The 72089-nt window shown below is 34.7% G+C and overlaps 3 protein-coding genes and 2 long non-coding RNA genes across 13 annotated transcripts in view; 3 read left to right on the forward strand and 2 right to left on the reverse strand.

Annotated features, from left to right (window-relative positions):
• Positions 1-18274: 18274 nt before the first annotated feature.
• LOC141482813 (uncharacterized) lies at positions 18275-36318 on the reverse strand. The gene is made up of 3 exons (XR_012465736.1): positions 36051-36318; positions 22743-22908; positions 18275-18712 (listed from the first exon to the last, which is right to left on the reverse strand). It is a non-coding gene; the product is annotated as an uncharacterized lncRNA (long non-coding RNA).
• Positions 19360-21507, forward strand: LOC111514285 (centrosomal protein of 78 kDa). The gene has a single exon (XM_023170523.2). It carries the CDS (start codon positions 19497-19499, stop codon positions 21288-21290), a length of 1794 nt encoding a protein of 597 aa, XP_023026291.2. The 5' UTR covers positions 19360-19496; the 3' UTR covers positions 21291-21507.
• LOC111514286 (uncharacterized) lies at positions 29291-50372 on the forward strand. Of its 2 annotated transcripts, none has more exons than XM_074176649.1 (2): positions 29291-29435; positions 50045-50372. In XM_074176649.1, the coding sequence occupies exons 1-2, from the start codon at positions 29358-29360 to the stop codon at positions 50336-50338; spliced, it is 372 nt and encodes a 123-aa protein (XP_074032750.1). In that variant the 5' UTR covers positions 29291-29357; the 3' UTR covers positions 50339-50372. The 2 variants fall into 2 exon arrangements, with proteins under 2 accessions (XP_074032750.1, XP_023026292.1); XM_023170524.2 differs by lacking the exon at positions 29291-29435 and adding an exon at positions 47134-47288.
• Positions 49730-52169, reverse strand: LOC111514287 (uncharacterized). The gene is made up of 3 exons (XR_002723340.2): positions 51908-52169; positions 50500-50620; positions 49730-50332 (listed from the first exon to the last, which is right to left on the reverse strand). It is a non-coding gene; the product is annotated as an uncharacterized lncRNA (long non-coding RNA).
• Positions 52170-64140: 11971 nt separating this feature from the next.
• LOC111515066 (serine incorporator TMS1) overlaps positions 64141-72089 on the forward strand; it is a 275478-nt gene continuing 267529 nt past the window's right edge. For 3 of the 8 annotated variants that reach the window (XM_074176759.1, XM_074176769.1, XM_074176772.1), the window contains exons 1-3: positions 64141-64287; positions 64353-64395; positions 64459-64623. In XM_074176759.1, the coding sequence (XP_074032860.1) occupies positions 64360-64395; positions 64459-64623 (201 nt within the window). In that variant the 5' untranslated portion in view covers positions 64141-64287; positions 64353-64359. Of the gene's footprint in view, positions 64396-64458; positions 64624-72089 lie in introns of all 8 variants that reach the window. The other 5 variants (XM_074176780.1, XM_074176786.1, XM_074176790.1 and 2 more) reach the window with 3 other exon arrangements.

Genomic DNA, 72089 nt, shown 5'->3' on the forward strand with positions numbered 1-72089 from the left:
GATGGCGATATCTGTTGACTGGATTTAGTAAGTAATCAATAGATCGCACTGATATGTTAAACCTACAAACATGTCATACAAGCTACAATATAGCATAACCACCACGTATTGTTGAGGCTAATGTATAAGTTAAATTTATTTTGTAGTGAACGAAACAGCGTGAAATTCTATTGTTTTTTTACTTTTTAAATTTTTTGTGTTAGCATAGCCGGCCACGTGTTCAACTGAATTTTTAAATCCACTAGATATACCTGGAATGCCACCACATAATCTTCGATTAAAAATTGGTTCCCCTACTATTCTCCTATGTAATTTGGATCCACCTCAATTATGCAACTGTACGCGTTTATTCATCAAAAATATCAACGAAAATATTTTCGAAGCAACCATTTTATCTGGGAGTTTAAAGGAAAAGTGGTTCTGTTGCCACGTATTCCAATGATACCGTCAGATTCTACCATACCCTTCAGAAGGCTATAGTTTCCAATTCGTTTAACTTTTGCCATGTATATAAATATGTGTCAATGCCAAACAATGTCCATTTGTGCTGGTTTAGATTTGGAAAATCTATGTTTTTCTCATGGGCAACTATATGTTGCATGTTCACGTGTAGGGAAACCGTCGAATCTATTTGTGTTAGCTAAAGACAGGATAACCAAAAATATTGTGCACCGATTAGTGCTACATTGAATTGAAATTAAAAGTATTTATTATTCAAAATAATAAATATTATTGTTAAAGATTTAAGACTATCTGCCCTACCTACCTCATTCATAAGTTTAAGTGTCATATGTTATTTACTAACAACTTTGTAGTATACTAATTTGTTACAAAATTAAATAAAAATAATAATACATATTAAAATTAATTCTTTTGTATCGATTTATGCTTAATATCAACTGTACGAAAATTCCAATCAATCGTGTTCAAAGTCCTTCCCCTTCAAATCCCAATCCAGTGGATTTTTATACCAGCTTTAACGTTTCCGTCTTCGTTCGTAAATAATAATTTAATTGTACTAAGGGGTTACGGTAGTAGAAAATTTGTCACGGAGGTCGCCATATTTTTTTACAAATGACATCTCTGTAGAAAAGCATAGTGGTCCCCGTGACTGATGTTCTCCTACCGTTCCTCTTAAATAGTTTACTACAATGTAATATAACAAAAACCTTAGCCACAGCAACGCGTGGCTGGGTCTGCTAGTAAAAATATAGTTATAAAAGGCGCATTCGGTAAGCATTTACAAAAAAGAAAACATGTCGTGATTGTTTACGAGAAGTGAGACGTTTTGTTTTCGTTAATTTCATAAATGTATTTTTTATATCATTTGGTAATTCTAAGCAAGATTCAATCATTTTTCCTTACTTTTCAACTTGGAAATCACTCAACGCAAGTAACTACAAATTCTGATTCAAGACTAGATCCAGTAATTTTTTGTCTTTTTTCACATTTCAAAATCACTCGAAACGAGTTGAATAAATTTATAGAAGACGTCAAATCGACAAGTTATGTGATAAACATAATTGATTAGTGGAAATGATATGTGACTAATACTCGAAGAGAGTTTCATTGAACACAATAAAATATAACGTTGAATGAGCGAAAAGTAAAATAAATCACATTTCTATAAAACATATATTTTATTTTCATAAAATACAATAAACTATAACACTAAAAAAATAAAATGAAACTGAGAGAATATTTAAAGATGGAGCACCAATATTTTAGGAAACTTATTCATTATCAATTTCAATAGAAATAAAATAGCAGATGGAAAAAGTGATGATCGACTTTATTCATGTGAAGTTGACAAATGGAAAATAAAAATGTGATACTAACTTTCTGAACAACTTATATGAAGAATAAATTATAATAACATATATTTCTAAAGATATAGAAATGACCGAAATGATTAAACGAGATTGGATGGTGTGAAAGTTGAAACTTGTAGAGACCAATAACCTTGACATCAAACTGATATTATTTGCACTCGACGCGCGTTTCGTTAACAGCGATGTTGCCAAACCCTTCTCTGCTCTAATATGGGTTCAGTTTTTATTAGATGGCAGCACTTGACGGGTGAAAATTCATTGAATAAATTAATAAAAAGTTAAAAATAATTGGAAAAAATGAGTTAGCGACATTCTTCGTTACATTATCGATAACTTTCTCCTATACATAATTTTTATGTAACATCTCATTTCTTCACGAAGTGTTTTCGCGATTTTCAATATGGCGCTGCCACTCCATAAGGCTCTTAATAAATAAGTTTCCCATATGGTGCATACTCTGGGGATGACACTGTACAGGTTAGTTTTTATTATAACTCCATTCAATTACCATCATTCGATATAATTATATAATATTGACTAACTTTCTATCAAATTTAATTTAATTTTCAGATTCAATTATTTTACATGGCGTCCACTTTCGTCGTCTGAAGAAGAATCCTCTTGTTGATGAAAAAGTTGAAAATCTTCCGCCTTCCTCAGTTACCAACTATAAATTTTCATAACTTAAAATTTTCAACTTTTATATCTCAAAAACTATCTGCTCTACAAGTTTATTATCAACTTGTGAATTTAGATACCTCTTTCCTTAACATTCATGTAAATAGATGATCAACCTTACTTAAAAATTTTTCCTTTGATGTCCGTAACTAGGGACATGGTTTACAAAAATTAAATTCAAACTTTTCATCATTTCTGAATATTTACAACAAGTTTATGATGTCTCTTTCAATTTTATTTAACAGATATCATTTTGTTTTCATTCGACATTAATTTACAACCTCTGCCGGTTGTCTGTTTTATGAAAATGTATAAATTTTGGTTCACAAATTTTGAATTTCCCAGTGTTTTGTACTTGTTTCATGTCAAGTCTGTGGATTTCTAGACATGTACAGGGTAACCCCGCTGTACTTCTTTATCTGAATTTTTCTGAGATGTTGTGAATATATCCATCCATTGTTGTTATTGAGTCTTTTTAATAAATACCTCAAGTATTAGATGTATTTTTTATATAAACAAAAATATATCTCATACTTCCAATTATGATTATGATTATGATTATGAAATATTTTTATGGTTGATTGTATAAATAAATATCATTAATATTGAAAATTCCTCTGATTCCTTCATCGTTTATATATTTTAATTTATAACTATTCACATTATTTTCACTTTCAATTTCATATGGTCCTTCAAATATTGGAAGTAACTTTCCACATTTATTCTTTTTTATATCTGTTACTCTATTTGCTCTTATTAATACTAATTGACTTTTTTTAAATATTATATTTTTATGTCATTTCTTATTATTATTTCATTTTAAATATCTCCTACCACTTTTATTTTGTTTTATTCGTACTTCTGTTAAAGTGTCATTCAATGTTTTATTTTCTTCTTTCAGCCATTTCCTGGGAGGATGTTGTCCTATCGTTAAAAAATATGGACTGATTTCTGTGACCGTGTATGGCAATTGATTGAGATATTTTTCTACCTCGGTAAATTATTGTCCCAATTTTAATGATTTCTCTTGGCAATATTCGGAGAAATTTGATAACCTCTTGACCTCGGTTATTTATGCAATAAAGTTCAGCAATATTTCCTATTTTCTATTCTCTTTCCCGAAACAGTGAAAAATGTATTTTGAAGGCATCATGAATATTTGAAATGACGGAAATTATAGAAAATAGTGGAAACTAAATGAAAAATCCGAGCAGGGGGCGGTATACCTCTGTCAACATTTTAATCAGACCCCCTGTCACCTTTATATTTTGTTATAGTGTTAACAAAAGGAAACGAAGAAATATAGCAGTGACGAAATCAAAAAATCAAAAAAAAAATCAATATTTTTATTAGAGCCTCTGCCTCATATTTTGTTATAGTGGTCACAATATGGTCAATATGGCAGAGGTGAAATCAAAAAACTGGCCGTCGTGAGCGGTACAGATCCAGCAATATTTTTATTAGAGACTCTGTCATCTTCATGTTTTGGTACAGTGTTAAAAATGGAAATAAATAGATATGTCAGAGGTGAAATCAAAAAGCCGGCCGTCGGGGGCGCTACAGATCCAGCAATATTTTTATTAAAGACTCTGCCACCTTCATATTTTGTCATAGTGGTCACAACTGGAAATAAAGAAAAATGGCAGAGGTGAAATCGAAAAACCGGCCGTCGGGGGCGGTACAGATGAAGCAATATTTTCATTAGAGACTCTGCCACCTTCATATTTTGGTATAGTGTTAAGAAATGGAAACAAAGAAATACTTCAGAGGTGTTATAGTGGTCACAACTGGAAATAAAGAAATATGGCAGAGGTGAAATTAAAAAACCGATCGTCGGGGGTGGTACCTACAGATCCAGAAATACTTTTGTTTGACCCGGTCACTTTCATATTTTGTTGTAGTTTATTGATTAAGTATAAAGAGAAATGGCAGATAGGAAATTAAAACCGGCACATGCAAAATGATTACAAAATTATAACCAATGAATGGCAATGCAAACTGAATTATATTACTTATTATGATCTCAAAAAAAAAAACAAAATGTAAATCACATCCTAAAAGTATGCAATAACCTACATCATAAATCAAAGTCAACGCAAACTAAATTTCACAACAAAACAATCTCAAAAGACAAAATATCTTAAAAATCTATATAGAAATCCATTTGACATACACATGACACAAAATCATAATAAATCAATAACAATACAAACTGAACTCTATATCACAATATAATATCAAAAAATGATATGAATAAAATTCAAATCGGGAGCCTATTGGTAAAATAATACAAATTTTTAATAAATAAGAGACACTGCGTACTGTATTCTACAGTGCTTTTCCTTAAAGTTCCCCCCTTTTATTTTTTGAATGGGTCATTTGAAAAATTTGAAACTTGGGATAATGAAATTGATGCTTGAATACTATATTTTGGAGTAAAATTGACGAATAAAAACTTCATGATGGTGACTGGGCGCCATTTGGAAAACAAAAATTTAATAGGAAGGGTGTCCTTGTGACACATCATTTCGAAGCTGCTGACGAATACTTCATAACCGTAGAATATAAAGTCAATATATTCACCTACTACAAAAGGGCGGCACATTTAATAATGGCTCATTTAGGCTAATTTAGATTTTGAAAATTATATATTATAAAAGTAAATCATCTCCCAAGTATCTCACAAAATTTTCCGGTTTTTATGTCAATTAACAACCGAGCAAGAGCAATTGAAAATGTGAGATTGCCCGCGATACATTTTGACCTCACACCAGGCAACGAGCTTCGAGCGGTAGCAACCAGGCCTGTAGTTGGCATCGCCGCCAGTACTCCCTTGTCACCGAGTCGACTGCTGTGACGTCAAGCTTGACCACATTCAACTATTAATTTGAAGGGAAAGATAAAGAGTGAAATTTCAGATTTGTTGCAGATGTACTGTTTGAAACATAAACTTTCAAATAATGAAATATAAAAAAATGTTAAATGAGCCCATTACTTGAATACATCGATGTTTGACTTCATTAATTGACGAAATAAGTTGACTTCACTTGAGAAAATGTTCGAAACGGTTGTCTTGAACTTTTTGACATAAGAACAGCCTAACCGATATTTCAAGTCGATTTTTTTCTTAAACTGTAACGTCGATATTTCTACAAATATTTATTATTCTCTGCCGTATATCTAATATTGAAGCAGGTTAGTTTCGTACAATTTTGCGCTTGAAACAGCCCAAAAAAAACTCCAAAGGTATCAAATCTAGCGAGAGGGACCTCCCGTTCCGTAGGACCTCGACGACCAACCCAACGACCAAGGAAATTGATATCTAAATAGTTTCTTGCTTGTCTGAAGTTGTGGTGCGCCATCTTGTTGGAATACAATATCCATATCGAATTCATTAGGATTCGCTTCGACGATTTCGGTGATTAGAGGGCCCGCTGGTCCGATTTGAAACTTTTTGATTTTTTTATGGGGCTATTTGAAGCACAAAAGTTGTACGAAACTGAACATGCTTCAATATTGGATATACGGCAGAGAATAATAAATATTTGAAGAAATATCGACGTTACAGTTTTCGAAAATATTCGACGTGAAATATCGGTTGGGCAGTTCTGATTTCAAAAAGTTCAAGGCAACCATTTCGAATATTTTCTGAACTGAAATCAACTTATTTCTTCAAATTATGGAAGTTAAACATCGATGTATTTAGGTAATTATTGAATGTTCCGCCATTTTGTAGTATATTCCAGGGTTGTGAAGTATTCATCAGGAGCTTCAAAATGATGTGTCACAAGACCCCCCTTTCTATTCAATTTTTTTTCAGATGGCGCCCAGTCGCCATCTTGAAATTTTCATTTGTAAATTCTTCTTCACACATTTTATTCATACATTAATTTCATTATCCCAAATAACAATTTTTCTGTTGAACCGTTCAAAAAATAAAATGGGGGACATTAAAGGAAAGCACTGCGCAATAAAAATAATCCATATTGAAAGCTGTACATATCACACGAAAAGTAAATACAGTACAAAAATATAATGAATGACTGACAATGCAAACTTAATTCTAAAATATAAACCCAAGAAAATAACAAAATATGGTAAGAAATAATAGAAGAAATTACCCAATAAGGAATAATTTGCCGAGCCGCCGCCGGTCATGGGAAACAAAGATGCTGAATTATCATCGCCAACCGTTATCAGAGAAGTTTTTGTTATTTTTTTGGGATGATTTAACGGATTGTCATTATGAGGATAACGAATTCATTCGGTGTTTCTTCGTAATCGGATACGAAAGCTGCTCAGTTGTATTTGGTATAGTTTATATCAAGAAAGTAAACATGAGTATTAGTTGAAAGAGTTCAGTGTTTAATTCTAACAATATATAGGAAACAATATCGAAAGCCGTTGATGTACATGTCATATGAAAAATAAATATGATACAAAAACATAATAAATGACTCATAATGCAAATTGACTTCGATAATATAAACTCAATAAAATAAAAATAATACGAATTTAAAATGGAAGAACAATTTGATTTTAAATCGTACTCTATCTTGATATCAGCTAATACTACTAGGTACCTTCAATATTCATATTATAAAATGAATGCTCATCAAAGTTTATTACAATAATTTTAACAAAAATGTGGGAGGCGCTAAAGAGTCATAAATGCCATAAAAATATGTGATCAGAAATTTCAGAATATATATTTATAGCGGTGTTAACTGGAACCGTTGTATGAATTAATTATCCTTCCAGAATAAGAAAAATCACATACTACATATAACACAAATATAATTACCCACAGGTATAATGAAAGTAGTTTTTTTAAATTTTTTAATCTTCAATATAGTTCTGATGTACATGTCATGTACGTGTACATGTCATGTACGTGTACATGCACATGTCACATTTATCACAAATAATGCAGTCTAAAGTTATATTTGAAACTTCTGTTGATCGCCCGCACAGGGGACATATGTTTGACATATTGTCAGAGTATTTTATCAAGTCGTATGCTATTTTTTTTCGATAATCATCAGTAGGAGATTTGAGCCTGTTCTAAGCCTCCCCTCAGCACTATGACGTCACATGGGGTGGATGACCTAGACCGACTCGTGTCACCTTGAAAAATATGTCTGGTGCATGAGACCTTCAGAAATATGTCTGGTGCATGAGACCTTGAAAAATATGTCTGGTGCATGTGACCTTGAAAAATATGTCTGGTGCATAGATGGGATGTATACTAAGTACAAATTTGTACCGCACCCAAAAATCCCCCTCCAAATTCCCCAAAATCCCCCAAATATTCCCTGCACCCCAAACCCCCTATTTCCCCCACTTCCCTCTCCCCCGAACTTCCCCCACACTCCCCCCTCCGCCCACACTTTCCCCATCCCCCAAACGTCCCTTCTTCTCCCACACTTCCCTCACTCCCCCACACTTCCCCCCACACTCCCTTGCGACCCCACACCCCCATAACACTATTACGTCTATGCAAACTAGTTTGCATAGAGTACATACACCCAACACTACCACAACACATCTTCACTCCACAAAGTTCGAGACACGAATGATTGCCCGCACTGCGCTTTCATCTTAACGCATCGGTGGTGGCGTCGCCTGTGACGCTACCTCTCTCTCGAGAGAGAGAGAGAGAGTACACGCGTCCTACACGACCCACCCAACGCGATCACAACACATCTTCACTGCACAAAGTTCGAGACATGAATGCCTGCACTGCGCTTTCGCCTTAACGCATCGGTGGTGGGGTCGCCTGTGACGCTACCTCTCTCGGGAGAGAGAGAGAGTACACGCGTCCTAAACGACCCACCCAACGCGAATACAACACATCTTCACTGCACAAAGTTCGAGACACGAATGATTGCCCGCACTGCGCTTTCGCCTTCTGTCAACGCATCGGTGTTGGGGTAGCCCTGTGACGCTACCTCTCGTATCGTCTCTGTCGATGCATCGAAAATTGGTTGTCCATGCCAAGTGTCCAGCGGCGCGCATTTGTTGCCCTGCGGTGGGAGGTGGCTCGCTATCCATTATATAAGGAATGAATATTTTCATATGGAATACATTCATCAGTCCAGCTTTCATCCGTGAAAGATCAAAGTGAGTGAAGTGAAATTACCTAAGTGAAGTGTACCTGAACCCAATGATTACCTCAAAGTTGTCCACCGGCGTGAGGAGTCACTGATATAATCAAACTCTTCCGATAGGGATAACTAAGCCTAATCCGCAAGGCGAAGGCCAGTGACGTGTAGTGCTATTGGTAGCACCCGGAGGTGCTGCCCAAGTCAGCAGATATAAGGTCGTATTCTCCATATCATACTAATAAAACATGACAAGACAAACTCGCCTACAGAAAAAAACCCAGATACCCCTCACAAGTCCTTTTCCCTCCTTTTCTGGATCATCCCCAGAACATGAACCTACGGAGACTCCTCCAATGACTTCCACATACGTTCCCCTACCAAACCTAACCAACATATTTAATATCCGAGAAATACCAGAAAAACTTGCCGACCAAAGGGCACTTTTCAACCTACTCAATACCAATGAATTCCTCCGTGGACAAATCACGGAGTTGAAAGTAAACTTCAACCATACAGCCCTGCTCAAAACTTCCAATTGCTCCAAATCGGCGGAGCAACTACAAAAACTTCTACGTGACCGCACTGGTCACGTTGCTTTCAAAGTGGTCGACTTAAGACCAAGAAACCCTCAATCTACTGCCCCCAAAGAACCACACCTATCTTTCGTGATTAGGAGTGTACACCTCGACTTTACGATCGACGAGATAAGTAGCTTCTTAGAAGCCGCCAAAATCCAAGTTACCAAACTCTGGAGGATAACCTCCAAAAAAACCTCAAAACCCACCCCCCTTATTCGCATCATCACCACTAACAAAGACCATTACACTAAATATTTGACTCACGGAGTCAACATATACGGCCGAACACACGAATGCGAGGCCTCCAATTTAAATCCTCTTCTCCCCATACCCAAATATTGCAGTATTTGCAGTCAAACTGGACATTTGGCAGCCGAATGTCCAACCCACAAACCCAAGTGTCCACACTGCGGGGAAGCACACCCTCCCACCAAATGTGCCAAAATATCCACCCCTAAATGCCCCAACTGTGAAGGCGACCATCCCGCCTTCTCATTAAAATGCCCAAAAAGGGTTACCACCCCCGAAAATCCCAAGGAGGTTGCTCCTATCAAAATCCAAAATCCCCAAACAATCACCCCAGTCACACAACAGATCGAGGCTGTAACCAAAATCCAGACAACCTTGTTACTCAATCTCATGCCTGCCATGAGAACAGAAATTCTGTCCCTCACCAACGAACTATGTAAGATAGTTCTTGGCCACTCCCTCTTCGCCACAGCCAGTGGCAACAGAGTGGACTACACGTTCACCAATTTGGTAACCGAGCTTAATGGCTGAAGGACCAAATTCTCGGGATAACGGGCGTTTCATCCTCGGCACTATAAACGCCCAGGGCCTCAACAGAAAAAGATACCACACCAAAACACTGCTCCATATCCATAAAATCCAAATCCTATGTATTACCGATACACTGACCAAAAATCCTCCCAACTTCTCCGGTTTCAATACAACCCACCGTCCAAAAGACCCTCACTCTCGAGGCATCGCTATCCTAACTAAACGAGGACTTCTCCACAAACAACACACCCTTCCTCCTAACCTAACCGAACTCGACTGCCCAGCGATAGATCTTCTATCTAACACCGGCAACATAACTATCATAGCCCATTACAATCATCCAACACAAACTCTTTCCAGAGACTTAATTGAATATGCATCTTCTCTCCCTAAAGCATTCCTAATAGGCGATTTCAACTCTCGCCACACCCAATTCGGAGATTCCAACTCCAATGCCAACGGCCGTCTACTAGCCAACCTACTTCTAGAATACAACCTTTATAGAATTCCCTGCCCCGACCCAACGTTTCTGAGTCACCGGGGGGCCTCTATCATCGACCACATCTTGTGCTCTGAGAGCCTGATAGAAATGGTCGATGAGCTGGCCTATATCGGAGACACTATCACGTCGGATCACCTCCCCCTGATAATCAAAACCTCCTTAAACTTCCCTACTCCTTCCACTCCTGAAACCATTTCATACAGAAACCATAGATACACAGACGTCAAACAATTCCAACTTCTCGTTAACCAAAAACTATCTACTCTTGACAATCCTCCACTGAACCACTCTAGACAAATTGACTCCCAAATTGAATCAATTCAAAAAATTATCTCAGAGTCCGACGACCTATCCACTCCTACTACCACCCGACGAATAGATCAATCCCCACTTCCCCCTTACCTCATTAACCTCATCAAAAATAAACGCAAACTATATAGAACTTTCGTCCGTACCAGGGATCCTGTCCTTAAAACCGAGTGGAACCGTCTTAACGCTCGTATACGCCTCCTCATCAACCAATTCACCCAGAAAAGGTGGATAGAGGAGACTAAAAAACTAGATTACCGAGATGGAATGGCTTTCTGGAACAAATTCAAAGTCCTGAAAGGACAAAAACGGAAAACCGACAGTCACCTGGTGATTGACGATAACATCATTTCCACCCCTCCCGACAAAGCCGAAGCCTTCCGTGAAAATCTCGAAAAAACCTTCCGTCTTCCTAAAGACCCACACTTCGATAACCTATTTCTTAACCTCATTCACCAACAGGTGCCAGCGCAGTTGGGCAGGCACCCAGGTCCCTTAAGATCCCCATTCAGCGAGGAAGACATCCTCAACACCATCCACAGTGGTAGAAATACCGCTCCTGGACCAGACTCGGTTAACCGCCGTGTTCTGAAAAACCTCCCCGCCTCAGCAATCCCATTCATCAAACACATCCTAGATGCGTGTCTCGCACACGCCTACTTTCCAAACGCCTGGAAACAGACTAACACAATTCTAATCCCTAAACCCCACAAGGATCCTACTAATCCCGACTCCTACAGACCCATCAGCTTGCTTAGCTGCCTTGGAAAACTGCTGGAACGATTGATGACTAACCGTTTGAACGACTTCCTCACACTCCACAACATCATCCCTCCCTATCAACATGTTTTCAGGACCGAACATTCTACCCAGAAATCACTAGTCGAACTACACACCCACATATCCCAAAATATCAACGCATCTTTTTGCACCATTGCAATCTCCCTAGACATCCAAATGGCTTTCGACAAGGTCTGGCACGCGGGCCTGATCTGGAAGCTTATCCAAATCAATCTGCCTCATCATTTCATCCGACTAGTAGCTTCCTACTTATCCAACCGACATATCCGCGTCAAAGTCGGTGAAGCCTTATCCACCCCCTTCTCTCCAAAAGCCGGAGTCCCCCAGGGATCAGTCCTCGCCCCTTCCCTATTCCTCATCTATGCACATGATGTTTCCACAACCCATAAAATCCTCCAATACGCCGATGACACCATCCTATACTCCTCCGCCCCCAACACCCGCCGCTTGCAAATTCAAGCCCAAAATATGATCGACCATTTCGAAGAGTGATGCAACAAATGGCGTATCAAAATCAACCCCACAAAAACCCAAACAATCCTCTTCCGACATCCTAACACCTCTACCCGTCTCAAACTAAACCCGGACAACTTAAATCTCAGACTTTTGGGGAAAACCTCATACTCCAGGACTCGGTTTCCTACTTGGGGGTCACCTTCACGAGGACCCTCAACTGGGAAATCGACCTGAGAGAGACACTGGACAAAGTCCGGAAGAGAGCTAACCTTCTAAAAGCTCTGAGAGGAAAGCTTGGGGGATACGACAGTAGAACTCTGCTTCATACCTACAATACCTTTATAAGACCAGTCCTCGACTACAAAGCAATGATATACTGTACGCTTCCTCCGAGACTGTCCCACCGCATCCTTACGACCGAAAGAAGGATACTACGCAACATACACAACCTGCACTACCGATACCCTTCCCTACACTTATACAACCTCATAAATACTACACCAATCAACCAAAGATTTCAGGAACTCCAAGGACGATATGCGACCAGGACGATGAGCAGCAACAACACCGATGCCATCGACACGCTCACATCGCCATGGATCCCCCGTGGAGGATCCCGAAGGAAACCTAGGAAAAAGCTCCCCTTCCCCCCAGCCAGACTCCTGGGAGCAATGGAAGACCCACCGGAGCCGATCCAGGACATCCTAGAGGATTTCCCACTGGGATACAGATAGCGGATACCTGACAGCAGCGTCCCGGAAAGAACCGAAATCCTAAACACTCACAACCCCGGCCCAAAAACCCGTACCGAGTCCCAACATCTGGACCACCGACCACCGCAACGAACTCGGACTACCACATGGATCAACATTAAAAACAATGAAGAAAACTGGAACACAAAAACAACACAACACAACACAAACACCAACATAAAACACACACACAACCTACCCACCCTGAAGATGCATAAGCCTATAGCAGGGTCCTACACAAACACATACACACACAAAAATTGTAAATAACTGTAAAACTTGTAATATACGATTTTCATTCATTCATTCATATGGAATAATTGAAAGAACCTGCGGCAGTTAGAAATTGTTCGTGAGTGAGTTAAACAGTGAGGATCTCAATATCAGCTGACATCTAGTGATTTTGTGGGGGCATATTGAAAAATATATGCCTGTGGTTGTGAAAAATCTTTTACTCGTAGTGATAACCTTCGTCGTCATCAGCTCCAGAGTTACCAAGGAGGTCCATCAGTGAAACGAGTGAGATTTGATGACGCTGCAATACCTATGTACACATGTAATTGTTGTAATGTGACGATTCCATTGACTCAAGTGAATTCTCACAATAGAAGTCTGCAACATAACAATAATGCATATGTACAATTGAGTGATGGTGTACAAATTATAAAGAGTGCCTTCAAGCGTCGGATTGCTACATACACCGATTACATGTTATTCTTTAATGAAAATAGGCAGAAAGTTATTGAATTATTAAAATCGGCCATCAGGGTTCACGAAAGTGAATATGGAAGTATTTGGGAGTTATATTCTGCAAACGCAACCAAATCATTCAACTCTCAGAATAGAACAGCTGACCAATCTACTGATTTGAATTCCTTATTTGATGGATATCGAAATTGAATTATCGCTCAAACTACAGAATTCCGGAAACGTGATTCAGGTAAACATTTCTACCAAGTTTTAATTGGATGTATTAGTAATTTTAATTTGTATTTAAGATTGGACTTGTGAAAAAATCATGTTTCTGGAGGTGAACATCAATAAATACAGCCCGCTCAGTGGATGTTCATATGTGAAGCTACCTGAATGTATCGAGCATAGGAAAGCCGTGGTTAATGTTCGTAATGAAGATCAACATTGTTTTGCATGGGCTATCACTTAAGCACTACATCCTGCAATCGATAGAACGTCAGAAGTTTCATCATATTATCCACATTTCAATACTGTCATAGATGTAACAGGTATGAATTTTCCGGTAAATTTGAAGGATATTGTGAAATTTGAGGACAAGAATGATATTTCAGTTAATGTGTATAGTTTAGAAAGTAAATTCGAGAAGGGTAAAATAATGTATGAAATAATTGGACTATTACGTTACTCTCAGAGAAGACTTAGGAGACATGTCAATTTGTTACTCATCACAGATGATTTCGGTAATAGTCACTATTGTTGGATCAAAGATCTTTCAAGATTAGTTTCAAGTCAACTCTCAGTCCATGAATATAAAAAATATTTTTGTGATGGATGTTTATTATATTTTCCTCATGAGCAATTACTATTACGACATAAGATGGATGATTGTAATCAGTACTGCAACACCATCAACCAATTGCAAAGTCAATAAATATGGAAAAATGGTGCCTGAAAATATACTAACGTTTGAAAACTTTGAGAAACAAATGAAGGTACCATTTGTAGTGTATGCCGATTTTGAATCAGTACTTAATCCGATTCAAACCACTAAGCCAAATCCTGATCACTCGTACTCGATCAAGATATTCAAACATGAATGAATCGAAGAGGTTTTGTATTAAAGTGTATAATATATTAAAATTCTTGCAAAGCGCTTTCGACTTTTGTCATCATCAGTGCTCACTTGTCAGGCAACAGGAAGTATCATGATAAGTGAATTGTACATTGTAATATTTAAAATTATATAAAATAAAATAGGCTTATAGCCAAAAAATACATTTTTGGATTCAGGCCATGTGGTTCAGTCAAAGTATTTTATGAAGAAGCTTCTTCATAAAATACTTTGACTGAACCACATGGCCTGAATCCAAAAATGTATTTTTTGGCTACAAGCCTATTTTATTTTATATAATTTTAAATATTACAATGTACAATTCACTTATCATGATACTTCCTGTTGCCTGACAAGTGAGCACTGATGATGACAAAAGTCGAAAGCGCTTTGCAAGAATTTTAATATATTATACACTTTAATACAAAACCTCTTCGATTCATTAATTGAAATAAGTGTATTCAGCTTTTCCAAATCCTTTTATTCAAACATGAGCCTTATTCATTTGCTTATTTGATTAAATGTTCATACAATGATGATTTGTCAAAATTTGTATCGTATAGGGGTGTGGATGCAGCCCAGAAATTTGTTAACAAAATTGAAGATGATTTGAAAAATATTTATGAAAATCATCTCAGGTTCCCTAATTCTATGGATGCACAAACTCCTGAGGAAGAGGAACAGTTTGCTTCTGCACAAATTGTGGCATTTTTTCTAACCAATTCAATGATGGCGAAGTTAAAGTGAGGGATCATTGTCATCTCACAGGAAAAAAGTCCCCTGCTGCTCATTCATCATGTAATTTGAATTTTAAATTACCAAATTTCATTCTTATTATTTTTCACAATCTGAGTGGATATGATTGTCACTTAATTATAAAGGAATTGTATAAAAACAAATATAAAGTGGATGTCATCCCACACACTAATGAGAAATATATGTCTTTTACAAAACATCGCTGCTGAATTATTTTATTAAATAGATTTACTTTAGTTGGATTATTCGAGGTAGTACAAACTTTCAACCTTCAAAGTTGACAATAGATTTTTATCTAAGCGTTAAAACTTGATTTCACCTTCAAATTTGCAATTCAAAATCATTTTTGACTATGAGACTGGCATACATTTTCATTTCATAAATTAATTTACAATTTATTGCTTACTCTCAGCCATTCCACCAAACAAATGATTATTCTCGACTTATCATAAAAATATTGAAACTTTATATTTTATTTTTGGAGTATGAGTATATTAGGTACTTTATTAAGAATTTTTATTCGAGCAGAATTGCCAAACCTTGGAACTTCAATCGGTAATGATCAAATTTATAATGCTTTTGTTATAACTTTTTTATAGTTTATCAACTTCAACTTTTCAGACTTCAATACAAATATATGGAAATTCTGATCTGGGAGTCCCGAAGTCACGTTTAATGGGTATTACAGGGTTGCCACGACTTTTGGTCAAATAGGAGTCAATTTAATGCGCGGAGTGAAATGAAAATATACATTATGTATATAACGCTCGCACTCCCAATCGGATTTATGATGAACTAAAAATGTATATTTACCTTCATTTTTGGCACTAACTTACTTCCATTGAATTGTCTATTACTGACATCTGGTAAGGAGAGAAGGAAAATTATCTGAACCAGAAACAAGCCATGAATATATCCGTTGGGAATCTGTAATATGGTTGGTTTCAGTCGTTTATCTAGAGAGATATTTACGATGACTATTTTGCGTCCGATATACGGACGTAAAATAGTCACGGAAGCAAAATGTAATGTACCGAGCCTATTGATGGACGCAAAATGATGCTAAGGATATATATATATATATATATATATATATATATATATATATATATATATATATATATATATAGTTATATATACATATATATATACATATATATATATATATATATATATATATATATGTATATATATATATATATATATTTTTAATCAATTAATGGATGTAGCCGTTACTACATGGTAGCAGATCATCATGAAAAGTGAGAAATAGAATTTCCTGTTTTTTACCACTTTTATTTGTAAATAATGTTTAGTGCAGTTTCGTTCTTTAAGAAAGGACATTTTCAAACAATTACATATTGTACCTTTTTTTATTAAGCAATAAACGATTGCAATTCACATATTTTTAATTCAACACATATTTTTCCATATCATCGCACTTTTTCGCACTTTTTTCTATCCCTTTTCATTCACTTATTGCCAAGTATCTTGAAATTAGATTGAAATTCCATAATTTGTCACATTAACTCAACCTAACCTAACCTGACCTAACCCAACTCAGTCTAACCTTACTTTATAATTTTAAAAAACTATTTATCCCCAACATTTAACCTGACCTCCAAATTCTAAAAGGAACGTATTATCGAATATTTACTTTTGTAAAAAGTATATTTCCTCAACATCTAACCTGACCTCCGAATTTTGAAAGGAACGTATTTTCGAATATTTACTTTTGTAAAAACTATGTTTCCTCAACATCTAACCTGACCTCCGAATTCTAAAGGGAACGTATTTTCGAATATGTTTTCTCAACATCTAACCTGACCTCCGAATTCTAAAAGGAACGTATTTTCGAATGTTGAAACCTAATGCAATTTATAAAAAGTGATTTGTGTGCACCCACGGGCATAACCTATAAGGTTATGTCAATGTGTGCACCTGATAAATTATGGAATTTTATTCTAATTTTAAGAAACTCGGTAATAAGTGATTGAAAAGGGATAGAAAAAGTTGCGATGATATGGAAAAAGTTGTGTTAAATAAAAAATATGTGAATTGCAATCGTTTATTGCTTAAAAAAAAGTAAAATATGACGTCATACAAACTTTGATAGGCTATATCTCGAAAACTAATTGAGTCCGACAAAAAATAAAAAGTGTTCTAAATTCCTACTATGATATAGTATCATCCCAAAAAAAAATCGCGAAAATCCGTGAGTATCCCATAAAGTACAATTTAGCCGAAAAGTGTGTTCTTTGTCAAAAAAATTGAGTATTTGGGTCATGTAGTTGAGATTCTCCACAAAATAGAAAAAATAATTGAAGCTATCAAATGCGCACTATGCGGAACTGAAATTCTTTTTGCGGATAGTCACACACTAAAAATAAAAATCTCAAAGTGAAGAATATTATCTCGATTTAAAGAAATCTTGCGCTCCTATATTCATGAAGAAATGTTTTTATAAACTGAGAAATATATTCTCTTAAGCTGAAGTTGAATCATTACTTCAAATGGACTGAATAGATGCTTCTTTCGAGTAGAACAAAATTATTCCACTAAGATTGTGCATACATTTCAATAGAAATCATCACATTAGCTCAAGAGAAGTAGGTATGCATTCTTTAGTCTGAGCAAAATTAATCTCGAAGCAAAACTGTTTTGGGTTTTGAAAGAATGATTTGTTAACTTGGAACACTTTTTAAATATCTCCGTATGAGAAATTAATTGTTTTCCTTTGAAGAGAAGCATTTTTCATTCAAACGCTTCTATTTGTATAAATCAAATAAATTCATTTGCTTCATCAAAGATGAACTTATGCTTCTGTTTATAAACTGCCCCTCTCATATGAATGTCTTTAGTTACTTGAATCCAAAGTATCTCATCTGTAATATTAACAGGGTAAGGGGAGAAATTGAATAATACATGATTGGTTTATTTGAAGCAATTGCAAATCAAATATTACCCTAAAAAAGCAAATGATAAAAAACAAAATATAATAGGGAACTAATTTTTCTTTGGTAATCTTTGCTTAAATGTCATATTCTAACTGCACACTATTGAGAGATCATACAGTTATACAAATAACAGAAATAAATATTCAATCAGAAAACATATATGAAAAAAAGTGACATATTGTTGACAAATTGCAAACTAACAAATAAAATAGAATCGAAGCCTACAAACAACATTACAATTCAGACAAGAAAATGAATTAATTTATAAGTAATTTTACACAAATGAAGTTTTCAAAACTAGATGCCATTCTGGTGAATAACATTAAAAAAATCACTATCGTCTATCAAGTTCTGCATTCTGCTTTTGTTTATCCACAATTGCCGGAACATCACTTTGATTCTGAAATGGAAGAAGAAATTAGCACATCATCCTTAGCTTTTTCAAATATCTTAGCTATTTCAAATATCTAGAAAGGTAAAAATATGCTATACAAAATTCCTGTTATGTTCAGTCGATCATAATATAGTTTTTGTATATAGATTCACAAAACTCTTGTTATAAACGAATTGAGTTATTTGAAGGGATACAGTTTTGAATTCAAACAAACAATATGTGTTCAGATCAAGTTGATATTGCTCTCCATTTGAAACAGTTTATTTTTCTCTTCAAATAGGTGGTAGATTTTCAGGTGATATTATATTTGATTCAAAATAGTTCATCTTCGCAATAATATAATCAAACGAATGATGTAGTTGAAAGGCCAAGAAATTTGATTTCTTCGTTAAAAAAAGTGTGATTCTCTTGTGGAACACGGCGCTGTTGGCATGAAGTAATAGTTTCTCCAATAGAGATAAAAATTTCAAAGCAATCTATGATCTTCTTTGAAAGAAATACTTTTTACTGTGCACATTTTATAAAATTCATGCTCAAAAAAGCTTGCAATTCTCACCCACTATTCTTCAGTTATTTATTTATTAATGTCATTCTGATATTTCTGAACAGTAAAATTATGACACCCCTTGTAACATAAATTTCTAAAAACATCACGTTGACATCAGAATGACATTATCGTTCAGGTCGTGTCAGAAAGTCATTACCATTTTCATGTTTTTCAAGAGTACCAAAAAATGTTTTTTGTAGTGACCGATTAGTGGAGCCTTTCACAAAATCTCTTTGTGAAGGTATGGATACAACCAAGTCAACAGTTAGGGCTAATTCCAAACCGATGAATGTATTCTATGTCTGGTACACTGAACTATGTAGACGTATGAATTGTAATCCCGCCCCTGCTGTGAAGCCTGCCAAACCTAAGTGTCAAACCGTATTAGAATTTGTCGCTGATCGGCTCAAAGTAGAGGAATGGAACCCTATTGTCAACGCGCTACGAAACGATACTAGCCTTCACGTAATTAGCATCAAAAGTAGAATAAGTAATTGTCAATTTTTCCATGATATTGACACTGAAGATAAAGCAAGACATATGAAAAGGCGTTTTGGTTCTCTATGGACAGCCTACATCCTACGGCAACTCGTTAAATCAATTTCGTGCTCTCTCAGAAACACAAGTGTCCTCACATGTTTAGAACTAGATGGCCTGCCAATGTTTAGTCAGTATTTAGAACCACTCTTGCAGGGCCTGAAGAAAAATAAAACCGTAAAACAAATTTCTTTCGCAAATTGTCTCATTTATGATAGTGGATGTCAATTAGTATGTTGTTATATAAAATTCACGCCGAATGTGGAAGTTCTGAACCTATCTGGTTGTGGCTTATCGGCAGAAAGTGGTGAACATCTAGCAAAACTGATAAAATATCAGCAAATCAACAGGTACTGTGAAAGTTGGCATAATTCATTGAGATATGAGAACCCACAGTCTGGTGTTATGAGAGGAATCAAAAGAATAACTATCAACTGTAATCCCGACTTTGGCGACACAGGACTCGAACATATATTAGATGAATTGGAAGATGACTTGTGGATCAAGGCTTTAGATTTACAGCGTTGCGGCATTACTGAAAACTTGTCAAATAGAATAACAGATGTCATACAGTATAACAAATCCTTAGAAATAGTTGACTTGAGACAAAACGATTTACTCTATATTTCAACAATTGAAAGAGTCCTTCAATTATTGAGGGAAAAACAACAGTTCGGTCATCAACCAGAATTTCAGTGGTGCAACACTGCTCTTACTTTAACTTGGAATTCTGTATACGAATCAACTTCAAAATTTTCTTTTGGGACGAATATTCACAAAACAAAATCTGCACCTACAAAAACTCATTTCTCAAAAACTAGTACGTTTACTATTGATCAAAATATTCGAAAGTCGAAAACAGTTGAAAATATCCAGAAAAAAAATGAAAGTAGTAGTGACCTGAAAGTCAAGGAGCTCAATTCAAAATTACAGTTGGAGATACAGAAAAGAAAGGAAATTGAAAAGAGGAATGAAGAGTTGCAGCAGAAGCTGGAACTTATTCAGAACACAGTCAAAATGAAACAAGAAAACGGTAAAAAGTCTCTCAAAATAGTAATGGATTCCACCGAATGCAAGACTCCTTTGAAACCAAAGAAACCAATGAAACTTGTCCCAGAATGTACGCAACGGAAAAATGAGCATTCGAAAGCCAGGGAATTGAACGGAATCAAAAATTCAAATGGTCTAAAGAATGGAATCAAGTATGGGATTGTCCCTAATGGCGTTGCAAATGGCTTCAAAAATGGTGTTTCTTCAAAAATTATTAATAGCGCCTGTAAAATTTTTGAAAATTTACTGAAGAAAGACACTTATGTTGAAATAAACGATGATGGCGATTTATTAAAGCACTTCACAAACGATAAGCAAAACCTATCAATTGACCACGACAATTTTTCAGAAATATCCACTGATAGTCAGTTATCTTTATACGAATACATGGAACAAGTGAAAAAGGGTCCGCCGGAGAAATATACCAGAACAGAATGTCAGAAGAGATAAATTTTATAATTTTAAGGTGAATTTTGTGTAGAGAAATTAAAACGTTCACTGTGATTGTATCTTCAATGTAATGATAGGGTTGGTGTCAATTCTGTAATTAGTTCTTAGAATCAGCCTTCGATATCACAACCAGAATAAAAAATACTTTTTTCATTCAAAATGAATAACTTACCTGAACTTTGTACAAAATTTTCATGGTAATAAATCAATCAGAACATTTCTATCTTTGATTTCAGAGCAATCGACTATTGGCAATAACTAATCAGTTTTAAATTTGAGTGACGTCATTTCACATCCAATATGGCGGACCGCCAAGATTACTTATTTTCAGAAAGAAATTAAACTATTTAAAACTGAAGAACTGTTGGGAGTGAGAGTATCAAATGGATGTATTTGCTGAAGAGAGAATAAATTGGCCCACGGTCCTAATCTGTCCGCTTGTTGTTGCAGGTGATAACTAGTTGATAACTAGGTGATAACTAGTTGACTAGCCAGCTAAACTGTATCATTTGCCTAAAGAGCCACTCACTGAATTTGTTCTCTTGTTTTAGCCTGTTTGCCGTACACACCAATAAGAAGTGTGCAGAAAGAACAACGCCTTGGAAGACTCGTGATTACAGAAATCGCCTGGTGGAAAGTTCTTCTCCTACTCTGCTAATCGGTCATTTTGACGACGAGTCCGGCATGTTAGACTCTGTCTAACAGAGTCGACCTTTGTCCAATTCGAATCCTTCAATTGCATAGTCGCCATTGTAAGGACTTGCAGTTTCGTCCAGAGTTTTGGCTTTGCAACCAAAAATTAATCTGCTATAATTGTAAAATAGATATTTATCTCCTACAAATAGTCTATAAACTGAATAGATATAAGCTGTAGGGTGATTTTTCTACCATTCCGAATTCATGACAATACAGACTCAATAGAGCTTTGAAATACCAATTATACCTGTAGTCGTGCAACTTTTTTGTCGACTCTCTTTGACTTGCGCTCGGGACGATTTCATTTGGCCATGCATTTGCGAAACGATGAGTATCCCATGTTTTTTATCTGAAAGGTAAGCACGTGTCCGTTAAGAGCTGAGTATATTTTTTGTTTTCATACAACAGACATAATACAACATTAGTCACTTCTTCAAATCTCAACTTTGAATCTGAACTAGTGAAAAATAGGAAAAATGTTGGGAAATAACCAGTGATAAGTTCAAGTGCTTGAAATGTTTATTTCCTTCAATCAGCTCACACCTCCTCACGACAACCCTCCAAATTCGAAACTTGTGTGAACTGAAGAATAATCAGGTCTTGACTTTGAAAGTGCTAGCGCAGATCAAACACTACGTATAAAACATATATCATCACACAGTTGATACAAAACCAACAGTCTCATAGCGATTGACTAAATTGATAAAATATCTTCTTTGTGTATTTGTGCTAAAGATCAGATGAAAAACACCTTACCCTTTGCCTCTCATGTGGACCTACGATTTTGTAGGTAGGTGTAGCAGATACCCGACGGAAAGACAGCAACTAACTAACCCAGCTAATATCGCGCAGAAAGCAGAAGTAAAACCATCAGGCCCCTGTGCAACGTCTTTCATTCGTAAGATTCGTCGCAAGTTACTTCCTGCATATGAAAATCAGAAATTAATTTTAGTTGGTTGGTACGACCAGCCGATAGACTGTTTTAATGACAAAAAATCTTCGGAAATTTATTTCTATAGAGTGACTTATTTGTCCCCTCGCCTTATGTTTCCCTAAAAAAGCAGAAGTACACTCATTTCTAGATTTCTCGCACTATCTATATTTATCAGAGATACAAAGCAATTTTCGACTGGAAGATTTTCGGGATATATTCAGAGTGTTTATAATAAGGGAGTGATATTTCACAGAACGATTCCTCAAGTATTTTCAATATGAACAATATCATTTGCGTGGATCCGCAAGGTATTTTTTATTTTAGAAATATGTTGATACTTGAGGTTACTCCAATATGAAAATGCTATGAAAGGAAAGTTTTTTTTTTTCAGGTATCCCGAAAGAAGTGAAAATATCAAAAATGTCCACATGCACATGCATGTGCAGCTCAATAACATGAGTTTTTCAGTGAGGTTTATGACACTAAACCCTGTGGAATATTAATAAAATTCAGAGATCATACCATAAAAGATATGGTTCACAAAAAGAATAGGGAATATCCTGAATGGATAAGTTATTGAAAAAGTCTCCGTAAAAACACATGTACTCACTCATTCAGGAAAAATTTTCGTGAACTCCTACAAAAAAATTGCTAAGATCAACTCACAGAAACACTTCAATAATACAGTTTTTACATAAACCATATGTTAATTTTGATTGATCATTAATATATATATATATATATATATATATATATATATATATATATATATATATATAGAGATATAGATATTATTGAGTGTGTATGATATAAATCAAAAGGAGGAAATTCGTGGACATGACACTCAAGAAATATGGAGGCAAACCGCGGACACGTGTTTCTGGCTATTGGCCTCATCAGCGCGGTGCAGCCAATTGCAAAGGTGGACAACAACTGGTTACCAAAAATGAAAAAGAAAAACATCACATATGCACGGTGTCACCAACAGGAGCCAACCGCACATTTGTGGTTTCAATTAGAAGACCCAGCATTCCCAGGCATCATCTAACATCACCACGTAGGCAGCTATAGCTACCTGCGTGACTTCCGGGTCCAGGATATAGATACAGAGATATAGATATTATTGAGTGTGTATGATATAAATCAAAAGGAGGAAATTCGTGGACATGACACTCAAGAAATATGGAGGCAAACCGCGGACACGTGTTTCTGGCTATTGGCCTCATCAGCGCGGTGCAGCCAATTGCAAAGGTGGACAACAACTGGTTACCAAAAATGAAAAAGAAAAACATCACATATGCACGGTGTCACCAACAGGAGCCAACCGCACATTTGTGGTTTCAATTAGAAGACCCAGCATTCCCAGGCATCATCTAACATCACCACGTAGGCAGCTATAGCTACCTGCGTGACTTCCGGGTCCAGGATATAGATACAGAGATATAGATATTATTGAGTGTGTATGATATGAATCAAAAGGAGGAAATTCGTGGACATGACACTCAAGAAATATGGAGGCAAATCGCGGACACGTGTTTCTGGCTATTGGCCTCATCAGCGCGGTGCAGCCAATTGCAAAGGTGGACAACAACTGGTTACCAAAAATGAAAAAGAAAAACATCACATATGCACGGTGTCACCAACAGGAGCCAACCGCACATTTGTGGTTTCAATTAGAAGACCCAGCATTCCCGCCTGGGAATGCCTAACATCACCACGTAGGCACCGCGCTGATGAGGCCAATAGCCAGAAACACGTGTCCGCGGTTTGCCTCCATATTTCTTGAGTGTCATGTCCACGAATTTCCTCCTTTTGATATATATATATATATATATATATATATATATATATATATATATATATATAGACAAAGAAGATTTTATCGAGTGTGTATGATATACAAATCAAAAAAGAAACAATTAGTGGACATAACACTCCAAAAAGGGGGGGCAAACCGCGGACACGTGTTTCTGGCTATTGGCCTCATCAGCGCGGTGCAGCCAAGTGTAAAGGTGGGTAACACTTGTTTGCCGAAAGCAGGAAACAACACATATGCACGGAGTCAACAACAGGAGCCAACCGCACATTTGTGGTTCCAGTTAGAAGACCTAGAATTCCCAGGCTACATCTAACATGACCACGTAGGCAGCTATAGCTACCTGCGTGACATCCGGGTCCAGGATATAAATATAGACAAAAAAGATTTTATCGAGTGTGTATGATATACAAATCAAAAAAGAAACAATTAGTGGACATAACACTCCAAAAAGGGGGGGCAAACCGCGGACACGTGTTTCTGGCTATTAGCCTCATCAGCGCGGTTGGCTCCTGTTGTTGATATATATGTATATATATATATATATATATATATATATATATATATATATATATATATATATATATATATATATATATCATCCTAACAAACGGAATATGCATGTGAAGTGAATAAACAATATTATGACAAAATTTTAAGTTTATTTTCAGGGCTGTGCTTCAACTACCTGTTTTTGATTATTTTACTTCGCTCGGGAAATGTTAGAATTCATAGAAATCAAAAAGAAATATATGTTTTCAACTTAACATTTCAACATCAGAAGTATAAACAACAATTTTGATAAACTACTACTTTACTTACAAGATATACATGATCATGTCAATGTGATGATTTTGTCCGAAACCTGAAAATATTGATAATTTTAAAATACCGGCTTATGTGACTTATTTATTTAAATGATTTGCAAAGTTACTTCTCGATTCTAAAAACGAATAACTTTGATATTTTCATAGGTATCATGAATATCAATACATATTGCCAATTCGGTTAATGATTATATGAACATACTGATACAAGAGTTATGCACGACCCACAAAGCATAATCGGCAACAAAAGAAAATGCAGAATATTATAATGAATCCTATTATATTTCAAAATAATCTTACTTATCACTACACCACTTTCGTAGAGATAACAAATTGTATAGATGTGGCTAAAGGAAGTAGTTTCAATCAATTAGTTCAAAAAGTTGATTACTATGAATTATAAAAATTACTTGAAGAAGAAATCAGAGAATCAACAAAAAGTATCAGAAAATAAAGCCATATATATATATATATATATATATATATATATATATATATATATATATATATATATATAAATATAGTAGGTATGGGTTTTGGATTCTCTTAGAAAATGGAAAAGTTTTTTCAATTAAGTGTCAAGACGTTAAGACGTTTCGCCCCTTGCTAAAGGCTTTTTCAATTGTTTATTTGAAAACTTTTTTATGACACATTGGATATTTGACTGGTTTCCTGAAATAGAAAACAATTTTTATATTACTGTCATTTTTATTTTAAATTAAATTTAATATTAAATAGTAAAGGTTCTGGTCATGTATTCCTATGTTTTTGATGTTTATTTTTTGAGGCTCTGACTGAGCGTCGTTATCTTAAAAATGGCAGGTGGAGGGATCTTCTGTGTGTGTCGTTTCGGTGATTGAAGGAGATGAGGACGGAAATGACGTGTTCATGTGTTGGGATTCGATTTGTTCAAATATTAGTTTGTGCACGCATGTGTATTTAATTGTCTTTCTACTGTGTATTGTGCTTTGTTTGGGGGAGATGGGTGTTATTGTGTTTATGTGGGTGGTTATAACATTGTATGGTAAATTTGACTCAAATTGTTTATGTCCCGTCTGTCGTTCATTATGTTTTGGTTTATTTTAATGTAAATCATTTCTTTTACAATTCTTTTGTTTAGGTTTGGTTCATAGGCTAATATTTTGGTTTCTGCAAAATTGGGGTTGTGGTCGTCTTGTATGATATGTTTGTTTAACCTGGTACTTGATTTTTTCATATATTTGTGTCCATTTATTCTGTTCCCCAGAAGTTGTGATGTCATACCTATATACTGTTTGTTGCAAATTATTTTAGTAACAGGCTGAATTTTAGTGTAAAATAAATTAACTGATATCAGCTCATTTTGATTGACGAAGTTCAACATGGCAACATGGTCTGTCACTTCAAGCAAAAATTGAAATTGTTTTAGTTGTTGGAGAAGGGATGAGGTCTTATCGTGAAGCGGCCGCTGAATTTAATAGAAGACACCCGCTAGAGGTAGCTGTACACCCTGGAACTGTACATAAAATATATAATCTATTCGTGAGCACCGGCCAAGTAACAAAGGACAGAAAAATTGTGAAACATCATATTGATGATGATGATGCGATATTGGCGGCTCATCAAGCTGATCCTAAAATTAGTTTGAGAAACTTATCGCTTCAATTCAATATGAGCCGCAATAAAATATGGAGGTGTTTGAAGAGGCATAAAGTGCATGCGTACAAACCTAAATTTTTACATACTTTGCACGAAGGAGATGAAATCCGCAGTATGGAGTATTGTTTATGGATTCAGGGAAATTATCTCAATGACAGGAATTTTTTAAAATATAATATACATCACTGTATAATATACAGTGATGATGCTACCTTTACCACGAATGGTACATGAACAAAATCCAAATTGGGTGGTGAATTGTAGACACCAAATATCTCAGAAAGTCAATGTGTGGTGTGGTATCCTGAACGAAAATATTATCCGGCCATTTTTTTTCGATCAAAATTTAAACGGACGACTATTCGTTGATTTTCTCGAAAATGCAATTTCCGATGTGTTAGAAGAACTACCTTTGGATGTGAGACACAGCATGATTTTTCAGTTAGATGGTTCACCAGTTCACAATAGTGGCATAACAAGGATTTGGTTGAATAGGAATCTACCTATGAAATGGATAGGACCCAATAGCCCCCTCGTGGTATGGCCACCACGATCTCCAGATTTAACTCCACTGGATTTTCATTTATGGTTAAACTTGAAAAATAAAGTTTATAAGGATAGGCCAACAAATAAGGAAGATCTCCGTGCAAGAATTATACAAGCGTGTAGAGAAATCACACCTAGAGAACTGAGAAGAGTTGGAGGAAATAATAGAAGGCGCATAGAAAAATGTATTCGATTGGAGAGAAATTTCATAGAAGGCACTAAAATATAAAATTGACAACAGTTAAATCATTTAAAATTGATTGTTTTGTTTTTTGATTGAAAATGTGATTTTGAAAGTAGTAATTCGAAAGGATTTTTGAACTACATAGCATTTTTCGCCACAAAATATCCTTGTTTTTTTTTTAATAATGGGAAAATGAGAATATGAACTAACATTAACCATCCTAAAACCTCACTGATTACATGTTTCCGTTCCTCTTACAAAATTACCATTTTCTCTCTTATTGAGAAGGAATAACTTTCCTGACAACAAAATAAAAAATAAATTATTTATGTGAAAACAAAAGTCGAGATTATCTTAAACAATTTCGTTCATGTTTTGATGTCAAAAGCAAAAAAAAAATCTACTTCAATTATTACGGAAGATACGGGGGTGTTTCCATGAGAAGTGAAACAAATTCGGATTTTTCAGGTACTGAAATTTTTTCAGGAAAAAAATGTAATCGTAATAAGTTGGTAGTCCTGATCACGAAACTGAAGGAATTTTGAGCCTATTTTGCCCCCTAATATGTTTTACCGTAAAAATGGGGTGTTCCATCGCGAGTAGCGGACAGTGTATATCACTTTGGCCGACCTCATTCAGGTGGTAGGTGCATTTTGAGCATTTCAATCAGTCCTGAGAGTTTCATCGTTCCACCTCGAATATTACGGAAGATACGGGGGTGTTTCCATAAGAAGTGAGAAAAATTCGGATTTTTCAGGACTGAAATTTTTTCAGGAAAAAAGTGTAATCGTAGTAAGTTGGTTGTACTGATCACGAATCTGAAGGAATTTTGAGCATATTTTGCCCTCTAATATGTTTTACCGTAAAAATGGGGTGTTCTATCGCGAGTGGCGGAAAGTGTATATCACTTTGGCCAACCCCATTCAAATGATAGGTGCATTTCGAGCATTTCCATCAGTCCTGAGAGTTTCATCGTTCCACCTCGAATATTACGGAAGATACGGGGGTGTTTCCATAAGAAGTGAGACAAATTCGGATTTTTGAGGACTGAAATTTTTCCAGGAAAAAAGTGTAATCGTAGTAAGTTGGTAGTCCTGATCACGAATCTGAAGGAATTTTGAGCCTATTTTTCCCCCTAATATGTTTTACCGTAAAAATGGGGTGTTCCATCGCGAGTGGCGGAAAGTGTACATCACTTTGGCCACCCCATTCAGGTGGTAGGTGCATTCTGAGCATTCCCATCAGTCTTGAGAGTTTCATCGTTCCACCTCGAATATTACGGAAGGTACGGGGGTATTTCCATAAGAAGTGAGACAAGATCGGATTTTTCAGGACTGAATTTTTTTCAGGAAAAAAGTGTGATCGTAGTAAGTTGGTAGTCCTGATCACGAATCTGAAGGAATTCTGAGCCTATTCTGCCCCTAATATGTTTTACCGTAAAAATGAGGTGTTCCATCGCGAGTGGCGGACAATGTATATCACTTTGGCCAACCCCATTCAAATGGTAGGTGCATTTTGAGCATTCCCATCAGTCCTGAGAGTTTCATCGTTCCACCTCGAATATTACGGAAGATACGGGGGTGTTTCCATAAGAAGTGAGACAAATTCGGATTTTTCAGGGCTGAAATTTTTCCAGGAAAAAAGTGTAGTAGCAGTAAGTTGGTAGTCCTGATCACGAATCTGAAGGAATTTTGAGCCTATTTTGCCCCCTAATATGTTTTACCGTAAAAATGGGGTGTTCCATCGCGAGTGGCGGACAGTGTATATTACGGAAGATACGGGGGTGTTTCCATGAGAAGTGAATATATATATATATATATATATATATATATATATATATATATATATATATATATATATATATATATATATATGTATATATATATATATATATATATATATATATATATATATATATATATATATCTGTTTCATTTCAGGTTAGCTTCCAAATTTCTGCTACCGCAGTTGTCGGTTGATTGGTCAAACCACATTCGTGATGAACACCAAAGTATAGGGATAAAGTAGCCACCTTACTCAAGCCAGACTCAGTCGGGACCCGACATCTGGTATGTTGAGAAGAACGAATCTTCTAGACTCAGTCGGGACCCGACATCTGGTATGTTGAGAAGAACGAATCTTCTCATCAGTGCATCCAGTACGGACGAGAACACGAAAAATGCCATACAAACATCCGAAGCCTTTCCGCCACGCCTTTATGGTTTACCGATAATACATAGAGATAATGTACATAAACGCGATAGGTTCACCAACTTATGGACTAGCCAAATGCCTCACAACCTTATTGCAACCTCATATAGGAAAAACATTTATTGAGGACTCGGGGCATTTTATCGAAAAGATTAGAGACATGAAGCTATGTCCTGGAAACATACTAGTGAGCTTCGACGTGGTCTCCTTATTTACAATGTTGCCGACCAAGAAAACGATACGGCTGATTAATGAAGTATCCCCAGCAGATATAACTGCTCTCTTCGCACACTGCTTGTCATCAACCTATTTTCAGTGGGATGGTATGTTTTACGAACAAACGGACGGTATTGCAATTGACAGTCAGTTAAGTTCGGCAGTAACAAACTTTTTTATGCAAAATTTCGAACAACGGGCCTTAGAGCAAGCGACCTAGAAATCATATTGTTGGTTACGTTATGTTGACGACACGTTCATGATATGGCAAGATGGGGAAATACACTAACAGATTTTTTTATTACATCTCAAATCGCTCCACCCAAAAATCCAATTCACAATGGAACGAAAAACCGAAGGGACTCTAGCCTTTTTGGGTATTCTTGTGAGCAGATGTGAAGACGGTACACCGAGCCTTCAAGTGTACAAAAAACCAACGCACACAGACAGATACCTGAACAAAAACTCGAATCACCATCCACAACATGAGAGAGGGGAAATTGAAAGGTTCGTTGAGAGAGCACGACGAATATGTGAACCTGAGAGTCTGCCTGAATAACTGAATCACTTAAAAAATGCATACAGCGAAAGAGAATAATTCGAGCGGGCCATACGACCGAGGAGGGAGAACACTACAAGTCGGCTGAGGCCGAACATGCCCTCAACAAATAGGGACCCACATTATCTCATTCAAAGACACAGTTATACCCGACAGTACCGAAAATTACTACCCCAGAATATACAGGGTGTCCCTGGACTTCCTCTTTTCCTCTCGGGAATGTATAGATGGGGTCAAAATATCACCAGTACTTCATATAACTTTTTTTCCTAAAAGTCTTCGTAACCAAGTTACGGGCCCTCGAAGTTACAAAATGAAAAATGTTTTTCTTTGATAACTTTTCAAGTGAATATTCAAAATCATCCAAATTTTGGTAATTGACTTAACAAATGAATTCCGTCGATGAGCTTTCATGCAGGAGTCAGTTGTTTTGCTACAAAGTCAGGAACGGACTACCCCCGATGGTCCACACCCCAAAACTTTGAAATGACAGATATTTTTCAATATTTTTCAACAAAATAAGGTTACTTGGACAATTTTATGAATAAAAGTACTCGTGTGGAAAGTCGATCGGAGCAACGAGTCTTGATAAAAATGTAGTTCTACTCGACGACATCAAACCCGCTCGTCCACCATTATTTGAAATGAATAATTATCAAAGCAGAAATAATAATGATAACGTTAATTCAACAACATTTATAACAGGAATAATACAAAGTATGCTAAAATGAAGTCGTAAACAAAAAGTACAGTACCTATATGGAAGTTTAAGTCACAATTGTGATAGCAGATATTTTTTCAAAAGAAATATCAAGTTCTGTAGATTCGTGGTGTTTTTAAACTAACAAGCTACTCTACTATGAAATATCGAATTCATTCCATATTTTGTATGTACATAATACGTGTGGAATAATCACGTTTCGTGTTGATCAGTTATCTGAATCTCATGAAACTCAACATTCGAATGTTTCAAATTCTTCTTCACAGCTAAACTGTTGAGGAGTTCCACTGATAATTATAATTTTATGGGAGAAATTCTTTAACACGAATCTAAATTTAGCTGAAAAAACGCACATCGGAAAAAATATTTACTATACTAATAAAAAGCAAACGAATGAACTACAAAAACGGCTGCACATGATCAGGTGAAAAATATCCAGGGAATAATTATGTTCCATTTCTTTCACAGATGTTGACAAAAAAACCTTTTAGAAAGTTTTGATAAAAAATGAGAAACTGGAATGCGATTTTGTTTTGTTGAGTGGTGCGTTGTCATATGACTATCATTGTATTGTCAATATTCTATAGGATATTTTGAATTTTTTTGATATGGCCGAACAGTTTACATTCAATGAATATGCAGATATGCATGTATTTTATGGACGAACATTTTGTAATGCTGCAGAAGCTCGTCGTCTGTATTTCGAGCATTTTCCCAATCGAACGGTACCGTCAAGAGAAACATTCGAGCGTGTCGATCGCAGCTTGAGGGAGACAGGTATGTAATAATTGATAATTAATTTGAGCACGTTGTTTTATTTCGATATTATTGTAGGTACAGTTTTGCCAAAACGAGGTGGTGAGGGCGCTCCTAGGACTGTACGTACCGTTGTATTGGAGGAAAATATTTTGGAAGCCGTCGCTGATGATCCTTCAATGAGCATCAGAAATCTATCAGAACAGTTCCATACATCCAAGTCCACTATTCATAGAATAATTAGGGAACAACTGCTCCACCCATTTCACATCCAGAAGGTACATGCCATGACACCTCAAGATTTTCCAGCACGACTGGAATATGCCAATTGGTTCATGGATAGGCAAAGAGAGGATAGGACTTTTATTAATCGAGTTTTATTCACTGATGAAGCAGGTTTCAGTAGAGATGGAGTTATCAACTCTCATAATCTCCATATATGGGCCGAAGAAAATCCCCATGGGATATTGCAAACCAAACACCAACGGAAATTCAACGTGAATGTTTGGGCTGGTATCATAGGAAACCATCTTATAGGACCATTCGTTCTACAGGACCGATTGAATGGAGAACGTTATTTGGAGTTCATTCAGAACGATTTGAATGGACTTTTGGAACATGTTCCATTGCAAACCCGAAGAGATATGTGGTTTATGCATGATGGCGCTCCTCCTCATTTTAGTTTGATTGTGCGTGACCATCTGAACCATATTTTCCACAATAGATGGATTGGTAGAGGTGGGCCATATTCATGGCCATCGCGGTCTCCGGATTTAAATCCATTGGATTTCTTTCTGTGGGGGCATCTAAAAAGCCTTGTTTACGCTACACCTATTCACACAAGAGATGCATTGTTGAATAGAATAACATTACATTGTGAAGCCATACGAAACGACCCTGGAATGCTATTTCAAGTACAGAGAGGGTGTCTTCGCAGACTAAGAAAATGTATAGAGAGAGAAGGTGGTCATATCGAGCAGTTTCTGTAGCGGATTTTTCATTTCTGTTTGCTCTTGAGGCTCTTGAGTTTCGTTAGTTAAACGTGTTTGCATTATAAAAATTCGTTATGAACATTTTACCTATCATTTCCATTTTCCTTAAAAACTAATATTTTCGAATAATGGTAGACATCTCAGGATAAATGTTGTTGAATTAACGTTATCATTATTATTTCTGCTTTGATAATTATTCATTTCAAATAATGGTGGACGAGCGGGTTTGATGTCGTCGAGTGAAACTACATTTTTATCAAGACTCGTTGCTCCGATCGACTTTCCACACGAGTACTTTTATTCATAAAATTGTCCAAGTAACCTTAATTTGTTGAAAAATATTGAAAAATATCTGCCATTTCAAAGTTTTGGGGTGTGGACCATCGGGGGTAGTCCGTTCCTGACTTTGTAGCAAAACAACTGACTCCTGCATGAAAGCTCATCGAAGGAATTCATTTGTTTAGTCAATTACCAAAATTTGGATGATTTTGAATATTCACTTGAAAAGTTATCAAAGAAAATCATTTTTCATTTTGTAACTTCGAGGGCCCGTTACTTGGTAACGAAGGATTTTAGGAAAAAAAGTTATATGAAGTACTGGTGATATTTTGACCCCATCTATACATTCCCGAGAGGAAAAGAGGAAGTCCAAGGACACCCTGTATAGAGAGATAATATATAGATTCAAAAGTATAGGGATAATTTCAATGGAAAAAAAAACATTGAATATTACAAAAGTTGGCTACGAACACGAAAAGGTGATATAATTAAGAACGATATAAATAGAGGGCTCAGTACGGAAGTAGTAGTTAATACGTTGTATACAACAAAAACAAGAAACAGAGCACCAGCTCGGGTATTGCGACCGTTTCCACATCGCATTTGAAAGTGTGTACCCCGACAGTAGACGAAACGCATAAAAATCAGTAGGTTATTATAAGGGTGACTCATAGGAAACGGTATACAATAAACCAGAAAAAATACCTACCAGATGACATACAGTTATGATTGAACTACAACTCATTGAGTTTATCATCATTAAATCAAAATTTATAATATTTACGTTAAAACAAAGTAATCAAAATATTCTTTCATCAAACAGACTGCACCTCACAGGAGTGTAGTTGCCCATTCATAGAGAAAACAATATATTAAATATTTAGGGGTGATGATAGACAAATACTCAAGATGGGATGTTTATTTTAATAACGTAGTTCTGTCTGTATCTGTAGAGTAGAGAGGGTGAGTGTAGGCCACAGCACTTAGGCAACATGTGACCCATTGTACATCCTCCAGAGGAGTTGCCCTCCTAGGTCATCGTCCATCTTGTCCTTTCCAGGAAGGTGGACAGGTCACTAGTCTCCTTTATATCGGCAGGTGTAGGCCAAGACTCGCCGAACACGATAACTCCGGACACTCGATTAGGACATGCCTAATAGTTTCATCTTCCTGTTCACACATTCTGCATATAGGTGTGTCTACTAACCCCATATTATGGAGGTGTTTCCTTTATTGACAGTGGCCAGTCAGAAATAACGTAGTCAAAGACTGAGAATCTTAATGAGAAATGTTTATACTCTTCGCGAAATATTGGACCAAAAAAATTTGATGATGATATGTGTTTCCGCAGCTGAATCGGTTTTGTGATATTGTGTCACTGCTTTGGATGGAATGTAGAGTACCACTATGTCGACCAAACTTTTCTCTACTGAATAATCGGACAAAGTTGAAAAAGCTTTTTATCTACGATGTCTATACTCCCAACAAAGTTATGGATGTTTATGAATAAACACAGATCTGAAAGTACCTCGGATTAAAGACAAACTAGATCAGTAGAACATCTCTCCATCAAAGTACTCAAATTCAGAAAAAGCCACATACAGAGATGTATTTTTTATTTCGGTCTGAAACTCTACAGTGTTTCCAGCTCAAACAAAAAGGAGAACAAACATAATAAAATGTAAAGTTCAATTTATAGAATTCATATCTAACAATAAGATATGCAACAAATAACCAGACGTGAATCATGGCTAATTCACCTTTTTTTTTTATTTATATCAGAAATACTCGTTAACATTTTACTGTATATTTATATTCCGAACCCGGATGTTACGCAGGTAGTCATATCTGCCTACGTGGTCAGGTTATTTTCCGTGTATTCCATATCATGTGTTCACATGTTTGATTCCCGAAAAATATCACATTTATTCAATATTATGTACACATTTCATCAAATATTTCGAAATAAAATCGGTAATCCTCAAGTAATCCTGAATGATTGATAATCCTGCAACCCATATGGATCAAGTTAACTTGTTTGCTGCAAGGGATTTAGATAAGCTATGATCGATCGCATAATCAATAATTCATGATGTATCAATAGATCAAAAATGCCATTCATTGAAATACAACGATGACTCATCTGCGGACAAAATAAATTGAATGTAAAAATATGTTTCCATCCTAACACTGGATAAAAAAAATATAATTATCCATTTGGCAACAAAAATGGAATATTGATCCATTCACTTTAATATTTAGAATTAAAAAAGATCTGAATATCATTTTGAAATCCGTTTTTCACCATGTTTTCAGTCGCCAGTTACGTCAAACTTTCATTTTCTAATCAAATTCATCTTAACATGCTTAATGGTGAAAATTTACCGAACACATTAATGAAAGACAACTTCCAATCTTACAGTTGTTTCCAAGGAAAGTTGAACATTCATTGCAAGTTAAACTTGGACTACACCAAGTGGTGTAGTCCAACAGTGGACTACACCACTGTAGTCCTCACACCACTCTAACAATATGGAAGTACTCGCACAACTGTATGTGTCCATTCCGTTAGGTAAGTGATCGAGAAGAGGTAGTTTGCCAAGAATGACAGCCTGCTGCATTTATCTGAACAATTTTTCTGTTGAATTGTGGTAAGAAGTATGTTTCCAAAGTTTGAAAATAGAAAAGGCATCATTCCACCGAAGACTCCAATAGTCCGAAAAAATATTTCAACAGAGTGATCTGGATAGAGTCTGCGGATTTCGCACAGAAAATGTCGATATTTCATCCGTTTTTTCCTTTTTTTTTTGGGCAATACTTCCACTATTATTGACATGCTCCAGTGTAAAAGTACTTCATATCTTGGCATCAGTATAAATAATTTTCAGTTGTAAATTTGAAAATAAATTACATCAAGATGAACATAAATGAAAATCAGTAGAAATCAAACTGCACTACAATTCTTCTATACAACAACAGTAGGTACCTTACTTAATTGATTAGTAGTAAAAGCCATACCAGGTAGAATTTGTAAACCAATTGCATTTTAAGTTCTTGGACAACAGGTAGGTTTTTGAATGTGAATAAACTTATTGGTAGTATGAAAACATTTTTAGCAATAGTGATTGGTCAACCTCCTGTTGATCGTTTAGGGAACCCAAACGTTTTTGTTAAAAAAAAATATGTATGAAATCTGTTTTTCCGTTAACCAGCTGTCGCACCCCTACGAACGACAACCCTCAGAAGTCGAAACTTGTGCGAGTTAAGGATTGACGAGGTCTCACCTTTTAACGTGTGATTCCTAACACGGGTTAGACAATGGCAAGTGAAAATCGATCGTTTAGACTAAGGCTTGAATCACCGACCAACACGGCAGTCAATTCGAGTTAGTGAACAAAGCACCCACGTCGAACCGCCTACCGATCGACGAGTATTTATTTCCAGAGATTCTAGCAAGTTCAATTTCTCTCCCTTAGTTTCTACATGAAGTACGTCGAACATAGTGTTGAAATTATGATCGTTCTATCATGATTTCAACACTATGTACGACATACTCCATAGAGAAGCTGAGGGACAGAAGTTAGACCTCCTGGAGTCTCTGGAAATAAATAAGGGAAAACGTTCGGGTTCCCTGCTGAACGACCAACAGGAGTACATAAAAATGGAAATATGGATTTTGAATTTTCCAGAATATATGGTTCTACATTTCAGTACTGAGGTGTTCAAATCAGCAAAGGCGTTCTTTGGAATACGTATTTACTGTGAGATCAAAACAAATATATTTGCTAATTTTGCCATAATGCATTTATTGCCAAAATCAATGGAATACGTTAACGGATGTGCCATTCCGATCGATCTCAGTATTTAAAATATTCTATACGCGCAATTGTGTACAGTCAACTTGGACAAATGTCAATCGGATATAATTCAAAGTCCATTGTGGTAGACTGAAAATTCTTTTTTTTGGCAGGTATTTTTTAGATCTTGCGTAGAAACGTAGGAAGAGATGAATATTTCGAATTCAATTTCGAAATATGACTTTAATTTTAGTAACAAATATCACAATTTTCCCATCAGATGAATTTGTACAAGGAGTTATAAGACGTAAACCCAATGAAGGTTTACGATTGTTATTAAGCAAACCGCAGCATATATTGATTGCAAGCTGACTGCTTTCAATCTGTATAAGTATTTTTATTTATTAAGTTTTTGACGAAATAATTACATTTTTGTCGATCTATGGATCTCTGGATTGTTTGTAATAGTACTATCTTTAGACAAGTCATAAGAGAAATATTCATCTGTTTTTTTACAAATATGACGAAAATTATATCGATTGTATGAACGTTTTTGTGAATATAATAAGTAAATATCCACGACTAACATTGTAATCTGAATTTTCAAGTGGTATTCAGATATTGAAGTAGCACTAGAGTTTACTCATATAACTCTTCGCTACTGTTTGTTTCTTTTATTCTTATCGTAGTCTAAAATGAAACCGAAGTTCGTGGTGGATGCGCAAAATTTATCGGTCTTGTAATAATGATTGCAACAAAACTTTAAATGTAGTAGAAAAAAGTTGTAGTTGAAAATGAATAACACATTATTAAATAATTTTTTCTGTTAACAATCTGATATTAGATTAGAATGAAATGGAAAAATGATTAAAATGGAATCGGGTTTGGTATGAGAATTGATAGATTTTTTCCCGAAATGCAACTTCGCGATTAAAAAAAGATATCAAGAAAATTTTCGAAAATTTTTAGATATCCGAAAAATCGAAAGTTTCAAATCTGGTTTGTGGACAGGTATTTGACGAAAACACAATGCTATTCCGATTCAATAGTTTGTTTTGAATTTGGGTTGCGTTTCGTCTACTTCAACTTAACCGCACTCTACGTGAATTAATGAATTTTCTCATTGAATTTGCAACAAGACTCAAAGTTGTCACACTTTACTCATTTCAAATTCAAGACACAGTTTGAAACATGACGAAAAGTGACTTTATTGTTTTCATGTGAGGAATCGTCATAAACTTTTCCTGAAATAAGTTCAGCATTTCTTCATTATCATTATTTGTGAATATGTTTTATGTGTAGTGAGTATTGCTTATTTGAATGAAGAGTGTAGGCACATTTTCAGAATCGAACGTTTTTCCTAACAAATCCTGCAAAATCGACCTCATATTTACAAAAAAATGAAAAAAAATACTGTTTATGAAGGGACAGGTGATTATTTGAAGCATATAGTCAATAAAATTCCAAAAAACAATCAATAAATTAAATAGAAATCAGGAAAGTGACTTAAAAAAAGATGAACATAGAAAATATTTTTATTTCATATATCTCAAGGACTTTTCCTATTACATCTATTTCGATTCCTGCAAACCTAAATGAAAAATATTGAATAACTTCTTCAGAAAATGTATTCAAAAACACTTCACGATCTCCAATGAAGTGTTTTTTGAATATAAATATGAATTTTTATCAAGTATCAGTCGATTCCATCATATATTTCGGGAAACATCTTGAAAAAACGTATTTTTGTTACATGTCATATACGTTAAAAATTTTGGGGTTATGCTCTCAATGACAAGTTGAGTTGCATTTCATTAAAACGCAACCACAATTTTAAAGTGTGTTTATTAGAACTGCCTTCAGTGTGTTAGAACTGAAGGCAGTTCTAACAAACTTGCTGATCTTACAAATTATAGGTACTTCGCAACGTTAATGAAGTTATTCTTTGTGATATACTATTCAAGAGTTCATCATAAACTCTTGATGGGTCCTCATAATTCAGTAAGAAGTATTTTCTAAATAATATCTTCATTTTTACTATAATTTTGTGAATTCATTTCAATGGATGTGTAACGCCAGAGAAAACATTTTCAAACGGAAATTAACTGTATTCGTGGTTCAATCACTACTGAAAGGTGTAGAGATCATTCCTTAAATTTTGAATATGGGTATACCACATGTTCGCGATTCATTCATTTATTTATTCATTTAGTTCTAGGAAAACACACAATCCCAGAAATCGTTTTTTGTATTTATTTTCATTCAAATAATCAACTTAAGTTTAATACATAAGTAAAGAATGAAGTATCAGTTCAACATTAAAAAATATAAAAAAAACATGCACAACATTCATCTATTGATAAACAAAAATTACAATAATAAAAAACCTTTAACATTCAGTAAAGTGAGGACGACAATATACTTTTCGAATCCATAAAACATTTCTCCATTACAGGCGATTTTGATTTGGATGGTGACGGCGCGAGACCATAATTCAATGTAGGCAAGGTACATTTCGCGATGGTGCACGAGGAAGGGTAATAAAATGAAACACTTGAATTAAAAATGTTTTCATTCATTAACGAACACTCACCAATATTTTCACTTTGTACTTTTTTGGAACATTAAACAACAAAACACCGCTTCAATTAACATCCGAAACCCAAACCTAAGAATACTAAACATCAGATGCATCCGAGATGAACTCCCTAAGAGACCCATACAAATTTTAAATAACAATGAGATCGTTCGAGGCCATATTTTGGAACTCAAATGTAATTACAATAAAACAGCTTCATTCAAAATCGTAAACTCTGATAAATCCATGTAGTTCGTTGATCTGAAGCTCCAGAATCCAAAACCACTTCCACCAAAAGCCCGATATCTCTATTCCGTTATAAGAGGAGTAAACCTCAATATAACGAACGAAAAAAAGTGCAGATAGAAATTCTTGATGATGTAGAAATTCAGCACATAAAACTCTGACGAATTATCTCCAGAGAAAAAAAACTTACCGACTCATACGAATCATAAACACAAATAAAACCTAATACATGCAGTGCCAAACACACCTCATTGCCATATTTGGCAGAACACATAAATATCACTGGAGTTTTATCCCAACACCAAACCGTATCTTCAAGAGGAAGAATAATCTTCCTGGAGTTTTATCCCAACCACCAAGATTAATCTTTATCTTCAAACATCGACATCTGTCGATGACGTTTGAAAATAAAACTAACCATTTTTTCCAATTCTGGAGACTGATGCAGTTTTTTGCTGCCAAAATGTATCTGTTCCGTTGATTTTTTTTTTCATTGATGAAAGATGGTTATCCAGGCCAAAAACACCAAAAGTTTCAACAGCCATTAGACAAGAAATATAATAGTTTCCGAAATTCTGATATTTCCGTAATTTGTAACTTTCTTGTAATGAGGCACCAGCACCGGCTTTCTCAGAAGTATCAGGAATATGGCAAATTGCTAATGTATCTGCACAAGTTAAGTCCCAAATTACTAATTTATTTTTTTCCATTGAATAAGTTTCAATCCATCCAGCCGTTTTTCGTCATCGCAAAATTTTTTGTTGAAGTTAATGCCCTGTTGATTAGATTATTTATGGCACAATGACGAGATAAACCTCCAGCGTTAAAACGGCAGCTCAACACATGAGTACCTGATGCATCTACATACGCACCACATTGCACATTGTGTTGAACACACAGTGACATTGTGTTGAACACAGTGGAATACCAAGTCGAAATCCAATTGCAAGTCTGAAAGAGTCATCATCCATCAGAATTCCAAGTGATGCTACAGAAATAGCATTCATCCAACCACCAGATTTTTTCACAGCAACTGCGAGAAGACGATCCTTATTTTTTCAAAATGTCAGAAGCTGTCTTCAATAGAATACTAGTTGCTTGATCTAGTAATAGTTTATCCCATGCCCTCTGGTTTTTCATGTCTTCAATTTATACTGTTTGGCCATTTCTAGATTCTCAAAAAGATTGGCATCTATTGAAAACACAATCGGATTTTGGATTTAGGAATTGTAAGATGATATCCTTCAGATTCTAGACACTGCAGGTCAGAAATGATGAGAAAGCGAGTGAAGTGAAAGTGATATTTGTAACCAAATTTCGACTTCGACACGGTTATTGGTGATGAGTTCCAGCATCCGTCTCAATTAATCATCGATATTCTATAATCTCTGTTCATCATCTCAAGAGGGGCTGTACTCCTAAATATAGGATAACTTCGGAATGGCCAATGAAGTCTCCAATGAATGGAATGCGACATGCGTTGGTAAAGTGATTGTAATGTTTCTTTCAAACAAAATTTCAAGGCATCAGCAGATAGTGGGGCTCCGAGAAGAAACAATTGGGTGTCTCAACCACATGTATACGATACCAGGAGCGATGGAGTTGAATTGATCGAAGATATTAGGATCTTCTTTATTTATAATAACTTGTACTATGAACTGATTTAGAATGAACTTTTGGCATGTGGATTTCAATCCTTATATTTTGAAAAATTTTCAACATATTAAACATTCTGCCTTGCCAGGTGATTAAAAAAATCTGTTTCTCCGTTAATTAGTTGTCGCCCCCCTACGAACGACAACTCTCAGAAGTTGAGAAACTTGTGCGAGCTAAGGATTAACGAGGTCTTACATCTTGTCTTTCTTCTTCTGTCATCGAATGAATCTGTAGATTTGATTGGTTTGATTTATAATAATTCTGACCTTTCAATTCCTATGTGACTTTTTTGAATCGTTTAAAATTTTAAGTGTCACGAGTTAAGTTTTCAATCGAATTGTCTCAGAAAAAGCGTATTTTCATTAGAACCAGCACCGGATTTTTATATACAGACCAGTTTAAACTTCTTATCACACAAAAACAGTGTACAATATCGGTGAAAAATCTATGAATTGTAAAAAAATCAATGGGGGATGAAAGCACGAACATAACAGGTGTAAGTCACATAATAATTGTATGTATGTTATTGTATAATTAATCTGAACGGAAATGAAAAAATAAACAAACAGATAAATATCTACCAAACTTGGATACACAACTAGAATTCTCGAGTAATAAATTTTGAAATCCGTTGCGTTTAGGACAAGTAAAATTAGATGTTATATAAAGTTTTTGCAAAAACGCAAATACAAACATAATACATCAATCCCAATATGGTCATAAAAATAATTATTTAAATTGCAGTGGCAGTGGCGAATTGATTTCAAAATAATGGAAACTGAAAAGTTATGAATATTTAATGAAGAAACTTCACAGTAATATTCAATTTTTGATAAATCGTTTTACAACAAACTGTTGGGTACAATTTGATGCGAGTTGAAAAACTAAAACTAGTTATTCATTAAATGACCTCATATTAGCAGGATCAGGTAAATAACCCATTTTTTCAATTCAATTACAAATTTGTTCGAATGCATATGAATAACATCGAATCTATGGCGAGCTCAAGAGGTCAAATAGCAAAAAATGTTCGATGACGGTATCTCTTCGAAAATAAAATTAAAACCGCTTGAAGATTTTCATGTTACAGAGAATTCAAAATTGATATTACTTTAAAGTGTGGCATATTTAAAATGGAAACATATTTTTTTCGACCGACTGAAATTATTGTTTTTCCATAGATAGACTTTCGAAACGTCTACTAGGAAAGTCAACTTTTCTTATTTTTCAATGTCAAAAATAAAAAATACCTAATGATTGATTTTAAAAACCGACCATACCATTTCAACACATTGCTATTGGAATGTATTATATCAAATTTATGTGGATCAAAGCTCACGCAGGCTTAATAGGCAACGAGAAAGTTGATGAACTGGCAAAAACAGGCATCGGTACAGGACAACGCATTGAAAATGAAAGTGGCGCTGAAGAATGTGTAAACTTAGCAAAGAGTAGGTTCAAGCAATATTGGGCAACAACATGGAAAGAGTATTGTAAAAACTCTGCGTTTTTAGTATCAAAAATCCCAGCGGAAATATGACACAAAAAAATGAACTACGGAAGGAAAACAATTGTCATAATAACCAGACTGAAATTCGGACATGCATACTATCCAGCTCATCTTTACAAAATAGGAATGAATCGTTGATTCAAACAAATGTTCTACATGTAACGTAATATCTGATATTGATCATATATTTTTAACTGTTCTGAATATCAGGAAAAACCAAAAATTTCATGGAAACATTAAAACGGGAAAATATAATACCACCTTTAAATATATTGCACTTACTAGCACTGAACAAACCACAAGTAACAGACGCTATGATGAAATTCGTGAATGATTGTAACCTGAAGTTGTAGACAAGACTTGATGTGATTTTTATGTGCACATGTCCCCATCCTTAAAATCCTTTCTTTCCGCGGTCTACCTATTCTGTGCAAAGTCACCCTGATCGACCCCTGGGTGTTATAAATAATATCCTGAAACCCCTTCCCTTGTTTTCAGAAATTGAGATAAAGAAAACGTTTAGTCAGTCGGTAGCCAAGCGGTTCGGCGTGGGTGCTTTGTTCACTCACTCGAATTGACTGCCGTGTTGGTCGGTGGTTCAAGCCCTAGTCTGAACGATCGATCTTCACTTGCTACTGTCCAACCCGTGTTAGGAATTACACGTTAAAAGGAAAGACCTCGTTGATCCTTAGCTCGCACAAGTTTCGACTTCTGAGGGTTGTCGTTCGTAGGGTGCGACAGCTGGTTAACGGAAAAACAGATTTAAACAAAGTTGCTGGCTATTATATGGACTATGCGTCCCACGCGACGACCAAAAAAAATACCAATGTATTAAGATGGTCCTTTCATAACTACAGAATAATGCATTCATCGTTGAAAAAGTTGAAAGAGAATAATATTTTAAAAATGTGGCATTCAACTATACCACCATTTCAATCTTAGAACTTTCATCAAAATTATGACTACTCCAATGGATTCAGCCGGTTTTGGTTTATCATTATCCAGAATTTGATCAAAATATGTTCAAGAACTTATTCTTATAATTACCTGAAAATTATAACGGTAAACATTATTGTTGTTGTTCATAATCCCATGGTAGATAATAGTTCATTAATTGTCAATTCAACAAAACGTCGAAATTACAAGTGAAAGAAAAGTTACCATAATATTAAAACAAGTTTTTATGTCAGTGTTGGTGGTTTGACCAATCAACCGACAACTGCGGTGGCAGAAATTTGAGAAGCTTACCTGAAATGCTATAGAAAAACGAATCCACATGTTTCTAGAAATGATATGAAATCGAGAAAGGTTAATGCAGTCAAGCTGCTGGAAAAAAATTCCATGATACTCAAAATTGGGCATCGTCAGTACCGGGCAGGCGGTCCTCGATTGAAGACAAAATGTTGATTATTCACATTTTGTCTTCAATCGGGGACCGCCTGCCCGGTACTGATGATGCCCAATAGGCTGAAACAGCTGTTTACCGGTGGCTCTTAAATTGAGATCAACATGGGAATGATCAAAATAGTATTCATCTATTTATATTTTGATTTCCATGGAATTATTTTACAGTAGCTTGACTGCATTAACCTTTCTCTATTTCATATATACAGGGCTATTAAAATTCGTTTCTGTACATGGGGATCTCGTAAACGATAAGAGATAGAGTGTCGGTTAAATCAAAGCAAAGTTGCGTATTTCAGAGACCTATTCAGTGATGTAAAGAAATCGAATATATCTCTTTTGGTTCTGGAGATATACACGAAAAACAAAAAAATCCCAAATTATTTTTTTGCCTATATCTTCTTTATTCGGAGACATGTTGAAAATCTGTCCACATTTTGCTATTGGCACTTGATGTGGGCTCTCAGAATATATCCATGAATCTTTTATACAGGGTGTCATCTGATTTGGGCCACCCCCATCTTTTAATTTTTAAATACGGACCTGTATTTTTGTTGTAGTTTTTGGATCGTAGACATTCACTTCATACTAAGAAATTAAATTAAATTTTATATTTCGGGAGTTTTCGGTAATATTCGATTATAATTATGTGAATTATTCCCTTTCAAATTACGGCCCTGGAAATTGGTTGACTGAGTTGAATAAAAACACAATAGCAACTTTCTCGTCTCCCTATGTACCGTAGAATTTTTCGTGAGTTTTTTTGTTCATTTTTAGGTACCTATTCATATTTTTTCCATTGCTCTGAGCGTTTTCTACAATGAACTTCGAATAAGAAAACCTTTTATGATTATCTGAAACATATCTACAACAAAAATATATTATATGTGTTTTGAAGAGCAGAAAAAAAATGCTAGCAATAATAACATCCAAAAAGAACACTATAACTATAATGCAAATTGAAATGAAGTAAGTAATTCATATACATAAAAAAATTAATTGTGCAATAAATGTTCGAATTGGAGTCCTTCCATTTCGAGACAAATAATGGTACAATAAGGTGGTCTGCAAGATCACCAGATCTTACTATTTTGAACTATTTTCTATGGAGGAAAATAGGATTTACGCTGGCAGAAAGATAGAAAATGTGGAAGACTCGAGATTGAGGATTTTGAATGATTTCGCAACAATGCAGCAAATAAGTGTATTAAGGGCAATAAATAATATAAAAAATCGAGTTCAAAAATCTCTCGAAATGGAAGGACTTCAATCCGAATATTTACTGCGCCAATAATTTTTTTGGGTACCTAAATAAAGTACTTCATTTCAATTTTCATTACAATTATAGTGTTCGTTTCGGATGTTATTATTGCTATCATTTTCATTTCTTTTTCTGCTTATTAAAACATATAATATATTTTTGATGTAGATATGTTTTAAATAATCATAAAAGATTTCCTTGATATAGATAAAGAAGTGATCAATCGGACATAGCACTCAAGAAAGTGGCAAACCATAGACACGTGTTTCGGGCTTGGTTACCAGAAGAAAGAAATACAAATGACCGAAACACGTGTCTATGGTTTACCACTTTGTCCGATTAATTACTTCCTTATCTTTATCAAAACACTCGATAACATTCATATTTTTATTATTTCCTGAACCCGGATGTCACGCAGGTAGCTATAGTGGTGATTTTGACAGTTTTCTTGTGAACACGAGATCTATTAACTGAAACCACAAATGTGCGGCTGGCTCCTGATGGTGTCTCCGTGCATTTGTATTTCTATATTTTGGTAACCAAGTGTTGCCCATCCTTACACTTGGCTGCACCATACTGATGATGGGACAAAAGCCCGAAACACGTGTCTATGGTTTGTCACTTTCTTGAGTGCTATGTCCGATAGTAACTTCTGTTTCTATATATATATATATATATATATATATATATATATATATATATATATATATATATATATATATATCCGAAAATACTTGTTTTGATTCCCCTGCATTTTGGTTTTCAAAAAAATGATATGGAATTTAGTATTTTTCATTCAACTAGTTGTTAGTTGCGAAATCGTATTGTTTGATAATGGATACTTTACAAATATTTTTTTCTTATCAGTTAACATGAAGTACAATATGCGGAAGAAGATTCAACATATAACCTGCACTCATAATAACATCACGGAAAATGTCGACAATGAACTTTTTCGAAAATAAACAAAGTCTTATGATTTCAAGTCGATGTTTACACTTTCATGTCGTACACATGAGTTAGGTAAAACAATGTTCGAGTTGTTGATGATGGTATAAAAGAATGTCCAACCTAAAAATAGTCATTCTATTCATTTCCTTCAATTTCATCCACAATGAACAGATACAACTTTTTTGTTGTTGCAGCGGTATTAGGCATGGCAATTTGTGTGGTGAGTCAACTAAATTTTACTAGGAATAACATGCTAATAGATACACTGCAATATATGCAACATATATAAAATTGTAATTTATAAAACATTTATCAAGACTAGACTAACAATTCTGCTCCTGAAAGGTGCTCTGTGTAAAGAAAAAACGATAAATTTGGATACAGAGAAAATAATGTGAGGTAAAAAATAATTTTCATTTTGTAACGGTGACTTTATTTCTTTTGCAAGATGGTATTTTTAATGATTCTTTAGTTTTTCCGAATTCGCTAACCAATTTTTACATTTTTCCTCACAAAGTTTATTTATTGTTACCGTTGTCCATTTTCACTGAACTCTTTTAATGGTTGATTTCATTTCGATGTTAATAACAATCTCTGGCTTCAAAATATTTCAAAAATATTGTTCTCGAAATATAACACTTAGAAAATTTAAGTCATCGTACAATTTCTATTGACACTTCTACGTGAAGTGTTCAACTGACTCAACGAGCGTAATCCCACCCAGAGCGATATGAGTATGTGGCAATACACTGCTAACGTACTGACCATACTCAAACTCTTCAAATACTCTTTCATTCGGAGAACACCATCCTCGTAAATAAAATTCTCGAAACTGTTGTTCCAAATTAATATAATTCGCAACGATTGAATCCAACATAAATCGCCAATTTCGCACACTTACCATCCTAAGAGCGTTTCAATTGAGATTCTGCAGAACCTACTGCATCTCCATGAAAAAGAGTAGTTGAAAAATAATTATAAAATCATAAAAGAGGTTTGAAGCAGAAATATAAACAATATTACATCATGAAATATGTAACAATATATAACATAAGCGTGCTATTTAAGAAGCAAAATAAATTAATAGCTAGATTTACCCTAGACGATTTACCCTAGAATCATTGCAAATATCATGTTGAAATAGCACTCATTCAAAACAGGGAACATTATTGAAACATGAAAATAACAGAAATAACAAAAAATAGTTTTTTATTGTTGTTTCGGTGACTTTATAAGATAGGCTTATCAAAAGTTCATATCGTCGTCACGAGGTTGATCTTTAAAAAATAAGATATGGTATATTAGTTTTACCAAAAAATTTATAATTGTGGTAGTAACAAATGCCGTTATAAAAATGACTTCAATAACTCGAAAAGAAAAGCTTCACCAACCACTCAATTCTTCATTTTTTTTCAAACTTCTCAGAAAGCACCGTGTTCACTCAAAATGACAGTCTACGTTGAAATTGGAAGGTAGTTTTGATTACAAATTTAGAGGGCACCAAAATCACCAATGGAATCGAGGTTCCGACCGTGCCATAAAGCACTATGTAATGAAACTTCACTACTGCCTCGGTTTTCGATACTTTCTCTTTGAAACCTTCCATACAGCTTTTTGTATACCTACTCAAACTAATGAACTACCTACGTTGATTATAAATTCATAGGGCAGTTATAATTACCGCGCCGTGAAGCATAATTTTATTAACATTTTAAAATATTGAAACTTTGCTTACATCTTCACTTGCATAACTCACAAACTTTGCTGGAAGTGTTATTATGCCTTTTTTAAGGCATATGCAGTATGTCATTATATAGAATGTTAAAAATAGAATCATCAATCGATGTAGTTCAACACGCGGGGTATACAGGCTTATTCAATAATAACATTATCAAAGTCGGTTCAGAATTAGGGAATATATGGAATTTTTGTCTGTGCGCCGCACTTTCTTTCAAATGTGTTTTTTCTAGTTATACGAATATGTTTGTAACAAATCGATATTTTGGAAATTCGCAAAGTTATGTGCGAAAAGACGTTCTGAAAATAACATACTTTTTTGGGCGCCACTTTGGTGTGCGAAATTCAAAAAAATTGTTGATCCGTTTTCGAAAATGTAGAAATTTAGTTTTCGAAGAAGAAAATCCACTAATAATACCCACCTCTGAGTCTTATACTCAGGGTTACAATTTTAACGATTTTAACGTTATTTACAATATGTTGCACTGACGACGTTTCGTTCATAAGATCATCAATAACTTTTTCCATAGGGACATGTATTGAAACACATAGCTGAATTTGTTAATACAGTGGCTACATGAATCGATAAAAAACCTAGAGATCCGTATTTAAAAAAATAAAGTTCATAAAGAAATCTGATGAACGAAACGTTGTATTGAAAATTGGTTTATATCAGATTATAACAAATTTGAAACAGTGATGTTAGTTCAGCTCCTTTTTTTATATTGTTCGAAATGGAAGCGGTAGAGCCAAAAAAGGAAATTCTAGTTTTTGGCGAATATTTGAAAACAGCCACTGATCTTCTCTATCTGAAAAGATATTCTTGTTTCCTGAAATAGAAAACTCCTATTCAATTCAATCAACCTTGTAGGTCTTATCATTCCCGAGATGGCAATAGTGGGATCAGTTAAAAAAACGGCCTGATAGTATTCTAAATATTATAATGACTCACTAAACTATATCTGCTATGATATATAACTATTATATTTATGTATGGAACAACTAATGTTCGAAAGTTTGTGACTACAATTCCTTTTATTGCATATTGCTATAATGATGCCTTACCGAGTTAAAATTCAAACTAAGTCGCCAATGCCATGGTTCTCCCGAATTGAACATTTCACGCCTAAATACAAATATTAGATAGTAACAAAATTTTGAAACATTTCATTAAAATAGTATCATATTTGTATCGTTTCAGAACATTTTTTTCTTTATTCATTTATTTATTTTTTCCAGCATCCATGTTGTTTGAGACCTGCTTTGGCGGACCCTAATGCACAACTTCTTGCAAAACTTGCTAATTTGTTGCCACCACCTGCACCACCTGCATACCCTCCACCTTGTATCCCTGGTTTACCCAACCCTTGTGCACCTGCTGCACCAGTGTCCATTTCACTGTCTCCTACACTGGGATTGTTGAGTAAAATGAAGGCTAGAATGTGTGCAAAGTTATGCGGAGGCTCGAACAGCTTACTCTCAAACCCTCTACTTTTGCAACAATTGCAAATGGCTGGTGCCGGATGTCTGTAATTTGATATAAATATACCTACATTTTATATGTAAATGCATTTTTTTTTAATTCATCAGCTTTTAAGCTGACCTTCAATTCGATAACATATTGATTGCGTAATATATATCTATAAAATCAAGAAAGGTTAATGCAGTCTAGCTGCTGAGAAATAATGTCTTACTACGTTTCACACTAAGCAATATCTTGTTGACATCCAAGGGAGTATCTACGAAAATTCCTGAGGTACAAAAATGGATGATGAAATCGGGATACTCCAAGGAAACTGTTCACTATCTGGTGGCCTGGAAAAAATATTTAAATAAGGTAAAACGAAAAACATAGGTAGCACTTATACCGGCCAGACACACCTTAGGTTGAAACCCCTATATTGGCTATACTCTATGAAGGTTTAACCCATGAAAACATATGCATCTATGGTTGCCAAAGATGAAACAAACGACTGCTATCAACAGACTAAGTAGGATGCAAACACTTGCCTGTTCGGAAATAATGAAAGCAGCAGACTGGAAACCACAGCTACAGCTGCATTGGAGATGCTATTGAATTTCCTTTCTTTACATTTTGTAGCAATGGGAAAAGCAAGAGTAGGCTAATTCTGGTACAAGGTACCAGGGATACCAGAGCATATTCTAAAATCATCTGATGATCACGATATAAAATGGAGTGAAACAAAAAAACATCGCCAAAGAAAATGATTAAAAATTAGAATACTCAAAGAATTCGATATATTCTTCTAGCACAGCCATAGTCTAAGTGTGTTCCGCAGAACCCTAGGGTTCCCCAATACTCCTCTAGGGGTTCCGCAAGAAATTAAAAACAAATTCAAAACGCCTCTCTCTGGTGGACCGTTTTGACGGGGCGTATCACAAGCGCAGCCGAACTAGTCACAACCCACCACAGTATACTTTGCTCAGTCAAATGATTGGCAATATTGGCATACTTTGTTGAGTCGACACAAACGAGCCACCGTCCGAGATAAAGCTACCGTTGCCTTGCCGAAAGGCGGCGTTCGGCTATGCAAGCCATCTGGGTGAACGTACCGTACAATTTTACTATGCCGCCACCGCCGATATCTAGTTGTAAACGCGCAGTCCCTTTGATAAAAGCCGCCTCTGAGATGAGACGCTATAGTTGTGAACAGGCAACTTTCGGCTCTACCATCAAAACATGAAGTCGAAATTGTTTACACCATATTTTTTGTATTCATATTTTTATTTTGGCTTTTTACTTATCAAAGGCGCCGATCCGAGTATTTTTGAGAATGTTCGAGATCGAGGCTAGGACTATGAAAGCGACGATCGCGGACCGACACTCAGTCGACGATTAGCGTTCGGAGTGATGAATAACTACCTGCTAGAAACGAAGTGTTTATTGTTCTACTGTAGTATTCTCAGTTTGGTTCATTTCTTCTTTGGGCTAACGTGACTATCGTGCTTTGTTTTGACCCCACCATCCTGACATGTAACATTATTAATAAAGAGGAATAAAACGTTGGGTTAAAGGCATTAAACGTGTGAAGTATGATGAATCATATATCAGTTTCGGATTTGTTGATTCCAACGGCTCACCTTTCTGCATGATGTGTAGTAAACTGCTTTCTAATAGTTCCATGGAACCCGCGAAGTTGCGTCGAGATTTAAAAATTGTACATCCCGAGACTGAAAACAACAATAAGGAATTTTTGTACGTAAAAAAGAACAGTTATTGGAAAGTCAAAAAACTATGATGCATGTAATCCAAACGATACTGTTTCACGAATAATTCATAATCTGTCATCAAGCTACGTCAAATAAGAACTAATTACACATCTACAAAAACACGATTCATCTTGCAAATGAATGAATCGACTGATATCGCTAGTGTCTAGCTATCTTGCTGGTGAGATATACATATGAAAGTTCTTTTGAAAATGTCATGTTTATATGTTCACCGCTGCCCATAAACACTACCGAAGAAGAATTTTCAATAAAATAAATAGGTATATTTTTTGAAGAAAATCTCAGTTGGAACGATTGCATTTCCATTTGTACAGATGGAGCCAAGGCGATGAAGGGTGGATAAAACAGCAGGATTAGTGTCACAAATAAAAATAGTGTCTAATTGTAATTCCAGGTATTGCATCCTGCATAGACAAGCACTTGCGATGAAGGAAATGCCGTCAAATCTTAAATACTTATGGATGAAGCGGTAAAAATAATAAATTTTATTAAATTACGACCACTACAATCCCGATTGCTCTCATTATTATGTGAGGATTATGGCAGCAAACATAAAACACTGCTGCTCCGTACAGAAGTGTGATGACTGTCTCGGCGTAAAATTTTAACGAGGCTACTTGAACTTGGAGCCGAGTTACAGATACTTCTTTTAAATTTGACAGACCGTTTGTATGATAGAACTTGGTTGTTTCGACTGTCTTCTGTGACGGATATCTTTAAAAAACTGAACGAATTGAATTTATCATTGCAAGGTAAACAGACAACAGTGTTCCAGGTATGTAACAAAATAATTGCTTTCAAAAGAAAAGAAAATTTTAGATTGTTTGCGATGGTAAGAGTGAAAGAGAAAACTTTACGTCACTCAGTGAGGTTGTTAGCGATAACGACTCTGAAATATTTCTAGAGATGTATTCGAAGAATTGGTCCAATATCTCACTTCTTTGCACGCATCTTTTGAGAATTATTTCCCCAAAGAACAGAATACGAAAATTAAAATAAATTCACGGATTCATAATCCTTTCTTACCCAACTTGGAAAAGCCTGAAAGTATGTCAAACAAGATATATGAATCTCTTTTAGAAATATCAGCAGACACAAGTATGGAGTCACTGATCAAAACGACGCCTCTCAACGATTTTTCATGGAAAATTCGTGATGAATATCCAATGATTGCCGAAATGGCTCTGAATATTCTTCTCCCGTTCCCAACAAAATATTTGTGCGAAACAGGATTCTCAACCTATGCAGCCACAAAAACAATACCGCAATAGATATGAGATTTCAACTGTCTTCTATCAAACCTAATATCAACTAGTTGATAAAGCAGACACAAGTATGGAGTCACTGATCAAAACGTCGCCTCTCAACGATTTTTGATGCAGAATTCGTGATGAATATCCAATGCTTGCCGAAATGGCTCTAAATATTCTTTTCCCGTTCCGAACTAAATATTTGTGCGAAACAGGATTCTCAACCTATGCAGCCACAAAAACAATACCGCAATAGATATGAGATTTCAACTGTCTTCTATCAAACCTAATATCAACTAGTTGATAAAAAAAACAGTTTCATACCTTCCATAAGTTAGATTTTTTTCTTTTCAATATATTGGTTCTACTATTATACTTGTTATGTAAGTAATAAGTAACTGTTACATTGTACTTTTGTTAGGCTTATTAATAAAGAATACACTTTGAAAAACTATTGTTTTATTGTAGGGTTTCGTCAAGTTTTTCGCTTTCCGAAAGGGTTCCGTCACAAAAAAGTTTGAGAGCGGCTGTTCTAGCAGATAACAAGTGTATTTCAACTAGTGAAGATAGATTTACCTGGTTGCCATTGCTAAAGCGAGAGATTGAAAATTAAAATTCGAAACATATAGTAAAAAAAATAATGATTGAGAGTAAAGCGCGTTGTCATATCTAAATTTTACGTTACCAGTTTATAGCAGAATCAAAATATAGTAAGCAGTAGAGTTGTAGGTTGTGGCAAATACTAGTACGATTAAAAGGTATTATTTATGACAAAAATCAGTAATGAGCTTGTAATGAGTAATACTTATACATTTCCTGATTACTGATCAGTTAAAATTCATTATTTTCTGTATAGTGTTAGATATTTATTACAACTAGTGGCAACGCTGTACGCAATGATATTTCTGTCTTTGTCACTTTACCGTAACTTCCATCTCATCGTTGCAGTCCTCACTAATGTACTTGCAGCCATGAGCGTATCATTGGTTTGTGAATTATACAGCGTGAATTGTACGTTTTACAGTTAAGTTAGTCAGCAATCGACGTGTTGTGATAACAATTGGTGAAAATAATAGTGCTAAGTGTTTAAGCGTTACATAATTATATTTCTACACCGTTCTCAAACTACTCAAAAAATGGGAGACATGGTCGGGCCTTCCACGTCGAAAAAGGTAAAACGGTCGGAGTCTCGGTCAGTAAGAGAAAAACAAATTGTACTGCGAGTAATTCACTGTCTTGAGAGAGATCATCAGCCACCAAAAGATGACTTTGTGCATATGTGCTGTAATTCTACGTGTGTAACTCCGAATAACCAACCGGGCATTTCTACATCATTAAGTTCCACAATTACACAAGATAAATTAGTTGATATGTGCTCTGATTATACCGGTGTACCAAAATCATCGATTTACAAAATACTAAGAGAAGCAGAAATTTATGGGGACGTACAAACGCCAAAAACTAGTAGCGGACAAAAAAAATCACAGTTGATGAAGAAGCCAAAACCAGTATACGCAGAACTATTCACAGTTTCTTTTTCAGAAATGAGCTGCCCACACTACAAACAGTTCTGGAGGCACTTAGCGATCATGAATTGGTCCCAAAAATGGGTAAAGACACTTTGGGAAACTTGTACACGGAATGAAATTTACGTACGGAAAAGTTGACAGGAAAAGCATTCTCATTGAACGTCAAGAAATAATAGCATGGAGAAGAAATTATCTAAGAAAAATTGACGAATTTCGGAAGCTCAAAAAAAATTGTACTTCATGGACGAGACATGGGTTAACAAAGGACATACGGTCAAAAAAGTATGGCAGGATGGTAATATAACAAGTGCACGACAAGCCTTTATTGAAGGTTTGTCAGTTGGGTTAAAACAGCCATCTGGATCTGGTTACGCATATAGGAAGCGACAGTGGATTTTTACCAAATGGTGAATTAATATTTAAATCTAAGAAAACAGGCGACTATCATGAAGAGATGAATGCGGAGGTGTTTGAAAAATGGTTTGAAGGCATCATTCAACTTGTGGAACCTGGGTCTGTCATCGTCATGGACAATGCCCCATACCATAGTCGACATTTAGAACCATTACCGAAACAATCATGGAAAAAAGCAGCAATTCAAGAATAGTTAATTAATAAGAACATCCAATATAACAAAGATAGTTTAAAGGCAGAACTACTTCAGCTAACAAAATTACACACAGACAAATATAAAAAATTCGCAGTGGATGAAATGGCGTTAAGTCGTGGAATTACAGTTTTAAGGTTACCACCATACCACTGCGAATTAAACCCAATAGAATTAATCTGGGCGCAAGTAAAAGGATATGTGGCACGAGAAAACAGAACATTTAAATTAGTGGACGTGCAACATCACCTACAAGAAGCTATTCGAACTGTTTCTGCAGAAGACTGGAAGAAATGCATGCAACACGTTTTAAAAGAGGAGCAAAAAATGTGGGACGTAGACAACCATATTGAACCAATCATAATTCACTTTGATGATAGCGGTAGCAACAGTGACGAATCTGAGGTTGAAGATTAGACGAAAATTTGTACATTTACATTTATATTATATTCTATTATAAAAAATTTGTAATTTGTATTTTCTATTACCCCTGACGATGAGTTTAAGTTACTCGAAAGCTTGAGAATAGTTATAAAGAGTTCACTTATCAATTGCTGCAACCCAATAGTGAAAAAAGTTATATCTGTATTGTGTTTTTTATTAATGTTGTTAATTTATTTGGTACCTACTATAATTACCACGATTATTACTCCGTTTTCATAAGGCCCACATAACGACTACAACAATTAGGTAAATTACGATATTGCAAAGTTTTAATGAAATAAATAAAAAATGTGTATGAATATTTTAACTAATTGTACTAAGAATTTTTCTTTCATTCTCAACCCTCTCAAAAATTAATAAGCACGCCCCCGATTTGCTGTCAACTGGACTCTCAATCATTATTGGTTTTAGTATAGCTGAATTCTAGAAATGGCATCCTCTAGATGTGTTTATATGGACGCATGTGACATCTGGACATTTAAATCTTTTGATGCATGTCAAAACAAATATATTGTTTACAACTGAGACGAAAGTTTTCAAGTGAGTAATTGGACTTTCACATATTAGCGTCGAATGGTAATTTTATTCGAGACAGCCAGTTATGGATATCAATTTTTCGACAGGCAGTTGTTGGTGACTGCTCCAATTGTAGGCTGTAGTAGGAGGCATTAACCATGACGATCATAGATTTTGATTCAAGGTTTCGTAAAATCTTTAAAAACCAACTTTCGAACTTTTGCGCGCCCATTTCCTCGTGGTAGTCGCTAGTTTTCTTGTAATCGAAAAGTAACAAAAGCCGTTTTCCAAAAAAACAAATCGCTGCATATATATGACTTACTATGATCCTCCGTCATTTGCCAGCTAGCTGTTGAGAGAGGCCTTCAATAAAAGCTGTCGATAACTTTTTATTTTGAAATCTTGTCATACCTTTGAGATAGTATGACCTTGATTCAACCAAGTCTCATCTGAATAATAATCTTTCTACTTTCAAGACACTAGCTACTCTCGGATTTGTTTCAAGTAATTTTTCGACTTTCTATGAGAGCCCTTTTCCTACCTCTTTGCATAAATTCAATGTTCATTTGCTTCAATGTGGGCAATAAAACACATGATATTTGGGCATCGATTCATTGAAACTTATTTCGGATGCGACTTTTTTGAGATTGGCATTCCATTTCGTTTGAAGAATAAATCGAATTTCCTACGAGTAGCATATATGGTGCAATCATCAAGCTGAATTTCTTTTCTTCCTCTAGTTTCGACGTCTCAAGAGATTATCACATTCACCTTCATTTTCTTTGAAGGTTTTGAGAATTCTGTAAACACTTCTCGTCGACACTTGTTAAATCATTACACAAATTGACTACGTTCGTTATGCAACATATTTTCATTTCGTTCAAGCAACCTACAATACCTACACATACGGATAAATTCGGACGTCTGCGTTTGCTTTGACTGCTTTCACACTCCATATTTCTCACAGTTCACAGCTTGAAATGATATTTTCCTTGTTTCAGTCCTTGAACAAATCCCTTGGTTTTCAGCTGATATATTTTTTTTATTTACTGGTTTTATCTTTTTTCTAGAAATGTAGGTACCTAATATTGCGACGTCGACTCCATTATAACTTCAAAAGGAATGGATTAAATCTATAGAAAGTATCTCATTTCTCTTTTATATTTATCTAGGGTGGATATTATACAAAAATATCATCATTTTATTATACAAAAGGGTATTTCCCATTTTACAGTTTTTATTGCAGAAAATCCCAAACTGTCATCAGTGTTGAAACAGACCTAGATCGACAAAAAAAATTTTTACTCTAGGTATTATTCAACGAATGTTACTTTCATGAATGTTAACCTAACCTCCCTCAGCTGATGGGCCAATATTCATATATCTCTCTATTTCACGGCAAATTCAATATGTTTTTTTCCACCCTACAAACATCTCTGTGTACGCAACGTTGCCATTTACACATTCAAGTTGCAGAATAAAATTCAAATTTTTTGTATTTAATAAATAAACAATGATGCTGTTGAATACATTTCATTAGCAGAAAGTTTTTTTGATGAATCGAACACCTCCGTTATCCATTGACCATTTTGCGTGTTTATGATCTAAATAGAAGATAATAAAATATATACAATCATAACCTGACAACAATGTTATAATGCAATAATAAGTAACTTTTTTTCATTAATTTGGTTATGTATCCAGTCATGAATTATTTTACCAGAATACAAGGTTATATACCATACAGATGCATCTAAATATATTTTGAGATAAAGATGTGAAAGGTACCTTCAAGACTAATTGGTACATGCTGCAGAATTATAGATGTACCCAATAAGAAATTAATGGATTGATTATATGTAATTTGTATTAGTTCAAATTTAGCACAATTTTTCTTCAATCAAATCACAAACGTGGTGGCAAAAATCTTTTGACATTCGTAATCCCCCTATATGTATGAAAACCCTGCCTGAAACTTGGATGGCGTCATTATTATCTTTCCTCCTTTTTTTTCGTAGCATAGCTCAGACAGTAAAAGTTGTATTCTACTGTAACTCAGATACCTCCATTGAAAATTCCTAAATAATAACTAATAACACTGCAATAGAATATTCTTAATACTGCTGTCAGTAGTCATAAAAACTTCCATGGCTGTCAATTTTGAGATTCTCTGTCTTGTGTTGTCTTGTTTGTTCTGGTTCTACGAAATTCAGGTTCTAGGACGTCAGGAGCATGCGCAGTTGGCATAGAACGTTTTGATTTATTGAGGATAATTTCGGACTGATGAATCCTCTGTTCTGTTCTGGTTTCGACTAAACTGTTTTGAACCGTCCCGAATCATTTTTGCTCTCGAGGATGAATTGTTGAGAACTGTTCCCGTTGCTCAGCGCATTTATATGGAAATTTGTTTGGGATATTTGCTAGGATGTTTTTTCATTTATTTGATTTGAATAATTGATGATTGAGGTTAGATAACATTTGAACTGACTATAAGGATATGCTACATAACAAAATGGACATGATCAATAGTATTTTCTCGTCTTCATCTCTTCATATATCTTCATATATACGATAGGTGGCACATTGGTATCATTAAAAGCGTTTTGGTTTAAAGAGGTGTCCGAGACTATTTCGGACTGTTTGAGATTTTTTGCTTGTACGCATTATGTTTTGCGATGTTTCCAAACAGTTTCGGATGTTAAGATCAGAACAAACCCAAACTATTATGTGACGCCGAGGAGATGTGACGTAACACTGGTGACACTTTTAATAGTCGCCATAAAACTGTGTGTTATTTTAATATTTTTTGAGGATTATTTTCGGACAGTATTACATTATTTTTGTTTATTTTGACAAACATTTTTTTAACTATACCAATTAGCTTTCTGAAACATTGAGTTCGTTATTGTGAAAGTCGTATTTTTTTGTGCTTTTGGACATCTTTTAAACTGGTGTAACGAGTAGACGCCATAAGACTCTGTTATTTTCTTCCGTTTTGAGGTTTGTTTTTTGCCATTGTTTTTTGAACAGTTTTAAATTAAATTAAGGTAAATATTGGAAATATTCACATTTCTGTAAATAATAGCAATAATTGTCTAACCATTGAATAACCTTGAATAAACTTGCAAAAGCAATCAGTTGACTTTAAAGAAAAGTGGTGTTACTGATGTAATATTTCACTCTTTTCCTATTGCTAAGGATATGGTTTCCATAACTTTGCAAAAACAATGTATTCGTCGCTGCAAAAGAGGGGATAAATTCACTCTCAAAAATGAATTTTCTCAAATTAGAAGTCGTACGAATGAAATTGAAATTAACGCAGACACGATTTTAGAGCAGACAATAGGATCAAATTGCAGTAGCTCATTTTCATCTAGTAGTTCTAATATTTCTACTAACATTCCTTCAACTTCAAATACAAATATTCCAGATGTAACAGAGGACTCTTTAGAATATACTTATTGCTGAGTCATTTTGCTAAAAAGCATAAAAATGATCTACGTGGTTTGGGCGATTATACTTATAAAATAAAAGCAGAAGATCATAATATACCTTCTTGGGTCCAGCAACCTACAGATAATTGGTTAGAAAAAATTCAAAAGTGAAACAAGCATCATTTAAATGGATTTAGAAAAGGACCAGGAGTTGTAAAAACTCTTTCAAAAAGAAATGCAAATATTATTTTTGAATTTTGCAAACTGAGAACAATTATCAGAATGAAATATAATAACTAAAAGGCCGACGAAAAAAGGTCACTCAAAAGAAAAAAATTAAACAATTCTGATAATAGAAAAAAAATCGAAAATTAAATAAAGTAATACATTAGTCCTTTAAATTTATTTTTCTACATTCATGCAAAAAAATATATCAAATATATTTAGTGGATATAGTGGATAAAGTAGTTCCTTTTTACTCTAATCTAGTATTATAATATATTAAATTGTAGATTTATCAATTTCATCATTTATGGAACAAAGTTTAAGTTAAATTATTCTATCTACATTTCTCATTTATTAATAAAAAATAAAAACCGTATCATGTATTTTCTGTCAGATAAAAGTTGTTTAAAAAAAATCTGTTTAAAATCTGTTTTTCCGTTAACCAGCTGTCGCACCCCTACGAACGACAACTCTCAGAAGTTGAAACTTGTGCGAGCTAAGGATTAACGAGGTCTTACCTTTTACCTTTTACCATTTTTTAGATAATACTATTACCTAAAACAAAGTTCATTACAAAATTTTTGGGGAAGTTACAGTTTTCACGAAAATAATAAAAAACTGATGAAACCTCTTACTTTTAAAAAAGACAAAATAGCTCGCCCTATCATCCACAAAAAAAAATGTTTACTTAGTATTAATCCATTCATATTAAGTATTCAATCCTATATAAAAATAATATTCTAATAAGGTATTTACATGAAATTTGTTTATTTTAATTTAAAAGTGCAGTACCGAATCAATCCAGAGTCACCACTGTTACGTCACGAGATCACGTGACGTGTCTGACAAAATCGAAAAAGTAAAAAGTAAGCAATCCTGTATATCCATATAACCGTTGGAACAAACCTATATATTGCGTATGTTCCGTTAATCGCCCAGACTCACCGGACTGGTAACTACTTTTCAGTTTATGGTTAGCACCAACGAACATTTTTTACGGGACAATTTTATTTTATCAACTGTCACTTTGATTTGCTTTGGCGCGTTGACTTGATTTGTATACAAGATTCTTGGGTTACCTCAATTTTTATTTTAATGGATATAGCAATGTTTTTTTGGAACGAATTACTCACCGAGAGTGATAGTTCAAGTAGCGAAGAGGAAGATGGGTTGCGAGCTCGAGGTATCATGGGTAATGTTTTGAGTATTATTAAATTCATTTGAATTTGAAGAATATCACAATGGTAATGTTTTACAGTGCCCCGACCTAGAGTCCGAAATTTTATGGAGTAAATAGTGGATTTTTACACAGACGTAGAATTTCGAGAAAACTTCAGGATGGACAGGGTCACTTTTAATCACATTTTGTCATTGATAATTGACAGAATATCGACAAATATTATAGATAAAGGTCGACATACTATTACCCCAAGAGTTCAACTCTGCTTAGCTTTATGGTATTTCGGAACACCAGATTCCTTTAGGTACTTATTAATTTAATTACATAAATAAAAACATCTACTGAATACTTTCCTCATAGATCCATCTGTGGACGATTCAACGTTGGCAAAGCCACTGCTTTGAGGACTGTAAGGCGAGTTGCAGAAGCTCTATTATATATAGGCCCAAATTTTATATTATGGCCCACGAATGATTATCTTGAGGAAGTAAAAAACGGATTTCAGCGAATGGGATTCCCCAACACAATTGGTGCCATAGATGGGACATACATAAAAATACCGAAACCCAAAAACCATGGGAATTCATATGTTAACCGAAAATCTTATCCCAGTATTATATTGCAGGTAATAAGTTATATTCCAGGAATCGTGTCCTGCCATAATAAAGTATCATTTCAACATTAAATGTTGCAGGCAGTCTGCGATAATACCCTGAAGTTCACCCACTGCTATGCAGGGGAAGTCGGGGCACACCATGATGCTAGCGTCTTAAGGAGAAGTGAAATTTGGAGTTTCATGACAGAGGACGGGAAATTTCCGAATGACACCCATTTAATTGGTGACAAGGCTTATCCCTGTTTTCGAGAAATAATGACTCCCTATAAAGACAATGGCCATCTAACAAATAGCCAAAAACAATATAATTTTCTATTATCTAGAGGTACAATAGAAAGGGCCTTTGGCTTATTAAAAAAAAGATTCAGATGTCTTGGTGAATTATTGGATGTGCGTTCCTCTCAGTGGAGGCCTACATATATTATTGCATGCTGTGTTCTGCACAATATATGTATTATACAAAATGATGTGCAAGATATGATTATTAATGACATTGAAAATCATGAAGAGGAAGAGGATGTCCACATACCTCAGCAAATAGAAAGAGCAAGGCAACTTATGGGAAGAGTCAAAAGAAATAGGATTTGTCAAGAACTCAGTGAATGATCTCAGATCTCTTCCACAATGGCTAATGATTTAGAATAAAGGCATTTCGAAAATGGTAGTCTTATTCACATAAAAAACTATATTTCTCATAAATAAAAAACCATTATAAATATAGTAAATAAAAAATATTCAAAATCAACAAAAAATATTTAAAACAAAAAAGTATTCTTTGGAATCCACATTTGGAATAAATAACTTGAAAACAAATAAGATTTAGTCTTTTTTCGGGTGATTTTCTTTTAGCCACTCGAACATTTCTCTTTTCAAACTCATGTTTTCATCGTGTCGTTTTTGTCTTCTATTTTCTATTTCTAGAGAAGATATTAATTTCTTTGGCCTTTTACTCTCTCCTGGTGATAGGTTCCTCGCTTCAGTATTTTCTCCTGTCTTCCTCTTGATTCCGCTAGTACTTGCCACCACCACTGGTTCGAAAGAAGGATCCTTAAAATAAATATTTTGGAAATCCTCAAAAAATTTCCATACAATCTTATTCCCTCCTGAAGTGTTCAAATGTAACTTTACTTTGTCATATGTTTTTTTCAGGTTACGCAACTTTTCATCACATTTGATACCACTTTTAATGACTCCTTTTTCCATCAAATCCTGGCTAAATAAATTCCAAACCTTTTTTTTGGTAAATTTTGGATCATCAAATTTGCTTTTATGGTTACTATATGTAGCGACTAGTAATTCAACCATATTGTCCGTCCATCCCTCGAAAACATTTATTGATTTTTCAGTAACACTATTAGAACTGGTCATAGCTACTGAATTCTTAGAACGGTGTGGCAATTCAAAATTATTTTTTGGATCTGGAGGGGTCTCTGGTATGGCATCAGAATATATATTTTTTGTTGAAAAGTCAATGTTGACATTTTCTGAGTTTGATAAACAAGGATGATTTGCAATCATATCATTGGCAATGATTTCTGGCAATTTTCCAATTCCGACATTGCAGTGGCCACAAAACAGAATCTGATTTTCCTGAAAACAATAATAAAAATTGAAACCTATTTTATTACAACGCTGATTCAATGACACCCGAAAACAAAAAAACGAGTTAATTTCGGTTTCAAGAATCAAATATCTCTCTCTCTCTCTCTCTATTTTAGATGGTCGTTTCTCTTCAGGCGCATATGACCAATGCTCCTCCTGTTGGTTAACAGGAGCTTCGTCGGGGGGCGCAGCGGTCTTGCACAAAGCAATGCTGCCACCCATTTTTTTTTAAACTTTTTATAATAAAAAACACTAGTTTTTTTTAACAAAAACAATTTAATTTTTTGAAGTCGCCTCCTACTTGGGAGACCTTTTGATAATTTTTCACATATATAGCCCCCTTTACGTGGTTATCCGAACCACCCCGGCCTGGATACCGGCGTGAATAAAGGGGGCCACTTATTCATCACTTTTTTAGACACTCCACATTTCAATTTTAATACGACACAACACAAAACGGAGCCCCACGATAGCACATGGCATCCGCGTACCTTCTTTGTGGACGGACGTTATCAGCAAGTCCGTCCCCTCACCGATCTCTAAACATCGGTCGTTTCGGTGACAGATAATCAACCAAACTTCAGGAAAAATTTACCATTTTTTCAGAAATATGACATTTACGGGACACGAAATAACCAACCAAAGTAACCAAGTTGATTTACGGAACATATTCATTATCCTATACTACGCATTCATCACTGTCAGTGTCATTTGTCATCAGTGTGTTTATTTTCGTACATTTCAATATAACTTGTTTTCCACTTTTATAACATCAAAAATTTCGAATGTACAATTATTGAATATATATCCGTCTGGTAATAAATAAAGTGAGTAATACATAGGTAATTGCTGAAGCTACATTCTGAAGAAATTACACATCAACACCTTTCAGAATCGAAATGGGGGCCGTACTAGGTCTTTGTTCTGCTGCGCAGGTGAACAACTGACAATATTTTTCGGTGGACAATAGTTATTTCTAATGAATTTCTTTATTACAGCTCGCCTGCTGTTGTGGAAGCACCGCCTGCTCCCTTTGTTGCTCTGCATGCCCATCATGTAGAAATTCAACATCCTCCCGAATTATGTATGCACTTATGTTACTTGTGGGTACTATTGTAGCATGTATCACCTTGTCTCCAGGATTAAAAGATGTCTTGAAGAAGGTGAGATATCAGTTACAAAATTTATTTTTAGATTAATTTATTCTTGAAGGATGACATGATTACTATCAATCTAGTTTTCAAGAAAATCAAAGTTGTTTATATACAGGGTGTAACATAAGTACGTTAAAATATTCAAGTGACAATAACTCTTGCAAAAAATATGTAATTTGCACGAAATTCGATACCTGGGGTTTTTTTGACATGGGAAATCATAATTTCCTATTAATTTTCATGTATCATCTAGAGGGCGCTGCGTACGCTGTCATAATTTATTTCAAATTGCCCTAACTTTTTTGACAGTAAACTTTTGGTACTTGTCAATTCCCACACCTTTTCCAAGTAAAAAAAGGTACACCTCCTCAACAACGCTGGAGGTGATCGTTTTCAAAATATTTACAATTTTCTATATCCATGCATATTACTTTATGGCCAAATTTGATTTCAATAATTTTTGTCACTCTTCACTTTCGAATTAAGTTAATTAAATCGAGTAGGCTATGAAAGTTTGTTTATAAAAATTTCACAAATCGTTTTGACATGTGACATTATCTTCTTTCAAAACAATTTTAAACTGTGACGTTTTTCATCAAATATTTTATCCAATATTAGACATCCTTTTCCTATTTTTATAAATGTATTGTATCAATGCTCATCCAACACTTTGTGTCCAATATTTTACATAACCATCGTATGAAACATCCTCAAAAAAGTTGAAAGTCTAATCATTCATTTATATCTTAATATTACTTACACCCACAATTTTGTAGCATCCCTGATGATGGAAAAAATTTATTAAATTTCCGAATTTATTATATATATATATATATATATATATATATATATATATATATATATATATATATATATATATATATATATATATATATATATATATATACAGTGTCACCGATAAAGTCCGCATCAAATGGGAAACTTTTTTATTTATCGTTTTATGTGAAATTTGATTTTGGCAGTAGATTTTGCTTAAGAAATGTCAAATGGCGTCTACAAAATAGGTCACGTGATTTCCTTAACCTGTCAAAATTGACATTTAAAAAAAGAAACATCGAAAAATGACATTATTCTTCAAAATATCCAAAAATATCAAAGGATAAAAACATTTTCTTTTGTAATTTTATACCCACACACCAAGTTTCAAACCCATAATAAGTATTTTATATTTTCATTTTTCCGCACTCCTGCTTTTTCTACTTATCAAAATTTAAGCACACCTGTACTAAATCATTTATTTTAACTAAACTCGTCATCGAATTTATTTTTTTTTAAGAGCCTCTTTGATGTTAAAAACAAATTTTGAAAAATAAAAGTTGTCAAACTTGATGCAAAGTTCATCTAGTTTCAACGGGGCTTTCAAAACTATACAGTACTTGAGTTTTTTAATGAGCAAATGGCCTCACAATATGAATTAGAACAAAACGGAACATTAGGAAACATCATTTCGTGATTCTTGAAGCCCATTCAATAAAAGAAAAAAACTCATAGTATTTACATTTACCTACTCCGCTAACAACACTAATTTAAAAAAACTGGGTAGGCTGTGAAAAAATATGAAACTACATAATGTGTTTTAGAAAACGTCACTGTCACTGAATAAATTAATGCCCGTTAGTTCAATGTAATGTATGAAAATTAAAATAATATGTTATCTTTACAAGAAAAAATTGAAATTGTGCTAATTTGTGGTGAAAACACATTGCATCGACAAGTGGCTGATATTTTTAACGCAAGACATCCTGGTAGACATGTACAGCAATCCACTGTAAGTAGGATTTTAAAAAAATTTAAACTGACTGGTTCAGTTGAAAATACTTTTAAAAAACGTCATAATCCATCACGCAATAATGATGAGATTCAGTTGGCTGTCTGCCTGGATGTTATCGAACAGGGAAAATCAAGTATTACCAATATTGTAGATAGAACTGGCGTTAAAAGAGAAAGCGTAAGAGCAATTTTACATAAAAATAAATTCAAACCCTACAAACCCAAATTTATAAATACCTTAAAGGAAAGAGATTTCGATGTTCGACTAGATTTCTCTTTCTGGTACCAAGGAGAAGTAGAATTAAACAGAAAATTTCTTTACAAAATCCTATGGACCGACGAAGCTACCTTCACATCGAACGGCATAGTAAGTTCCCAGAATTGTAGGTGGTGGGCTCAGGAAAATCCTCATTTTGTGATAGAATGTCGGGACCAATATTCATTTAAAACAAATGTGTGGTGCGGTGTTTTAAATAATCAGGTAATGGGACCATTCTTTTTTAGACACAATTTAACTTCTCAGAATTATTTGCAATTTCTAAATACTGAGATCAGTGATATAGTGGACAATATGCCGGTTGAAATAAGACACAGTCTGTGGTATCAATGTGACGGGGCTCCTATTCATAGTTCAAGACAAGTCAAAGAGAAACTATTAGAAATGTTTAGGGGCAAAGTTATTGGGCGAAATATGGAGCAAATATGGCCGCCTAGGTCGCCAGATTTAACCCCACTAGATTTTTTCTTGTGGGGTTACTTAAAACAAATCGTTTATAAACAAAGACCTTTTCGTGACGTGAATCACCTAGAAACTGTTATTAGAAACTCTATTTTAAACATAAACCCTGTGAGTATCAGCAACTCAATAAAAGATGTATCAAGAAGGACAATTATCTGCATAGAACGCGATGGAAGACATACAGAAATGTAGTGTATTTAATGTCGTGAGTCTTTTTTTCGTGTTTTTTTGCTATTAGGTATAGGTACATGTTTATTTTTAGTTCCTTTTAATTAAGATCAAATTCCACTGTATTTTTTGTTGAAAAAACAATAAACACTCTAAGATATTGTTTCCTAATGTTCCGTTTTGTTCTAATTCATATTGTGAGGCCATTTGCTCATTAAAAAACTCAAGTACTGTATAGTTTGGAAAGCCCCGTTGAAACTAGATGAACTTTGCATCAAGTTTGACAACTTTTATTTTTCAAAATTTGTTTTTAACATCAAAGAGGCTCTTAAAATATTATTATATTACAAAAAAAGAAATTCGGTGACGAGTTTAGTTAAAATAAATGATTTAGTACAGGTGTGCTTAAATTTTGATGAGTAGAAAAAGCAGGAATGCGGAAAAATAGTGAAAATATAAAATACTTATTATGGGTTTGAAACTTGGTGTGTGGGTATAAAATTACAGAAGAAAATGTTTTTATCCTTTGATATTTTTGGATATTTTGAAGAATAATGTCATTTTTCGATGTTTCTTTTTTAAAATGTCAATTTTGACAGGTTAAGGAAATCACGTGACCTATTTTGTAGACGCCATTTGACATCATTTCTTAAGCAAAATCTACTGCCAAAATCAAATTTCACATAAAACGATAAATAAAAAAGTTTCCCATTTGATGCGGACTTTATCGGTGACACTGTATATATATATATATATATATATATATATATATATATATATATATATATTTGTATATATATATATATATATATATATATATATATATATATATATATATATATATTTGTGTGTATATATATATATATATATATATATATATATATATATATATATATATATATATATAATGTCAATTCGTTTTAAGCCCTGTAATTGGCGTATACAGCGCATGCTAATTTTGAATTACATGTCATATCCCATTTTTTTGAATCATGCACGTGGTTTCCTCTTCAAGGAACAGGTGGTTTTTAAATTTGATAATATAATGATATATCATTAAATCTACTATACAGGGTGTCCCTGGACTTCCTCTTTTCCTCTCGGGAATGTATAGATGGGGTCAAAATATCACCAGTACTTCATATAACTTTTTTTCCTAAAATCCTTCGTTACCAAGTAACGGGCCCTCGAAGTTACAAAATGAAAAATGTTTTTCTTTGATAACTTTTCAAGTGAATATTCAAAATCATCCAAATTTTGGTAATTGACTAAACAAATGAATTCCTTCGATGAGCTTTCATGCAGGAGTCAGTTGTTTTGCTACAAAGTCAGGAACGGACTACCCCCGATGGTCCACACCCCAAAACTTTGAAATGACAGATATTTTTCAATATTTTTCAACAAATTAAGGTTACTTGGACAATTTTATGAATAAAAGTACTCGTGTGGAAAGTCGATCGGAGCAACGAGTCTTGATAAAAATGTAGTTTCACTCGACGACATCAAACCCGCTCGTCCACCATTATTTGAAATGAATAATTATCAAAGCAGAAATAATAATGATAACGTTAATTCAACAACATTTATCCTGAGATGTCTACCATTATTCGAAAATATTAGTTTTTAAGGAAATTGGAAATGATAGGTAAAATGTTCATAACGAATTTTTATAATGCAAACACGTTTAACTAACGAAACTCAAGAGCCTCAAGAGCAAACAGAAATGAAAAATCCGCTACAGAAACTGCTCGATATGACCACCTTCTCTCTCTATACATTTTCTTAGTCTGCGAAGACACCCTCTCTGTACTTGAAATAGCATTCCAGGGTCGTTTCGTATGGCTTCACAATGTAATGTTATTCTATTCAACAATGCATCTCTTGTGTGAATAGGTGTAGCATAAACAAGGCTTTTTAGATGCCCCCACAGAAAGAAATCCAATGGATTTAAATCCGGAGACCGCGATGGCAATGAATATGGCCCACCTCTACCAATCCATCTATTGTGGAAAATATGGTTCAGATGGTCACGCACAATCAAACTAAAATGAGGAGGAGCGCCATCATGCATAAACCACATATCTCTTCGGGTTTGCAATGGAACATGTTCCAAAAGTCCATTCAAATCGTTCTGAATGAACTCCAAATAACGTTCTCCATTCAATCGGTCCTGTAGAACGAATGGTCCTATAAGATGGTTTCCTATGATACCAGCCCAAACATTCACGTTGAATTTCCGTTGGTGTTTGGTTTGCAATATCCCATGGGGATTTTCTTCGGCCCATATATGGAGATTATGAGAGTTGATAACTCCATCTCTACTGAAACCTGCTTCATCAGTGAGTAAAACTCGATTAATAAAAGTCATATCCTCTCTTTGCCTATCCATGAACCAATTGGCATATTCCAGTCGTGCTGGAAAATCTTGAGGTGTCATGGCATGTACCTTCTGGATGTGAAATGGGTGGAGCAGTTGTTCCCTAATTATTCTATGAATAGTGGACTTGGATGTATGGAACTGTTCTGATAGATTTCTGATGCTCATTGAAGGATCATCAGCGACGGCTTCCAAAATATTTTCCTCCAATACAACGGTACGTACAGTCCTAGGAGCGCCCTCACCACCTCGTTTTGGCAAAACTGTACCTACAATAATATCGAAATAAAACAACGTGCTCAAATTAATTATCAATTATTACATACCTGTGTCCCTCAAGCTGCGATCGACACGCTCGAATGTTTCTCTTGACGGTACCGTTCGATTGGGAAAATGCTCGGAATACAGACGACGAGCTTCTGCAGCATTACAAAATGCTCGTCCATAAAATACATGCATATCTGCATATTCATTGAATGTAAACTGTTCGGCCATATCAAAAAAATTCAAAATATCCTATAGAATATTGACAATACAATGATAGTCATATGACAACGCACCACTCAACAAAACAAAATCGCATTCCAGTTTCTCATTTTTTATCAAAACTTTCTAAAAGGTTTTTTTGTCAACATCTGTGAAAGAAATGGAACATAATTATTCCCTGGATATTTTTCACCTGATCATGTGCAGCCGTTTTTTGTAGTTCATTCGTTTGCTTTTTATTAGTATAGTAAATATTTTTTCCGATGTGCGTTTTTTTCAGCTAAATTTAGATTCGTGTTAAAGAATTTCTCCCATAAAATTATAATTATCAGTGAAACTCCTCAACAGTTTAGCTGTGAAGAAGAATTTGAAACATTCGAATGTTGAGTTTCATGAGATTCAGATAAATGATCAACACGAAACGTGATTATTCCACACGTATTATGTACATACAAAATATGGAATGAATTCGATATTTCATAGTAGAGTAGCTTGTTAGTTTAAAAACACCACGAATCTACAGAACTTGATATTTCTTTTGAAAAAATATCTGCTATCACAATTGTGACTTAAACTTCCATATAGGTACTGTACTTTTTGTTTACGACTTCATTTTAGCATACTTTGTATTATTCCTGTTATAAATGTTGTTGAATTAACGTTATCATTATTATTTCTGCTTTGATAATTATTCATTTCAAATAATGGTGGACGAGCGGGTTTGATGTCGTCGAGTAGAACTACATTTTTATCAAGACTCGTTGCTCCGATCGACTTTCCACACGAGTACTTTTATTCATAAAATTGTCCAAGTAACCTTATTTTGTTGAAAAATATTGAAAAATATCTGTCATTTCAAAGTTTTGGGGTGTGGACCATCGGGGGTAGTCCGTTCCTGACTTTGTAGCAAAACAACTGACTCCTGCATGAAAGCTCATCGACGGAATTCATTTGTTTAGTCAATTACCAAAATTTGGATGATTTTGAATATTCACTTGAAAAGTTATCAAAGAAAAACATTTTTCATTTTGTAACTTCGAGGGCCCGTAACTTGGTTACGAAGACTTTTAGGAAAAAAAGTTATATGAAGTACTGGTGATATTTTGACCCCATCTATACATTCCCGAGAGGAAAAGAGGAAGTCCAGGGACACCCTGTATATTGTTTGTCTGTAACATCCTAAGTGACATCTTAGTAATTTTTCATATATGTTACGTCCATATTTCTTTCAACCTGCCACATAACCTCACATACACTGTAAGTCGGCTTGAATTGTTATTTTATAAATATGACTGTTTTTTATCCTTATTGTAGCATCCCTGATGATGATAATAAAGATTATCGAAAGCTTGGAATCTGTGTTATAAGAGTACACTAAATTTTTGGCCTGCTGCATACCCAAATATTGTTTTCACTTATATATATATATATATATATATATATATATATATATATATATATATATATATATTAATCAATTAATGGATGTAGCATTACGTTGTAGGAGATCATCATGAAAAATGAGAAATAGAATTTCCTGTTTTTTACCACTTTTTCTTAAAAGTATTCTTTATTGAAACGACGATAAAAAAAACAACAATAAAAATTAATTGGAGCTCCGGGGCGACTTCATTGACTCCAGTGACGCATTTGCTTTTTCAGCTGCAGGAAAACCCGAAAGAACCTGCAGCACCGCATCATCTGAAGATCTTGATCTACCAATGTCCTCTCTCTTATAAAACAAAATGTAGAGTGTCTCCAGAGGCTTTTATTTGTGAATAATGTTAGTGCAGTTTCGTCCTATAAGGAAGGACATTTTCAAACAATTACAATGAACTGAAAATAAGTCATAATAATAGCCCTTATATATTTTTACTGTAGGTAATAATAGAGGTCCTCAACTTGATTGAGTAC

Source organism: Leptinotarsa decemlineata, unplaced genomic scaffold (assembly GCF_025532065.1).
Source record: "Leptinotarsa decemlineata unplaced genomic scaffold, Ldec_3_MD MMD2_P_RNA_scaffold_14, whole genome shotgun sequence".
NCBI lineage: Eukaryota > Metazoa > Arthropoda > Insecta > Coleoptera > Chrysomelidae > Leptinotarsa > Leptinotarsa decemlineata.

What these genes read in the sequence shown, in the direction of transcription:
- LOC111514285 (XM_023170523.2), top strand. Translation starts at nt 19,497, where the DNA reads ATGGATACAACCAAGTCAACAGTTAGGGCTAATTCCAAACCGATGAAT.
- LOC111514286 (XM_074176649.1), top strand. Translation starts at nt 29,358, where the DNA reads ATGTTTTACCGTAAAAATGAGGTGTTCCATCGCGAGTGGCGGACAATG. An exon ending in TGGCCAACCCCATTCAAATG is followed by an intron (nt 29,436 to 50,044) that starts GTAGGTGCATTT and finishes TATTTTTTCCAG; the next exon opens with CATCCATGTTGTTTGAGACC.